Source organism: Lissotriton vulgaris, chromosome 1_1 (assembly GCF_964263255.1).
Source record: "Lissotriton vulgaris chromosome 1_1, aLisVul1.2, whole genome shotgun sequence".
Lineage (NCBI taxonomy): Eukaryota > Metazoa > Chordata > Amphibia > Caudata > Salamandridae > Lissotriton > Lissotriton vulgaris.
Genome location: NC_141685.1, coordinates 34,212,257 through 34,284,345, shown reverse-complemented (window position 1 = coordinate 34,284,345; position 72,089 = coordinate 34,212,257).

Here is a 72,089-nt window from a genome sequence, read left to right as displayed (position 1 = left end):
TCAGTAGGGTATACGCCTGATCCTCCTTTATGGAACACACTTCGTACCCCCACAACCCCACAGATTTCTATCCAAACACACAGGGAGCAAGGACTAAATTTAGAGGGCATAGAGAGCCCAACCCCCCAGGTAGTGGCAACAGAACCCAGCCGACATAAATTAAACTTGAAAATTACCTCTTGGAATATTGCAGGGCTGAGTAATAAAGCAAGGGCCCACCCGTTCCTATCATTCATGGCAAAACAGGATATAGTATGCTTACAGGAATGTTGGGATCAGGAGGAAACCCATATTGAGGGTTTTAGCACCCACTACATCCCGGCGATACAGGGTAACCGAGGCAGAGGGTCGGGGGGCCTATGCATCTTTACCTCCAATTTGAGTAATACAAAACTATCTACATATGTGCCGAGTGGATCCAATGTAGAGGTGACTAGATCCTTGCAAGGACTTATAGTCAAAGCAAAGGGGTGGTCCCTCTTCTTGGTGAATATATACATAAACGTGCCCAAAGTAGAGCCCAAAGCCTTAATAGCGGAGCTTAACGCAATGCTCTTGATGGGTGACCAGAACGCAGACTGCATCCTGGTAGTAGGAGATTATAATTGCCACCTGTGCCCCTATAGTGCCACAAAAAATTGCGGAATTTATAATTTAAGAGGGGACCCCACCACACATTTCGAACATTCCATTATCGGGAATATGCTCAACCAACTAATGCATGACTGGGACATGGGGTTCGCTAATGAACTTTGTGAGCCTTATGTAGCCTTCCAGACAACATTCTTTGGGCGGGGGTCAGGTACCACAATTGACTATATCCTAGTGACCAATAAGAACCAGGGTTGCCTGGGGGTTTTCAATACGGAAGATTTGGCACTAAGCGACCACTTCCCGATCAGCACCACAATTTCTATTGAGAAAGACGAGTGCCCCGAGCTAAGCATACCGAGTATCCTTCATGGTCACTCGGTGTCACTGGCAAGAAAGAACGGGTATGCTATAAAGTGGGGGAAAATCGATGCTACAACCTTTCTAAAAGACCTAGTGCAGAAAGAAATGAACCAATTCATGGTCTGCCTAGAATCTAATACCACCCCTCAGCAAATTATAGTGGCATATGGAAGCATAATCGCCACTATAAATGATAAACTAACAAAAAAATTAAAGAGAGGTATAGCAAAGAGAGAACATGGCTGGTTTAATCCCGCCTGCTCTAAAGCCCACAAAGACCTATTACAGGCTCTAAAGACACTTCCCAAGGATAATAGTGCGATTAAGCAAGCAAGACGTGTCTACAAGCAGACGCTTCGTGAACGACAGGATGAACTCAAAAATCAGGCCTGGGAAGCTTTAGTAAAGGCAAGCTCCACAAGGGATAATGTCTCTTTTTGGAAGGAAATCAACGCTCCTTTCTTTTCCTCGGACAACAAGGCAGATTCGATGGAGATAGCCATAATGGAAGACGCCTGGGTTGATTATTTTACCTCCTTATATAAAAAAGAGGCAATAAATATGACCCCAGAACATAATATCCATAATAGGAAGAAACCACAACCGGCGATCCAAGATAGCTTCCCTCTAAATATAGTTTTTACCCCTGCTGAGGTTGAATTAGCAATCTCACAGAGCGCAAATTTAAAAGCTCCCGGCCCAGATGGAGTCCCCATTGACTTATTTAAAGTCAATGTAGAACTGTGGGCTCCATTATTAGCAAATGTACTAAATGCGTATAGCACAATGGGATTTCCTGACTCAATGCACGAAGCCATAATCATTCCAATATTTAAAAAGGGGAACAGACAGGACCCAAAATGCTACCGCCCCATTTCCCTGCTGGATACACTAATGAAAGTGGCAGGCAGAATATTGCTAACTAAACTACAAACTTGGTCCAAAAACAAAGGGATTCTTTCCAAATTACAGTACGGCTTCAAAACTGGAGTTGGCACTGTAGAGCAGGGTTTAAATTTGAATTTAATAATAAACAAGTACATTAGTAAGAAGCAAGGGAATCTTTTCCTTACTTTCGTCGACTTATCCTCGGCTTTCGACTGCCTTGACCATGCGGTGCTGTGGAAAACTCTGGCAAAGCTGGGAATAGATAAAAATATTCTACATTTCATACAGGAACTATACAGAGATGCGGGTGCAGCGGTTAGATACGGCAAAAATGGTGAGCGAACAAAAAAATTCCCTATAGCGAAGGGTGTTCGTCAGGGCTGCATCCTTGCGCCATTCCTTTTTAATTTATACATCAACGAGATAGCAGACGTTTTAAATGATCTTAAAGTTGATTATCCTAAAATAAATGGTACCCCAGTATCTTTATTATTGTATGCTGACGACGCTGTGATTATGGCTCGTACACAGCTAGGTCTTCAGAAAGCCATAACAGGTTTCTCATCTTTTATGACCACGAGAGGCTTAAAAATAAATGAGGGAAAAACATTTACAATGTCATGCTCCTTGCGGAAAAACATACCAGACTGCAAAACCTTTGTAAACAGCAGTAAGATAGCGATGACCAAAACCTTTTCCTATTTAGGAATTACATTTAATAACAAGGGAACATGGTCACCAGCAATAACCTCTAGGAACTTAGCCTTTGCCCGTACAATAGGCGCTCTTAAACACTTTGCTAAGAGACTGGGTAGGAAACCTGTGAACATATTACTGAAGATATATGCTTCTAAATGCGTGTCTACCGCCGTATATGGGGCGGGCATATGGGGCATAGCAGATAGCACACAGATCCAAACAGTGGAAAATGCTTTCCTTAGATATCTACTCTCAGTTCCTCGCTCCACGTCTATTACTGTGTGCCACAACGAACTGGACAGAGTCCATATTATAGACCTGATAAAAATAGCACCAGTAATGCTGTGGTTCAAGATTTGGACATGTGAGGATACAGGGTTCAATAGGGAAGTAATTAATGACTGTCTAAACTACTCTGCGTCTACCAAACAACCATGGCTAGCTTATGTGAAAAAGTTTTTTCTTTCTATTGGTAAACCAGATCTTTATTCAAACCCCACAACATGCTTACAAATATCAAAAAAATCTTTAAAAATGGCGTGTTTAGATTTACTGGCGGAACGAAGATGGTACTTAGACGGGCACAAATCCTCCATAGTAGCTCATCGTAACATCTTACACGGTCCGGGTATCCATGCTTATTTAGCACCAATCTACTCGTGTTACCATAGAATGCTCCTGACCCGAATGAGGACGGAGTCGTTCTATAGGCTTGTATCCTTCCCCATTACAAACAATTGGTCTGTAATTATGGAAAATTGCCCGTGTGATGACTTATCCAGACAGTCAAATTTACATTGTATATTCTTTTGTAAATATTATGAGTGGGGGAGAAAAAGATACCTGTTACCACTGCTAAAGTCATGGGGTGTAAGAACCTGTAAAACTGCACTGTTTAGATTATATATGCTGCAAGATGAAGTTACCATAGTGACAGCGATAAAATTCCTGGCGTTTACCGTAAAATGCAGGGGGTCTATGGGAAATGTATAGGACTTCTTGGATAAACACAAAACTGAAAATTCGTATTATAATGTTCCTTATAAACACCGGATAATACGTATACAGCAGTAGACTGTATGAACTCCAAGAGTCTTGTAAATGAATTTTAGAATTTTTATATATGCATATTTAATGAATTTGTTCTATTTTATCCTGATGATATGTTTTATTGTAAGAAATTTTGTATATGAGAAAAGTAGTTTAGTCTGTTTTTTGTCTTGTATTTGTATGTCATGCTTTTATGGTTTTTTGTCAAAATACCGAATAAAGCTATCTTGAATTGAATTGACAAGTGGAGCATGTTGCCACTCATGCATGCACACACCATCCTTCCTACAGTCTTAAGAAGACAAGTGGAGCATGCTGCCACTCATGCATGCACACACCATCCTTCCTACAGTCTTAAGAAGACAAGTAGAGCATGCACACTAATGCATGCACACACCATGCTTCCTACAGTCTTAAGAAGGCAAGTGGAGCATGCTGCCACTCATGCATGCACACACCATCCTTCCTACAGTCTGAAGAAGACAAGTGAGGCATGCAGACACTCATGCATGCACACACCATCCTTCCTCCAGTCTTAAGAAGACAAGTGGTGCATGCTGCCACTCATGCATGCACACACCATCCTTCCTACAGTCTTAAGAAGACAAGTGGAGCATGCTGCCACTCATGCATACACACACCATCCTTCCTACAGTCTTAAGAAGACAAGTGGCGCATGCACACTCATGCATGTACACACCATCCTTCCTACAGTCTTAAGAAGACAAGTGGAGCATGCTGCCACTCATGCATGCACAGAGACTCCTGAATGGGCACAAACCATCCTTCCTACAGTCTTAAGAAGACATGTGGAGCATGCAGACACTCATGCATGCACACACCATCCTTCCTCCAGCCTGAAGAAGACAAGTGGAGCATGCTGCCACTCATGCATGAACACACCGTCCTTCCTACAGTCTTAAGAAGACAAGTGGAGCATGCTGCCACTCATGCATACACACACCATCCTTCCTACAGTCTGAAGAAGACAAGTGGAGCATGCTGCCACTCATGCATGCACACACCATCATTCCTACAGTCTTAAGAAGACAAGTGGAGCATGCATACACTCATGCATGCACACACCATCCTTGCTCCAGTCTGAAGAAGACAAGTGGAGCATGCAGCTACTCATGCATACACACACCATCCTTCCTACAGTCTTAAGAAGACAAGTGGAGCATGCACACTCATGCATGTACACACCATCCTTCCTACAGTCTTAAGAAGACAAGTGGAGCATGCACACTCATGCATGTACACACCATCCTTCCTACAGGCTTAAGAAGACAAGTGGAGCATACACACTCATGCATGCACAAACCCTCCTTCTTACAGTCTGAAGAAGACAAGTGGAGCATGCAGACACTCATGCATGCACACACCGTCCTTCCTACAGTCTTAAGAAGACAAGTGGAGCATGCTGCCACTCATGCATGCACACACCATCCTTCCTACAGTCTGAAGAAGACAAGTGGAGCATGCTGCCACTCATGCATGCACACACCATCCTTCCTCCAGTCTTAAGAAGACAAGTGGAGCATGCTGCAAATCATGCATGCACACACCATCCTTCCAACAGTCTTAAGAAGACAGGTGGAGCATGCAGACACTCATGCATGCACACACCCTCCTTCCTCCAGTCTTAAGAAGAGAAGTGGAGCATGCAGACACTCATGCATGCACACACCATCCTTCCTACAGTCTTAAGAAGACAAGTGGAGCATGCTGCCACTCATGCATGCACACACCATTCTTCCTCCAGCCTAAAGAAGACAAGTGGAGCATGCTGCCACTCATGCATGAACACACCGTCCTTCCTACAGTCTTAAGAAGACAAGTGGAGCATGCTGCCACTCATGCATGCACACACCATCCTTCCTACTGTCTGAAGAAGACAAGTGGAGCATGCAGACACTCATGCATGCACACACCATCCTTCCTCCAGTCTTAAGAAGCCAAGTGGAGCATGCTGCCACTCATGCATGCACACACCATCCTTCCTACAGTCTTAAGAAGACAAGTGGAGCATGCAGACACTCATGCATGCACACACCGTCCTTCCTACAGTCTTAAGAAGACAAGTGGAGCATGCTGCCACTCATGCATGCACACACCATCCTTCCTACAGTCTTAAGAAGATAAGTGGAGCATGCTGCCACTCATGCATGCACAAACCATCCTTCCTACAGTCTGGAGAAGACAAGTGGAGCATGCTGCCACTCATGCATGCACACACCACCCTTCCTACAGCCTTAGGAAGACAAGTGGAGCATGCAGACACTTATGCATGCACACACCATCCTTCCTACAGTCTTAAGAAGACAAGTGGAGCATGCTGCCATATGTGCATGCATCCACCATCCTTCCTACAGTCTTAAGAAGATAAGTGGAGCATGCTGCCACTCATGCATGCACAAACCATCCTTCCTACAGTCTGAAGAAGACAAGTGAAGCATGCTGCCACTCATGCATGCACACACCATCCTTCCTACAGGCTTAAGAAGACAAGTGGAGCATGCTGCCACTCATGCATGCACACACCATGCTTCCTACAGTCGGAAGAAGACAAGTGGAGCATGCTGCCACTCATGCATGCACACACCATCCTTCCTATAGTCTTAAGAAGACAAGTGGAGCATGCTGCCACTCATGCATGCACACACCATCCTTCCTACAGTCTTAAGAAGACAAGTAGAGCATGCACACTAATACATGCACACACCATGCTTCCTACAGTCTTAAGAAGACAAGTGGAGCATGCTGCGACTCATGCATGCACACACCATCCTTCCTACAGTCTGAAGAAGACAAGTGGAGCATGCAGACACTCATGCATGCACACACCATCCTTCCTCCAGTCTTAAGAAGACAAGTGGCGCATGCTTCCACTAATGCATGCACAGTTCCTACAGTCTTATGAAGACAAGTGGAGCATGCTGCCACTCATGCATACACACACCATCCTTCCTACAGTCTTAAGAAGACAAGTGGCGCATGCACACTCATGCATGCACACACCATCCTTCCTACAGTCTTAAGAAGACAAGTGGAGCATGCTGCCACTCATGCATGCACACACCATCCTTCCGACAGTCTTAAGAAGACAAGTGGAGCATGCAGACACTCATGCATGCACACACCATCCTTCCTACAGTCTTAAGAAGACAAGTGGAGCATGCTGCCACTCATGCATGCACACACCATCCTTCCTACAGTCTGAAGAAGACAAGTGGAGCATGCAGACACTCATGCATGCACACACCATCCTTCCTACAGTCTTAAGAAGACAAGTGGAGCATGCAGACACTCATGCATGCACACACCATCCTTCCTACAGTCTGAAGAAGACAAGTGGAGCATGCTGCCACTCATGCATGCACACACCATCCTTCCTACAGTCTTAAGAAGACAAGTGGAGCATGCTGCCACTCATGGATGCACACACCATGCTTCCTACAGTCTGAAGAAGACAAGTGGAGCATGCTGCCACTCATGCATGCACACACCATCCTTCCTACAGTCTTAAGAAAACAAGTGGAGCATGCTGCCACTCATGCATGCACACACCATCCTTCCTACAGTCTTAAGAATACAAGTGGAGCATGCAAACTCATGCATGCACACCCCATCCTTCCTACAGTCTTAAGAAGACAAGTGGAGCATGCTGCCACTCATGCATGCACAAACCATCCTTCCTACAGTCTGAAGAAGACAGGTGGAGCATGCAGACACTCATGCATGCACACACCATCCTTCCTCCAGTCTTAAGAAGAGACGTGAAGCATGCAGACACTCATGCATGCACACACCATCCTTCCTACAGTCATAGGAAGACAAGTGGAGCATGCTGTCACTCATGCATGCACACACCATCCTTCCTACAGTCTTAAGAAGAGAAGTGGAGCAAGCACACATGCATGCACACACCATCCTTCCTACAGTCTGAAGAAGACAAGTGGAGCATGCAGACACTCATGCATGCACACACCATCCATCCTACAGTCTGAAGAAGAGAAGTGGAGCATGCACACATGCATGCACACACCATCCTTCCTACAGTCTGAAGAAGACATGTGGAGCATGCAGACACTCATGCATGCACACACCATCCTTCCTACAGTCTTAAGAAGACAAGTGGAGCATGCTGCCACTCATGCATGCACACACCATCCTTCCTACAGTCTTAAGAAGACAAGTAGAGCATGCACATTAATGCATGCACACACCTTGCTTCCTACAGTCTTAAGAAGCCAAGTGGAGCATGCTGGAATCATGCATGCACACACCATCCTTCCTACAGTCTAAAGAAGAGAAGTGGAGCATGCTGCACTCTCATGCATGTACACACCATCCTTCCTACAGTCTTAAGAAGAGAGGTGGAGCATGCTGCACACTCATGCATGCACACACCATCCTTCCTACAATCTTAAAAAGACAAGTGGAGCATGCTGCCACTCATGCATGCACACACCATCCTGCCGACAGTCTTAAGAAGACAAGTGGAGCATGCAGACACTCATGCATGCACACACCATCCTTCCTACAGTCTGAAGAAGACAAGTGGAGCATGCTGCCACTCATGCATGCACACACCATCCTTCCTACAGTCTTAAGAAGACAAGTGGAGCATGCTGCCACTCATGCATACACACACCATCCTTCCTACAGTCTTAAGAAGACAAGTGGAGCATGCTGCCACTCATGCATGCACACACCACCCTTCCTACAGTCTTAAGAAGACAAGTGGCGCATGCACACTCATGCATGTACACACCATCCTTCCTACAGTCTTAAGAAGACAAGTGGAGCATGCTGCCACTCATGCATGCACACACCATCCTTCCTACAGTCTTAAGAAGACAAATGGAGCATGCAGACACTCAAGCATGCACACACCATCCTTCCTACAGTCTGAAGAAGACAAGTGGAGCATGCTGCCACTCATGCATGCACGCACCATCCTTCCTACAGCCTTAGGAAGACAAGTGGAGCATGCAGACACTCATGCATGCACATACCATCCTTCCTACAGTCTTAAGAAGACAAGTGGAGCATGCTGCCACTCATGCATGCACACACCATCCTTCCTACAGTCTTAAGAAGACAAGTGGAGCATGCTGCCACTCATGCATGCACAAACCATCCTTCCTACAGTCTGAAGAAGACAAGTGAAGCATGCTGCCACTCATGCATGCACACACCATCCTTCCTACAGTCTTAAGAAGACAAGTGGAGCATGCTGCCACTCATGCATGCACACACCATCCTTCCTACAGTCGGAAGAAGACAAGTGGAGCATGTTGCCACTCATGCATGCACACACCATCCTTCCTACAGTCTTAAGAAGACAAGTGGAGCATGCTGCCACTCATGCATGCACACACCATCCTTCCTACAGTCTTAAGAAGACAAGTAGAGCATGCACACTAATGCATGCACACACCATGCTTCCTACAGTCTTAAGAAGGCAAGTGGAGCATGCTGCCACTCATGCATGCACACACCATCCTTCCTACAGTCTGAAGAAGACAAGTGAGGCATGCAGACACTCATGCATGCACACACCATCCTTCCTCCAGTCTTAAGAAGACAAGTGGTGCATGCTGCCACTCATGCATGCACACACCATCCTTCCTACAGTCTTAAGAAGACAAGTGGAGCATGCTGCCACTCATGCATACACACACCATCCTTCCTACAGTCTTAAGAAGACAAGTGGCGCATGCACACTCATGCATGTACACACCATCCTTCCTACAGTCTTAAGAAGACAAGTGGAGCATGCTGCCACTCATGCATGCACAGAGACTCCTGAATGGGCACACACCATCCTTCCTACAGTCTTAAGAAGACAAGTGGAGCATGCAGACACTCATGCATGCACACACCATCCTTCCTCCAGCCTGAAGAAGACAAGTGGAGCATGCTGCCACTCATGCATGAACACACCGTCCTTCCTACAGTCTTAAGAAGACAAGTGGAGCATGCTGCCACTCATGCATACACACACCATCCTTCCTACAGTCTTAAGAAGACAAGTGGAGCATGCTGCCACTCATGCATGCACACACCATCCTTCCTACAGTCTTAAGAAGACAAGTGGAGCATGCAGACACTCATGCATGCACACACCATCCTTCCTCCAGTCTGAAGAAGACAAGTGGAGCATGCAGCTACTCATGCATACACACACCATCCTTCCTACAGTCTTAAGAAGACAAGTGGAGCATGCACACTCATGCATGTACACACCATCCTTCCTACAGTCTTAAGAAGAGAAGTGGAGCAAGCACACATGCATGCACACACCATCCTTCCTACAGTCTTAAGAAGAGAAGTGGAGCAAGCACACATGCATGCACACACCATCCTTCCTACAGTCTGAAGAAGACAAGTGGAGCATGCAGACACTCATGCATGCACACACCATCCATCCTACAGTCTGAAGAAGAGAAGTGGAGCATGCACACATGCATGCACACACCATCCTTCCTACAGTCTGAAGAAGACATGTGGAGCATGCAGACACTCATGCATGCACACACCATCCTTCCTACAGTCTTAAGAAGACAAGTGGAGCATGCTGCCACTCATGCATGCACACACCATCCTTCCTACAGTCTTAAGAAGACAAGTAGAGCATGCACATTAATGCATGCACACACCTTGCTTCCTACAGTCTTAAGAAGCCAAGTGGAGCATGCTGGAATCATGCATGCACACACCATCCTTCCTACAGTCTTAAGAAGAGAAGTGGAGCATGCTGCACTCTCATGCATGTACACACCATCCTTCCTACAGTCTTAAGAAGAGAGGTGGAGCATGCTGCACACTCATGCATGCAAACACCATCCTTCCTACAATCTTAAAAAGACAAGTGGAGCATGCTGCCACTCATGCATGCACACACCATCCTGCCGACAGTCTTAAGAAGACAAGTGGAGCATGCAGACACTCATGCTTCCACACACCATCCTTCCTCCAGCCTGAAGAAGAGAAGTGGAGCATGCTGCCACTCATGCATGCACACACCATCCTTCCTACAGTCTGAAGAAGAGAAGTGGAGCATGCAGACACTCATGCATGCACACACCATCCTTCCTACAGTCTGAAGAAGACAAGTGGAGCATGCAGACACTCATGCATGCACACACCATCCTTCCTACAGTCTGAAGAAGACAAGTGGAGCATGCTGCCACTCATGCATGCACACACCATCCTTCCTACAGTCTTAAGAAGACAAGTGGAGCATGCTGCCACTCATGCATACACACACCATCCTTCCTACAGTCTTAAGAAGACAAGTGGAGCATGCTGCCACTCATGCATGCACACACCACCCTTCCTACAGTCTTAAGAAGACAAGTGGCGCATGCACACTCATGCATGTACACACCATCCTTCCTACAGTCTTAAGAAGACAAGTGGAGCATGCTGCCACTCATGCATGCACACACCATCCTTCCTACAGTCTTAAGAAGACAAATGGAGCATGCAGACACTCAAGCATGCACACACCATCCTTCCTACAGTCTGAAGAAGACAAGTGGAGCATGCTGCCACTCATGCATGCACGCACCATCCTTCCTACAGCCTTAGGAAGACAAGTGGAGCATGCAGACACTCATGCATGCACATACCATCCTTCCTACAGTCTTAAGAAGACAAGTGGAGCATGCTGCCACTCATGCATGCACACACCATCCTTCCTACAGTCTTAAGAAGACAAGTGGAGCATGCTGCCACTCATGCATGCACAAACCATCCTTCCTACAGTCTGAAGAAGACAAGTGAAGCATGCTGCCACTCATGCATGCACACACTATCCTTCCTACAGTCTTAAGAAGACAAGTGGAGCATGCTGCCACTCATGCATGCACACACCATCCTTCCTACAGTCGGAAGAAGACAAGTGGAGCATGTTGCCACTCATGCATGCACACACCATCCTTCCTACAGTCTTAAGAAGACAAGTGGAGCATGCTGCCACTCATGCATGCACACACCATCCTTCCTACAGTCTTAAGAAGACAAGTAGAGCATGCACACTAATGCATGCACACACCATGCTTCCTAGAGTCTTAAGAAGGCAAGTGGAGCATGCTGCCACTCATGCATGCACACACCATCCTTCCTACAGTCTGAAGAAGACAAGTGAGGTATGCAGACACTCATGCATGCACACACCATCCTTCCTCCAGTCTTAAGAAGACAAGTGGTGCATGCTGCCACTCATGCATGCACACACCATCCTTCCTACAGTCTTAAGAAGACAAGTGGAGCATGCTGCCACTCATGCATACACACACCATCCTTCCTACAGTCTTAAGAAGACAAGTGGCGCATGCACACTCATGCATGTACACACCATCCTTCCTACAGTCTTAAGAAGACAAGTGGAGCATGCTGCCACTCATGCATGCACAGAGACTCCTGAATGGGCACACACCATCCTTCCTACAGTCTTAAGAAGACAAGTGGAGCATGCAGACACTCATGCATGCACACACCATCCTTCCTCCAGCCTGAAGAAGACAAGTGGAGCATGCTGCCACTCATGCATGAACACACCGTCCTTCCTACAGTCTTAAGAAGACAAGTGGAGCATGCTGCCACTCATGCATACACACACCATCCTTCCTACAGTCTGAAGAAGACAAGTGGAGCATGCTGCCACTCATGCATGCACACACCATCCTTCCTACAGTCTTAAGAAGACAAGTGGAGCATGCAGACACTCATGCATGCACACACCATCCTTCCTCCAGTCTGAAGAAGACAAGTGGAGCATGCAGCTACTCATGCATACACACACCATCCTTCCTACAGTCTTAAGAAGACAAGTGGAGCATGCACACTCATGCATGTACACACCATCCTTCCTACAGTCTTAAGAAGACAAGTGGAGCATGCACACTCATGCATGTACACACCATCCTTCCTACAGGCTTAAGAAGACAAGTGCAGCATACACACTCATGCATGCACAAACCCTCCTTCTTACAGTCTGAAGAAGACAAGTGGAGCATGCAGACACTCATGCATGCACACACCGTCCTTCCTACAGTCTTAAGAAGACAAGTGGAGCATGCTGCCACTCATGCATGCACACACCATCCTTCCTACAGTCTTAAGAAGACAAGTGGAGCATGCTGCCACTCATGCATGCACACACCATCCTTCCTACAGTCTTAAGAAGACAAGTGGAGCATGCTGCCACTCATGCATGCACAAACCATCCTTCCTACAGTCTGAAGAAGACAAGTGAAGCATGCTGCCACTCATGCATGCACACACCATCCTTCCTACAGTCTTAAGAAGACAAGTGGAGCATGCTGCCACTCATGCATGCACACACCATCCTTCCTACAGTCGGAAGAAGACAAGTGGAGCATGTTGCCACTCATGCATGCACACATCATCCTTCCTACAGTCTTAAGAAGACAAGTGGAGCATGCTGCCACTCATGCATGCACACACCATCCTTCCTACAGTCTTAAGAAGACAAGTAGAGCATGCACACTAATGCATGCACACACCATGCTTCCTACAGTCTTAAGAAGGCAAGTGGAGCATGCTGCCACTCATGCATACACACACCATCCTTCCTACAGTCTGAAGAAGACAAGTGAGGCATGCAGACACTCATGCATGCACACACCATCCTTCCTCCAGTCTTAAGAAGACAAGTGGTGCATGCTGCCACTCATGCATGCACACACCATCCTTCCTACAGTCTTAAGAAGACAAGTGGAGCATGCTGCCACTCATGCATACACACACCATCCTTCCTACAGTCTTAAGAAGACAAGTGGTGCATGCACACTCATGCTTGTACACACCATCCTTCCTACAGTCTTAAGAAGACAAGTGGAGCATGCTGCCACTCATGCATGCACAGAGACTCCTGAATGGGCACACACCATCCTTCCTACAGTCTTAAGAAGACAAGTGGAGCATGCAGACACTCATGCATGCACACACCATCCTTCCTCCAGCCTGAAGAAGACAAGTGGAGCATGCTGCCACTCATGCATGAACACACCGTCCTTCCTACAGTCTTAAGAAGACAAGTGGAGCATGCTGCCACTCATGCATACACACACCATCCTTCCTACAGTCTGAAGAAGACAAGTGGAGCATGCTGCCACTCATGCATGCACACACCATCCTTCCTACAGTCTTAAGAAGACAAGTGGAGCATGCAGACACTCATGCATGCACACACCATCCTTCCTCCAGTCTGAAGAAGACAAGTGGAGCATGCAGCTACTCATGCATACACACACCATCCTTCCTACAGTCTTAAGAAGACAAGTGGAGCATGCACACTCATGCATGTACACACCATCCTTCCTACAGTCTTAAGAAGACAAGTGGAGCATGCACACTCATGCATGTACACACCATCCTTCCTACAGGCTTAAGAAGACAAGTGCAGCATACACACTCATGCATGCACAAACCCTCCTTCTTACAGTCTGAAGAAGACAAGTGGAGCATGCAGACACTCATGCATGCACACACCGTCCTTCCTACAGTCTTAAGAAGACAAGTGGAGCATGCTGCCACTCATGCATGCATACACCGTCCTTCCTACAGTCTGAAGAAGACAAGTGGAGCATGCTGCCACTCATGCATGCACACACCATCCTTCCTCCAGTCTTAAGAAGACAAGTGGAGCATGCTGCAAATCATGCATGCACACACCATCCTTCCAACAGTCTTAAGAAGACAGGTGGAGCATGCAGACACTCATGCATGCACACACCCTCCTTCCTCCAGTCTTAAGAAGAGAAGTGGAGCATGCAGACACTCATGCATGCACACACCATCCTTCCTACAGTCTTAAGAAGACAAGTGGAGCATGCTGCCACTCATGCATGCACACACCATTCTTCCTCCAGCCTAAAGAAGACAAGTGGAGCATGCTGCCACTCATGCATGAACACACCGTCCTTCCTACAGTCTTAAGAAGACAAGTGGAGCATGCTGCCACTCATGCATGCACACACCATCCTTCCTAATGTCTGAAGAAGACAGGTGGAGCATGCAGACACTCATGCATGCACACACCATCCTTCCTCCAGTCTTAAGAAGCCAAGTGGAGCATGCTGCCACTCATGCATGCACACACCATCCTTCCTACAGTCTTAAGAAGACAAGTGGAGCATGCAGACACTCATGCATGCACACACCGTCCTTCCTACAGTCTTAAGAAGACAAGTGGAGCATGCTGCCACTCATGCATGCGCACACCATCCTTCCTACAGTCTTAAGAAGATAAGTGGAGCATGCTGCCACTCATGCATGCACAAACCATCCTTCCTACAGTCTGGAGAAGACAAGTGGAGCATGCTGCCACTCATGCATGCACACACCACCCTTCCTACAGCCTTAGGAAGACAAGTGGAGCATGCAGACACTTATGCATGCACACACCATCCTTCCTACAGTCTTAAGAAGACAAGTGGAGCATGCTGCCACTCATGCATGCACACACCATCCTTCCTACAGTCTTAAGAAGATAAGTGGAGCATGCTGCCACTCCTGCATGCACAAACCATCCTTCCAACAGTCTGAAGAAGACAAGTGAAGCATGCTGCCACTCATGCATGCACACACCATCCTTCCTACAGGCTTAAGAAGACAAGTGGAGCATGCTGCCACTCATGCATGCACACACCATGCTTCCTACAGTCGGAAGAAGACAAGTGGAGCATGCTGCCACTCATGCATGCACACACCATCCTTCCTACAGTCTTAAGAAGACAAGTGGAGCATGCTGCCACTCATGCATGCACACACCATCCTTCCTACAGTCTTAAGAAGACAAGTAGAGCATGCACACTAATACATGCACACACCATGCTTCCTACAGTCTTACGAAGACAAGTGGAGCATGCTGCGACTCATGCATGCACACACCATCCTTCCTACAGTCTGAAGAAGACAAGTGGAGCATGCAGACACTCATGCATGCACACACCATCCTTCCTCCAGTCTTAAGAAGACAAGTGGCGCATGCTTCCACTAATGCATGCACACACCATCCTTCCTACAGTCTTAAGAAGACAAGTGGAGCATGCTGCCACTCATGCATACACACACCATCCTTCCTACAGTCTTAAGAAGACAAGTGGCGCATGCACACTCATGCATGCACACACCATCCTTCCTACAGTCTTAAGAAGACAAGTGGAGCATGCTGCCACTCATGCATGCACACACCATCCTTCCGACAGTCTTAAGAAGACAAGTGGAGCATGCAGATACTCATGCATGCACACACCATCCTTCCTACAGTCTTAAGAAGACAAGTGGAGCATGCTGCCACTCATGCATGCACACACCATCCTTCCTACAGTCTGAAGAAGACAAGTGGAGCATGCAGACACTCATGCATGCACACACCATCCTTCCTACAGTCTTAAGAAGACAAGTGGAGCATGCAGACACTCATGCATGCACACACCATCCTTCCTACAGTCTGAAGAAGACAAGTGGAGCATGCTGCCACTCATGCATGCACACACCATCCTTCCTACAGTCTTAAGAAGACAAGTGGAGCATGCTGCCACTCATGGATGCACACACCATGCTTCCTACAGTCTGAAGAAGACAAGTGGAGCATGCTGCCACTCATGCATGCACACACCATCCTTCCTACAGTCTTAAGAAAACAAGTGGAGCATGCTGCCACTCATGCCTGCACACACCATCCTTCCTACAGTCTTAAGAATACAAGTGGAGCATGCAAACTCATGCATGCACACACCATCCATCCTACAGTCTGAAGAAGAGAAGTGGAGCATGCACACATGCACCATCCTTCCTACAGTCTGAAGAAGACATGTGGAGCATGCAGACACTCATGCATGCACACACCATCCTTCCTACAGTCTTAAGAAGACAAGTGGAGCATGCTGCCACTCATGCATGCACACACCATCCTTCCTACAGTCTTAAGAAGACAAGTAGAGCATGCACATTAATGCATGCACACACCTTGCTTCCTACAGTCTTAAGAAGCCAAGTGGAGCATGCTGGAATCATGCATGCACACACCATCCTTCCTACAGTCTTAAGAAGAGAAGTGGAGCATGCTGCACTCTCATGCATGTACACACCATCCTTCCTACAGTCTTAAGAAGAGAGGTGGAGCATGCTGCACACTCATGCATGCACACACCATCCTTCCTACAATCTTAAAAAGACAAGTGGAGCATGCTGCCACTCATGCATGCACACACCATCCTGCCGACAGTCTTAAGAAGACAAGTGGAGCATGCAGACACTCATGCTTCCACACACCATCCTTCCTCCAGCCTGAAGAAGAGAGGTGGAGCATGCTGCCACTCATGCATGCACACACCATCCTTCCTACAGTCTGAAGAAGAGAAGTGGAGCATGCAGACACTCATGCATGCACACACCATCCTTCCTACAGTCTGAAGAAGACAAGTGGAGCACGCAGACACTCATGCATGCACACACCATCCTTCCTCCAGTCTTAAGAAGAGAAGTGGAACATGCAGACACTCATGCTTGCATACACCATCCTTCCTCCAGTCTTAAGACAAGTGGAGCATGCAGACACTCATGCATGCACACACAATGCTTCCTACAGTCTGAAGAAGACAAGTGGAGCATGCAGACACTCATGCATGCACACACCACCCTTCCTACAGTCTGAAGAAGACAAGTGGAGCATGCAGCCACTCATGCATGCACACACCATCCTTCCTCCAGTCTTAAGAAGACAAGTGGAGCATGCTGCCACTCATGCATGCACACACCATCCTTCCTACAGTCTTAAGAAGACAAGTGGAGCATGCAGACACTCATGCATGCACACACCATTCTTCCTCCAGTCTTAAGAAGACACGTGGAGCATGCTAACACTCATGCATGCACACACCATCCTTCCTACAGTCTTAAGAAGACAGGTGGAGCATGCAGACACTCATGCTTGCACACACCATCCTTCCTACAGTCTTAAGAAGACAAGTGGAGCATGCAGACACTCATGCATGCACACACCATCCTTCCTACAGCCTTAAGAAGACAAGTGGAGCATGCAGATACTCATGCATGCACACGCCATCCTTCCTACAGTCTTACGAAGACAAGTGGAGCATGCTGACACTCGTGCATAAACACACCTTCCTTCCTACAGTCTTAAGAAGACAAGTGGAGCATGCAGACACTCATGCATGCACACACCATCCTTCCTCCAGTCTTAAGAAGACAAGTGGAGCATGTTGCCAGTCATGCATGCACACACCATCCTTCCTACAGTCTTAACAAGACAAGTGGAGCATGCTGCCACTCATTCATGCACAAACCATCCTCCCTACAGTCTGAAGAAGACAAGTGAAGCATGCTGCCACTCATGCATGCACACACCATCCTTCCTACAGTCTTAAGAAGACAAGTGGAGCATGCTGCCACTCATGCATGCACACACCATGCTTCCTACAGTCGAAAGAAGACAAGTGGAGCATGCTGTCACTCATGCATGCACACACCATCCTTCCTACAGTCTTAAGAAGACAAGTGGAGCATGCTGCCACTCATGCATGCACACACCATCCTTCCTACAGTCTTAAGAAGACAAGTAGAGCATGCACACTAATGCATGCACACACCATGCTTCCTACAGTCTTAAGAAGACAGGTGGAGCATGCTGCCACTCATGCATGCACACACCACCCTTCCTACAGCCTTAGGAAGACAAGTGGAGCATGCAGACACTCATGCATGCACACACCATCCTTCCTACAGTCTGAAGAAGACAAGTGGAGCATGCAGACACTCATGCATGCACACACCATCCATCCTCCAGTCTTAAGAAGACAGGTGGCGCATGCTGCCACTCATGCATGCACACACCATCCTTCCTACAGTCTTAAGAAGACAAGTGGAGCATGCTGCCACTCATGCATACACACACCATCCTTCCTACAGTCTTAAGAAGACAAGTGGTGCATGCACACTCATGCATGTACACACCATCCTTCCTACAGGCTTAAGAAGACAAGTGGAGCATGCTGCCACTCATGCATACACACACCACCCTTCCTACAGCCTTAGGAAGACAAGTGGAGCATGCAGACACTCATGCATGCACACACCATCCTTCCTACAGTCTTAAGAAGACAAGTGGAGCATGCTGCCACTCATGCATGCACACACCATCCTTCCTACAGTCTTAAGAAGACAAGTGGAGCATGCTGCCACTCATGCATGCACAAACCATCCTTCCTACAGTCTGAAGAAGACAAGTAAAGCATGCTGCCACTCATGCATGCACACACCATCCTTCCTACAGTCTTAAGAAGACAAGTGGAGCATGCTGCCACTCATGCATGCACACACCATGCTTCCTACAGTCGGAAGAAGACAAGTGGAGCATGCTGCCACGCATGCATGCACACACCATCCTTCCTACAGTCTTAAGAAGACAAGTGGAGCATGCTGCCACTCATGCATGCACACACCATCCTTCCTAAAGTCTTAAGAAGACAAGTAGAGCATGCACACTAATGCATGCGCACACCATGCTTCCTACAGTCTTAAGAAGACAAGTGGAGCATGCTGCCACTCATGCATGCACACACCATCCTTCCTACAGTCTGAAGAAGACAAGTGAGGCATGCAGACACTCATGCATGCACACACCATCCTTCCTCCAGTCTTAAGAAGACAAGTGGCGCATGCTGCCACTCATGCATGCACACACCATCCTTCCTACTGTCTTAAGAAGACAGGTGGAGCATGCTGCCACTCATGCATGCACAGAGACTCCTGAATGGGCACACACCATCCTTCCTACAGTCTTAAGAAGACAAGTGGAGCATGCTGCCACTCATGCATGCACACACCATCCTTCCTACAGTCTTAAGAAGACAAGTGGAGCATGCTGCCACTCATGCATACACACACCATCCTTCCTACAGTCTTAAGAAGACAAGTGGCGCATGCACACTCATGCATGTATACACCATCCTTCCTACAGTCTTAAGAAGACAAGTGGAGCATGCAGACACTCATGCATGCACACACCATCCTTCCTCCAGCCTGAAGAAGACAAGTGGAGCATGCTGCCACTCATGCATGAACACACTGTCCTTCCTACAGTCTTAAGAAGACAAGTGGAGCATGCTGCCACTCATGCATGCACACACCATCCTTCCTACAGTCTGAAGAAGACAAGTGGAGCATGCTGCCACTCATGCATGCACACACCATCCTTCCTACAGTCTTAAGAAGACAAGTGGAGCATGCAGACACTCATGCATGCACACACCATCCTTCCTCCAGTCTGAAGAAGACAAGTGGAGCATGCAGCCACTCATGCATACACACACCATCCTTCCTACAGTCTTAAGAAGACAAGTGGAGCATGCACACTCATGCATGTACACACCATCCTTCCTACAGGCTTAAGAAGACAAGTGGAGCATGCACACTCATGCATGCACAAACCATCCTTCTTACAGTCTGAAGAAGACAAGTGGAGCATGCAGACACTCATGCATGCACACACCATCCTTCCTACAGTCTGAAGAAGACAAGTGGAGCATGCTGCCACTCATGCATGCACACCCCATCCTCCCTACAGTCTAAAGAAGACAAGTGGAGCATGCTGCCACTCATGCATGCACACACCATCCTTCCTACAGTCTTAAGAAGACAAATGGAGCATGCAGACACTCATGCATGCACACACCATCCTTCCTCCAGTCTTAAGAAGACAAGTGGAGCATGCTGCCACTCATGCATGCACACACCATCCTTCCTACAGTCTGAAGAAGACAAGTGGAGCATGCAGACACTCATGCATGCACACACCATCCTTCCTCCAGTCTTAAGAAGCCAAGTGGAGCATGCTGCCACTCATGCATGCACACACCATCCTTCCTACAGTCTTAAGAAGACAAGTGGAGCATGCTGCCACTCATGCATGCACACACCATCCTTCCTACAGTCTTAAGAAGACAAGTGGAGCATGCTGCCACTCATGCATGCACACACCACCCTTCCTACAGCCTTAGGAAGACAAGTGGAGCATGCAGACACTCATGCATGCACACATCATCCTTCCTACAGTCTTAAGAAGACAAGTGGAGCATGCTGCCACTAATGCATGCACACACCATCCTTCCTACAGTCTTAAGAAGACAAGTGGAGCATGCTGCCACTCATGCATGCACAAACCATCCTTCCTACAGTCTGAAGAAGACAAGTGAAGCATGCTGCCACTAATGCATGCACACACCATGCTTCCTACAGTCTTAAGAAGACAAGTGGAGCATGCTGCCACTCATGCATGCACACACCATTCTTCCTACAGTCTGAAGAAGACAAGTGAGGCATGCAGACACTCATGCATGCACACACCATCCTTCCTCCAGTCTTAAGAAGAGAAGTGGCGCATGCTGCCACTCATGCATGCACACACCATCCTTCCTACAGTCTTAAGAAGACAAATGGAGCATGCGGACACTCATGCATGCACACACCATCCTTCCTACAGTCTTAAGAAGACAAGTGGAGCATGCTGCCACTCATGCATACACACACCATCCTTCCTACAGTCTTAAGAAGACAAGTGGCGCATGCACACTCATGCATGTACACACCAACCTTCCTACAGTCTTAAGAAGACAAGTGGAGCATGCTGCCACTCATGCATGCACAGAGACTCCTGAATGGGCACACACCATCCTTCCTACAGTCTTAAGAAGACAAGTGGAGCATGCAGACACTCATGCATGCACACACCATCCTTCCTCCAGCCTGAAGAAGACAAGTGGAGCATGCAGACACTCATGCATGCACACACCATCCTTCCTCCAGTCTTAAGAAGCCAAGTGAAGCATGCTGCCACTCATGCATGCACACACCATCCTTCCTACAGTCTTAAGAAGACAAGTGGAGCATGCTGCCACTCATGCATACACACACCATCCTTCCTACAGTCTTAAGAAGACAAGTGGAGCCTGCTGCCACTCATGCATGCACACACCATCCTTCCTCCAGTCTTAAGAAGACAAGTGGTGCATGCTGCCACTCATGCATGCACGCACCATCCTTCCTACAGCCTTAGGAAGACAAGTGGAGCATGCAGACACTCATGCATGCACATACCATCCTTCCTACAGTCTTAAGAAGACAAGTGGAGCATGCTGCCACTCATGCATGCACACACCATCCTTCCTACAGTCTTAAGAAGACAAGTGGAGCATGCTGCCACTCATGCATGCACAAACCATCCTTCCTACAGTCTGAAGAAGACAAGTGAAGCATGCTGCCACTCATGCATGCACACACCATCCTTCCTACAGTCTTAAGAAGACAAGTGGAGCATGCTGCCACTCATGCATGCACACACCATCCTTCCTACAGTCGGAAGAAGACAAGTGGAGCATGTTGCCACTCATGCATGCACACACCATCCTTCCTACAGTCTTAAGAAGACAAGTGGAGCATGCTGCCACTCATGCATGCACACACCATCCTTCCTACAGTCTTAAGAAGACAAGTAGAGCATGCACACTAATGCATGCACACACCATGCTTCCTACAGTCTTAAGAAGGCAAGTGGAGCATGCTGCCACTCATGCATGCACACACCATCCTTCCTACAGTCTGAAGAAGACAAGTGAGGCATGCAGACACTCATGCATGCACACACCATCCTTCCTCCAGTCTTAAGAAGACAAGTGGTGCATGCTGCCACTCATGCATGCACACACCATCCTTCCTACAGTCTTAAGAAGACAAGTGGAGCATGCTGCCACTCATGCATACACACACCATCCTTCCTACAGTCTTAAGAATACAAGTGGCGCATGCACACTCATGCATGTACACACCATCCTTCCTACAGTCTTAAGAAGACAAGTGGAGCATGCTGCCACTCATGCATGCACAGAGACTCCTGAATGGGCACACACCATCCTTCCTACAGTCTTAAGAAGACAAGTGGAGCATGCAGACACTCATGCATGCACACACCATCCTTCCTCCAGCCTGAAGAAGACAAGTGGAGCATGCTGCCACTCATGCATGAACACACCGTCCTTCCTACAGTCTTAAGAAGACAAGTGGAGCATGCTGCCACTCATGCATACACACACCATCCTTCCTACAGTCTGAAGAAGACAAGTGGAGCATGCTGCCACTCATGCATGCACACACCATCCTTCCTACAGTCTTAAGAAGAGACGTGAAGCATGCAGACACTCATGCATGCACACACCATCCTTCCTCCAGTCTGAAGAAGACAAGTGGAGCATGCAGCTACTCATGCATACACACACCATCCTTCCTACAGTCTTAAGAAGACAAGTGGAGCATGCACACTCATGCCTGTACACACCATCCTTCCTACAGTCTTAAGAAGAGAAGTGGAGCAAGCACACATGCATGCACACACCATCCTTCCTACAGTCTTAAGAAGAGAAGTGGAGCAAGCACACATGCATGCACACACCATCCTTCCTACAGTCTGAAGAAGACAAGTGGAGCATGCAGACACTCATGCATGCACACACCATCCATCCTACAGTCTGAAGAAGAGAAGTGGAGCATGCACACATGCATGCACACACCATCCTTCCTACAGTCTGAAGAAGACATGTGGAGCATGCAGACACTCATGCATGCACACACCATCCTTCCTACAGTCTTAAGAAGACAAGTGGAGCATGCAGCCACTCATGCATGCACACACCATCCTTCCTACAGTCTTAAGAAGACAAGTAGAGCATGCACATTAATGCATGCACACACCTTGCTTCCTACAGTCTTAAGAAGCCAAGTGGAGCATGCTGGAATCATGCATGCACACACCATCCTTCCTACAGTCTTAAGAAGAGAAGTGGAGCATGCTGCACTCTCATGCATGTACACACCATCCTTCCTACAGTCTTAAGACGAGAGGTGGAGCATGCTGCACACTCATGCATGCACACACCATCCTTCCTACAATCTTAAAAAGACAAGTGGAGCATGCTGCCACTCATGCATGCACACACCATCCTGCCGACAGTCTTAAGAAGACAAGTGGAGCATGCAGACACTCATGCTTCCACACACCATCCTTCCTCCAGCCTGAAGAAGAGAAGTGGAGCATGCTGCCACTCATGCATGCACACACCATCCTTCCTACAGTCTGAAGAAGAGAAGTGGAGCATGCAGACACTCATGCATGCACACACCATCCTTCCTACAGTCTGAAGAAGACAAGTGGAGCATGCAGACACTCATGCATGCACACACCATCCTTCCTACAGTCTGAAGAAGACAAGTGGAGCATGCTGCCACTCATGCATGCACACACCATCCTTCCTACAGTCTTAAGAAGACAAGTGGAGCATGCTGCCACTCATGCATACACACACCATCCTTCCTACAGTCTTAAGAAGACAAGTGGAGCATGCTGCCACTCATGCATGCACACACCACCCTTCCTACAGTCTTAAGAAGACAAGTGGCGCATGCACACTCATGCATGTACACAACATCCTTCCTACAGTCTTAAGAAGACAAGTGGAGCATGCTGCCACTCATGCATGCACACACCATCCTTCCTACAGTCTTAAGAAGACAAATGGAGCATGCAGACACTCAAGCATGCACACACCATCCTTCCTACAGTCTGAAGAAGACAAGTGGAGCATGCTGCCACTCATGCATGCACGCACCATCCTTCCTACAGCCTTAGGAAGACAAGTGGAGCATGCAGACACTCATGCATGCACATACCATCCTTCCTACAGTCTTAAGAAGACAAGTGGAGCATGCTGCCACTCATGCATGCACACACCATCCTTCCTACAGTCTTAAGAAGACAAGTGGAGCATGCTGCCACTCATGCATGCACAATCCATCCTTCCTACAGTCTGAAGAAGACAAGTGAAGCATGCTGCCACTCATGCATGCACACACCATCCTTCCTACAGTCTTAAGAAGACAAGTGGAGCATGCTGCCACTCATGCATGCACACACCATCCTTCCTACAGTCGGAAGAAGACAAGTGGATCATGTTGCCACTCATGCATGCACACACCATCCTTCCTACAGTCTTAAGAAGACAAGTGGAGCATGCTGCCACTCATGCATGCACACACCATCCTTCCTACAGTCTTAAGAAGACAAGTAGAGCATGCACACTAATGCATGCACACACCATGCTTCCTACAGTCTTAAGAAGGCAAGTGGAGCATGCTGCCACTCATGCATGCACACACCATCCTTCCTCCAGTCTTAAGAAGACAAGTGGTGCATGCTGCCACTCATGCATGCACACACCATCCTTCCTACAGTCTTAAGAAGACAAGTGGAGCATGCTGCCACTCATGCATACACACACCATCCTTCCTACAGTCTTAAGAAGACAAGTGGCGCATGCACACTCATGCATGTACACACCATCCTTCCTACAGTCTTAAGAAGACAAGTGGAGCATGCTGCCACTCATGCATGCACAGAGACTCCTGAATGGGCACACACCATCCTTCCTACAGTCTTAAGAAGACAAGTGGAGCATGCAGACACTCATGCATGCACACACCATCCTTCCTCCAGCCTGAAGAAGACAAGTGGAGCATGCTGCCACTCATGCATGAACACACCGTCCTTCCTACAGTCTTAAGAAGACAAGTGGAGCATGCTGCCACTCATGCATACACACACCATCCTTCCTACAGTCTGAAGAAGACAAGTGGAGCATGCTGCCACTCATGCATGCACACACCATCCTTCCTACAGTCTTAAGAAGACAAGTGGAGCATGCAGACACTCATGCATGCACACACCATCCTTCCTCCAGTCTGAAGAAGACAAGTGGAGCATGCAGCTACTCATGCATACACACACCATCCTTCCTACAGTCTTAAGAAAACAAGTGGAGCATGCTGCCACTCATGCCTGCACACACCATCCTTCCTACAGTCTTAAGAATACAAGTGGAGCATGCAAACTCATGCATGCACACCCCATCCTTCCTACAGTCTTAAGAAGACAAGTGGAGCATGCTGCCACTCATGCATGCACAAACCATCCTTCCTACAGTCTGAAGAAGACAGGTGGAGCATGCAGACACTCATGCATGCACACACCATCCTTCCTCCAGTCTTAAGAAGAGACGTGAAGCATGCAGACACTCATGCATGCACACACCATCCTTCCTACAGTCATAGGAAGACAAGTGGAGCATGCTGTCACTCATGCATGCACACACCATCCATCCTACAGTCTTAAGAAGAGAAGTGGAGCATGCACACATGCATGCACACACCATCCTTCCTACAGTCTGAAGAAGACAAGTGGAGCATGCAGACACTCATGCATGCACACACCATCCATCCTACAGTCTGAAGAAGAGAAGTGGAGCATGCTGCACTCTCATGCATGTACACACCATCCTTCCTACAGTCTTAAGAAGAGAGGTGGAGCATGCTGCACACTCATGCATGCACACACCATCCTTCCTACAATCTTAAAAAGACAAGTGGAGCATGCTGCCACTCATGCATGCACACACCATCCTGCCGACAGTCTTAAGAAGACAAGTGGAGCATGCAGACACTCATGCTTCCACACACCATCCTTCCTCCAGCCTGAAGAAGAGAGGTGGAGCATGCTGCCACTCATGCATGCACACACCATCCTTCCTACAGTCTGAAGAAGAGAAGTGGAGCATGCAGACACTCATGCATGCACACACCATCCTTCCTACAGTCTGAAGAAGACAAGTGGAGCACGCAGACACTCATGCATGCACACACCATCCTTCCTCCAGTCTTAAGAAGAGAAGTGGAACATGCAGACACTCATGCTTGCATACACCATCCTTCCTCCAGTCTTAAGACAAGTGGAGCATGCAGACACTCATGCATGCACACACAATGCTTCCTACAGTCTGAAGAAGACAAGTGGAGCATGCAGACACTCATGCATGCACACACCACCCTTCCTACAGTCTGAAGAAGACAAGTGGAGCATGCAGCCACTCATGCATGCACACACCATCCTTCCTCCAGTCTTAAGAAGACAAGTGGAGCATGCTGCCACTCATGCATGCACACACCATCCTTCCTACAGTCTTAAGAAGACAAGTGGAGCATGCAGACACTCATGCATGCACACACCATTCTTCCTCCAGTCTTAAGAAGACACGTGGAGCATGCTAACACTCATGCATGCACACACCATCCTTCCTACAGTCTTAAGAAGACAGGTGGAGCATGCAGACACTCATGCTTGCACACACCATCCTTCCTACAGTCTTAAGAAGACAAGTGGAGCATGCAGACACTCATGCATGCACACACCATCCTTCCTACAGCCTTAAGAAGACAAGTGGAGCATGCAGATACTCATGCATGCACACACCATCCTTCCTACAGTCTTACGAAGACAAGTGGAGCATGCTGACACTCGTGCATAAACACACCTTCCTTCCTACAGTCTTAAGAAGACAAGTGGAGCATGCAGACACTCATGCATGCACACACCATCCTTCCTCCAGTCTTAAGAAGACAAGTGGAGCATGTTGCCAGTCATGCATGCACACACCATCCTTCCTACAGTCTTAACAAGACAAGTGGAGCATGCTGCCACTCATTCATGCACAAACCATCCTCCCTACAGTCTGAAGAAGACAAGTGAAGCATGCTGCCACTCATGCATGCACACACCATCCTTCCTACAGTCTTAAGAAGACAAGTGGAGCATTCTGCCACTCATGCATGCACACACCATGCTTCCTACAGTCGAAAGAAGACAAGTGGAGCATGCTGTCACTCATGCATGCACACACCATCCTTCCTACAGTCTTAAGAAGACAAGTGGAGCATGCTGCCACTCATGCATGCACACACCATCCTTCCTACAGTCTTAAGAAGACAAGTAGAGCATGCACACTAATGCATGCACACACCATGCTTCCTACAGTCTTAAGAAGACAGGTGGAGCATGCTGCCACTCATGCATGCACACACCACCCTTCCTACAGCCTTAGGAAGACAAGTGGAGCATGCAGACACTCATGCATGCACACACCATCCTTCCTACAGTCTGAAGAAGACAAGTGGAGCATGCAGACACTCATGCATGCACACACCATCCATCCTCCAGTCTTAAGAAGACAGGTGGCGCATGCTGCCACTCATGCATGCACACACCATCCTTCCTACAGTCTTAAGAAGACAAGTGGAGCATGCTGCCACTCATGCATACACACACCATCCTTCCTACAGTCTTAAGAAGACAAGTGGTGCATGCACACTCATGCATGTACACACCATCCTTCCTACAGTCTTAAGAAGACAAGTGGAGCATGCTGCCACTCATGCATACACACACCACCCTTCCTACAGCCTTAGGAAGACAAGTGGAGCATGCAGACACTCATGCATGCACACACCATCCTTCCTACAGTCTTAAGAAGACAAGTGGAGCATGCTGCCACTCATGCATGCACACACCATCCTTCCTACAGTCTTAAGAAGACAAGTGGAGCATGCTGCCACTCATGCATGCACAAACCATCCTTCCTACAGTCTGAAGAAGACAAGTAAAGCATGCTGCCACTCATGCATGCACACACCATCCTTCCTACAGTCTTAAGAAGACAAGTGGAGCATGCTGCCACTCATGCATGCACACACCATGCTTCCTACAGTCGGAAGAAGACAAGTGGAGCATGCTGCCACGCATGCATGCACACACCATCCTTCCTACAGTCTTAAGAAGACAAGTGGAGCATGCTGCCACTCATGCATGCACACACCATCCTTCCTAAAGTCTTAAGAAGACAAGTAGAGCATGCACACTAATGCATGCGCACACCATGCTTCCTACAGTCTTAAGAAGACAAGTGGAGCATGCTGCCACTCATGCATGCACACACCATCCTTCCTACAGTCTGAAGAAGACAAGTGAGGCATGCAGACACTCATGCATGCACACACCATCCTTCCTCCAGTCTTAAGAAGACAAGTGGCGCATGCTGCCACTCATGCATGCACACACCATCCTTCCTACTGTCTTAAGAAGACAGGTGGAGCATGCTGCCACTCATGCATGCACAGAGACTCCTGAATGGGCACACACCATCCTTCCTACAGTCTTAAGAAGACAAGTGGAGCATGCTGCCACTCATGCAGGCACACACCATCCTTCCTACAGTCTTAAGAAGACAAGTGGAGCATGCTGCCACTCATGCATACACACACCATCCTTCCTACAGTCTTAAGAAGACAAGTGGCGCATGCACACTCATGCATGTATACACCATCCTTCCTACAGTCGTAAGAAGACAAGTGGAGCATGCAGACATTCATGCATGCACACACCATCCTTCCTCCAGCCTGAAGAAGACAAGTGGAGCATGCTGCCACTCATGCATGAACACACTGTCCTTCCTACAGTCTTAAGAAGACAAGTGGAGCATGCTGCCACTCATGCATGCACACACCATCCTTCCTACAGTCTGAAGAAGACAAGTGGAGCATGCTGCCACTCATGCATGCACACACCATCCTTCCTACAGTCTTAAGAAGACAAGTGGAGCATGCAGACACTCATGCATGCACACACCATCCTTCCTCCAGTCTGAAGAAGACAAGTGGAGCATGCAGCCACTCATGCATACACACACCATCCTTCCTACAGTCTTAAGAAGACAAGTGGAGCATGCACACTCATGCATGTACACACCATCCTTCCTACAGGCTTAAGAAGACAAGTGGAGCATGCACACTCATGCATGCACAAACCATCCTTCTTACAGTCTGAAGAAGACAAGTGGAGCATGCAGACACTCATGCATGCACACACCATCCTTCCTACAGTCTGAAGAAGACAAGTGGAGCATGCTGCCACTCATGCATGCACACGCCATCCTCCCTACAGTCTAAAGAAGACAAGTGGAGCATGCTGCCACTCATGCATGCACACACCATCCTTCCTACAGTCTTAAGAAGACAAATGGAGCATGCAGACACTCATGCATGCACACACCATCCTTCCTCCAGTCTTAAGAAGACAAGTGGAGCATGCTGCCACTCATGCATGCACACACCATCCTTCCTACAGTCTGAAGAAGACAAGTGGAGCATGCAGACACTCATGCATGCACACACCATCCTTCCTCCAGTCTTAAGAAGCCAAGTGGAGCATGCTGCCACTCATGCATGCACACACCATCCTTCCTACAGTCTTAAGAAGACAAGTGGAGCATGCTGCCACTCATGCATGCACACACCATCCTTCCTACAGTCTTAAGAAGACAAGTGGAGCATGCTGCCACTCATGCATGCACACACCACCCTTCCTACAGCCGTAGGAAGACAAGTGGAGCATGCAGACACTCATGCATGCACACATCATCCTTCCTACAGTCTTAAGAAGACAAGTGGAGCATGCTGCCACTAATGCATGCACACACCATCCTTCCTACAGTCTTAAGAAGACAAGTGGAGCATGCTGCCACTCATGCATGCACAAACCATCCTTCCTACAGTCTGAAGAAGACAAGTGAAGCATGCTGCCACTAATGCATGCACACACCATGCTTCCTACAGTCTTAAGAAGACAAGTGGAGCATGCTGCCACTCATGCATGCACACACCATTCTTCCTACAGTCTGAAGAAGACAAGTGAGGCATGCAGACACTCATGCATGCACACACCATCCTTCCTCCAGTCTTAAGAAGACAAGTGGCGCATGCTGCCACTCATGCATGCACACACCATCCTTCCTACAGTCTTAAGAAGACAAATGGAGCATGCGGACACTCATGCATGCACACACCATCCTTCCTACAGTCTTAAGAAGACAAGTGGAGCATGCTGCCACTCATGCATACACACACCATCCTTCCTACAGTCTTAAGAAGACAAGTGGCGCATGCACACTCATGCATGTACACACCAACCTTCCTACAGTCTTAAGAAGACAAGTGGAGCATGCTGCCACTCATGCATGCACAGAGACTCCTGAATGGGCACACACGATCCTTCCTACAGTCTTAAGAAGACAAGTGGAGCATGCAGACACTCATGCATGCACACACCATCCTTCCTCCAGCCTGAAGAAGACAAGTGGAGCATGCAGACACTCATGCATGCACACACCATCCTTCCTCCAGTCTTAAGAAGCCAAGTGAAGCATGCTGCCACTCATGCATGCACACACCATCCTTCCTACAGTCTTAAGAAGACAAGTGGAGCATGCTGCCACTCATGCATACACACACCATCCTTCCTACAGTCTTAAGAAGACAAGTGGAGCCTGCTGCCACTCATGCATGCACACACCATCCTTCCTCCAGTCTTAAGAAGACAAGTGGTGCATGCTGCCACTCATGCATGCACGCACCATCCTTCCTACAGCCTTAGGAAGACAAGTGGAGCATGCAGACACTCATGCATGCACAAACCATCCTTCTTACAGTCTGAAGAAGACAAGTGGAGCATGCAGACACTCATGCATGCACACACCATCCTTCCTACAGTCTGAAGAAGACAAGTGGAGCATGCTGCCACTCATGCATGCACACCCCATCCTCCCTACAGTCTAAAGAAGACAAGTGGAGCATGCTGCCACTCATGCATGCACACACCATCCTTCCTACAGTCTTAAGAAGACAAATGGAGCATGCAGACACTCATGCATGCACACACCATCCTTCCTCCAGTCTTAAGAAGACAAGTGGAGCATGCTGCCACTCATGCATGCACACACCATCCTTCCTACAGTCTGAAGAAGACAAGTGGAGCATGCAGACACTCATGCATGCACACACCATCCTTCCTCCAGTCTTAAGAAGCCAAGTGGAGCATGCTGCCACTCATGCATGCACACACCATCCTTCCTACAGTCTTAAGAAGACAAGTGGAGCATGCTGCCACTCATGCATGCACACACCATCCTTCCTACAGTCTTAAGAAGACAAGTGGAGCATGCTGCCACTCATGCATGCACACACCACCCTTCCTACAGCCTTAGGAAGACAAGTGGAGCATGCAGACACTCATGCATGCACACATCATCCTTCCTACAGTCTTAAGAAGACAAGTGGAGCATGCTGCCACTAATGCATGCACACACCATCCTTCCTACAGTCTTAAGAAGACAAGTGGAGCATGCTGCCACTCATGCATGCACAAACCATCCTTCCTACAGTCTGAAGAAGACAAGTGAAGCATGCTGCCACTAATGCATGCACACACCATGCTTCCTACAGTCTTAAGAAGACAAGTGGAGCATGCTGCCACTCATGCATGCACACACCATTCTTCCTACAGTCTGAAGAAGACAAGTGAGGCATGCAGACACTCATGCATGCACACACCATCCTTCCTCCAGTCTTAAGAAGAGAAGTGGCGCATGCTGCCACTCATGCATGCACACACCATCCTTCCTACAGTCTTAAGAAGACAAATGGAGCATGCGGACACTCATGCATGCACACACCATCCTTCCTACAGTCTTAAGAAGACAAGTGGAGCATGCTGCCACTCATGCATACACACACCATCCTTCCTACAGTCTTAAGAAGACAAGTGGCGCATGCACACTCATGCATGTACACACCAACCTTCCTACAGTCTTAAGAAGACAAGTGGAGCATGCTGCCACTCATGCATGCACAGAGACTCCTGAATGGGCACACACCATCCTTCCTACAGTCTTAAGAAGACAAGTGGAGCATGCAGACACTCATGCATGCACACACCATCCTTCCTCCAGCCTGAAGAAGACAAGTGGAGCATGCAGACACTCATGCATGCACACACCATCCTTCCTCCAGTCTTAAGAAGCCAAGTGAAGCATGCTGCCACTCATGCATGCACACACCATCCTTCCTACAGTCTTAAGAAGACAAGTGGAGCATGCTGCCACTCATGCATACACACACCATCCTTCCTACAGTCTTAAGAAGACAAGTGGAGCCTGCTGCCACTCATGCATGCACACACCATCCTTCCTCCAGTCTTAAGAAGACAAGTGGTGCATGCTGCCACTCATGCATGCACGCACCATCCTTCCTACAGCCTTAGGAAGACAAGTGGAGCATGCAGACACTCATGCATGCACATACCATCCTTCCTACAGTCTTAAGAAGACAAGTGGAGCATGCTGCCACTCATGCATGCACACACCATCCTTCCTACAGTCTTAAGAAGACAAGTGGAGCATGCTGCCACTCATGCATGCACAAACCATCCTTCCTACAGTCTGAAGAAGACAAGTGAAGCATGCTGCCACTCATGCATGCACACACCATCCTTCCTACAGTCTTAAGAAGACAAGTGGAGCATGCTGCCACTCATGCATGCACACACCATCCTTCCTACAGTCGGAAGAAGACAAGTGGAGCATGTTGCCACTCATGCATGCACACACCATCCTTCCTACAGTCTTAAGAAGACAAGTGGAGCATGCTGCCACTCATGCATGCACACACCATCCTTCCTACAGTCTTAAGAAGACAAGTAGAGCATGCACACTAATGCATGCACACACCATGCTTCCTACAGTCTTAAGAAGGCAAGTGGAGCATGCTGCCACTCATGCATGCACACACCATCCTTCCTACAGTCTGAAGAAGACAAGTGAGGCATGCAGACACTCATGCATGCACACACCATCCTTCCTCCAGTCTTAAGAAGACAAGTGGTGCATGCTGCCACTCATGCATGCACACACCATCCTTCCTACAGTCTTAAGAAGACAAGTGGAGCATGCTGCCACTCATGCATACACACACCATCCTTCCTACAGTCTTAAGAATACAAGTGGCGCATGCACACTCATGCATGTACACACCATCCTTCCTACAGTCTTAAGAAGACAAGTGGAGCATGCTGCCACTCATGCATGCACAGAGACTCCTGAATGGGCACACACCATCCTTCCTACAGTCTTAAGAAGACAAGTGGAGCATGCTGCCACTCATGCATGAACACACCGTCCTTCCTACAGTCTTAAGAAGACAAGTGGAGCATGCTGCCACTCATGCATACACACACCATCCTTCCTACAGTCTGAAGAAGACAAGTGGAGCATGCTGCCACTCATGCATGCACACACCATCCTTCCTACAGTCTTAAGAAGAGACGTGAAGCATGCAGACACTCATGCATGCACACACCATCCTTCCTCCAGCCTGAAGAAGACAAGTGGAGCATGCTGCCACTCATGCATGAACACACCGTCCTTCCTACAGTCTTAAGAAGACAAGTGGAGCATGCTGCCACTCATGCATACACACACCATCCTTCCTACAGTCTGAAGAAGACAAGTGGAGCATGCTGCCACTCATGCATGCACACACCATCCTTCCTACAGTCTTAAGAAGAGACGTGAAGCATGCAGACACTCATGCATGCACACACCATCCTTCCTCCAGTCTGAAGAAGACAAGTGGAGCATGCAGCTACTCATGCATACACACACCATCCTTCCTACAGTCTTAAGAAGACAAGTGGAGCATGCACACTCATGCCTGTACACACCATCCTTCCTACAGTCTTAAGAAGAGAAGTGGAGCAAGCACACATGCATGCACACACCATCCTTCCTACAGTCTTAAGAAGAGAAGTGGAGCAAGCACACATGCATGCACACACCATCCTTCCTACAGTCTGAAGAAGACAAGTGGAGCATGCAGACACTCATGCATGCACACACCATCCATCCTACAGTCTGAAGAAGAGAAGTGGAGCATGCACACATGCATGCACACACCATCCTTCCTACAGTCTGAAGAAGACATGTGGAGCATGCAGACACTCATGCATGCACACACCATCCTTCCTACAGTCTTAAGAAGACAAGTGGAGCATGCAGCCACTCATGCATGCACACACCATCCTTCCTACAGTCTTAAGAAGACAAGTAGAGCATGCACATTAATGCATGCACACACCTTGCTTCCTACAGTCTTAAGAAGCCAAGTGGAGCATGCTGGAATCATGCATGCACACACCATCCTTCCTACAGTCTTAAGAAGAGAAGTGGAGCATGCTGCACTCTCATGCATGTACACACCATCCTTCCTACAGTCTTAAGAAGAGAGGTGGAGCATGCTGCACACACATGCATGCACACACCATCCTTCCTACAATCTTAAAAAGACAAGTGGAGCATGCTGCCACTCATGCATGCACACACCATCCTGCCGACAGTCTTAAGAAGACAAGTGGAGCATGCAGACACTCATGCTTCCACACACCATCCTTCCTCCAGCCTGAAGAAGAGAAGTGGAGCATGCTGCCACTCATGCATGCACACACCATCCTTCCTACAGTCTGAAGAAGAGAAGTGGAGCATGCAGACACTCATGCATGCACACACCATCCTTCCTACAGTCTGAAGAAGACAAGTGGAGCATGCAGACACTCATGCATGCACACACCATCCTTCCTACAGTCTGAAGAAGACAAGTGGAGCATGCTGCCACTCATGCATGCACACACCATCCTTCCTACAGTCTTAAGAAGACAAGTGGAGCATGCTGCCACTCATGCATACACACACCATCCTTCCTACAGTCTTAAGAAGACAAGTGGAGCATGCTGCCACTCATGCATGCACACACCACCCTTCCTACAGTCTTAAGAAGACAAGTGGCGCATGCACACTCATGCATGTACACAACATCCTTCCTACAGTCTTAAGAAGACAAGTGGAGCATGCTGCCACTCATGCATGCACACACCATCCTTCCTACAGTCTTAAGAAGACAAATGGAGCATGCAGACACTCAAGCATGCACACACCATCCTTCCTACAGTCTGAAGAAGACAAGTGGAGCATGCTGCCACTCATGCATGCACGCACCATCCTTCCTACAGCCTTAGGAAGACAAGTGGAGCATGCAGACACTCATGCATGCACATACCATCCTTCCTACAGTCTTAAGAAGACAAGTGGAGCATGCTGCCACTCATGCATGCACACACCATCCTTCCTACAGTCTTAAGAAGACAAGTGGAGCATGCTGCCACTCATGCATGCACAATCCATCCTTCCTACAGTCTGAAGAAGACAAGTGAAGCATGCTGCCACTCATGCATGCACACACCATCCTTCCTACAGTCTTAAGAAGACAAGTGGAGCATGCTGCCACTCATGCATGCACACACCATCCTTCCTACAGTCGGAAGAAGACAAGTGGATCATGTTGCCACTCATGCATGCACACACCATCCTTCCTACAGTCTTAAGAAGACAAGTGGAGCATGCTGCCACTCATGCATGCACACACCATCCTTCCTACAGTCTTAAGAAGACAAGTAGAGCATGCACACTAATGCATGCACACACCATGCTTCCTACAGTCTTAAGAAGGCAAGTGGAGCATGCTGCCACTCATGCATGCACACACCATCCTTCCTACAGTCTGAAGAAGACAAGTGAGGCATGCAGACACTCATGCATGCACACACCATCCTTCCTCCAGTCTTAAGAAGACAAGTGGTGCATGCTGCCACTCATGCATGCACACACCATCCTTCCTACAGTCTTAAGAAGACAAGTGGAGCATGCTGCCACTCATGCATACACACACCATCCTTCCTACAGTCTTAAGAAGACAAGTGGCGCATGCACACTCATGCATGTACACACCATCCTTCCTACAGTCTTAAGAAGACAAGTGGAGCATGCTGCCACTCATGCATGCACAGAGACTCCTGAATGGGCACACACCATCCTTCCTACAGTCTTAAGAAGACAAGTGGAGCATGCAGACACTCATGCATGCACACACCATCCTTCCTCCAGCCTGAAGAAGACAAGTGGAGCATGCTGCCACTCATGCATGAACACACCGTCCTTCCTACAGTCTTAAGAAGACAAGTGGAGCATGCTGCCACTCATGCATACACACACCATCCTTCCTACAGTCTGAAGAAGACAAGTGGAGCATGCTGCCACTCATGCATGCACACACCATCCTTCCTACAGTCTTAAGAAGACAAGTGGAGCATGCAGACACTCATGCATGCACACACCATCCTTCCTCCAGTCTGAAGAAGACAAGTGGAGCATGCAGCTACTCATGCATACACACACCATCCTTCCTACAGTCTTAAGAAAACAAGTGGAGCATGCTGCCACTCATGCCTGCACACACCATCCTTCCTACAGTCTTAAGAATACAAGTGGAGCATGCAAACTCATGCATGCACACCCCATCCTTCCTACAGTCTTAAGAAGACAAGTGGAGCATGCTGCCACTCATGCATGCACAAACCATCCTTCCTACAGTCTGAAGAAGACAGGTGGAGCATGCAGACACTCATGCATGCACACACCATCCTTCCTCCAGTCTTAAGAAGAGACGTGAAGCATGCAGACACTCATGCATGCACACACCATCCTTCCTACAGTCATAGGAAGACAAGTGGAGCATGCTGTCACTCATGCATGCACACACCATCCATCCTACAGTCTTAAGAAGAGAAGTGGAGCATGCACACATGCATGCACACACCATCCTTCCTACAGTCTGAAGAAGACAAGTGGAGCATGCAGACACTCATGCATGCACACACCATCCATCCTACAGTCTGAAGAAGAGAAGTGGAGCATGCACACATGCATGCACACACCATCCTTCCTACAGTCTGAAAAAGACATGTGGAGCATGCAGACACTCATGCATGCACACCTTCCTACAGTCTTAAGAAGACAAGTGGAGCATGCTGCCACTCATGCATGCACACACCATCCTTCCTACAGTCTTAAGAAGACAAGTAGAGCATGCACATTAATGCATGCACACACCTTGCTTCCTACAGTCTTAAGAAGCCAAGTGGAGCATGCTGGAATCATGCATGCACACACCATCCTTCCTACAGTCTTAAGAAGAGAAGTGGAGCATGCTGCACTCTCATGCATGTACACACCATCCTTCCTACAGTCTTAAGAAGAGAGGTGGAGCATGCTGCACACTCATGCATGCACACACCATCCTTCCTACAATCTTAAAAAGACAAGTGGAGCATGCTGCCACTCATGCATGCACACACCATCCTGCCGACAGTCTTAAGAAGACAAGTGGAGCATGCAGACACTCATGCATGCACACACCATCCTTCCTACAGTCTGAAGAAGAGAAGTGGAGCATGCAGACACTCATGCATGCACACACCATCCTTCCTACAGTCTGAAGAAGAGAAGTGGAGCATGCAGACACTCATGCATGCACACACCATCCTTCCTACAGTCTGAAGAAGACAAGTGGAGCACGCAGACACTCATGCATGCACACACCATCCTTCCTCCAGTCTTAAGAAGACAAGTGGAGCATGCTGCCACTCATGCATACACAAACCATCCTCCCTACAGTCTGAAGAAGACAAGTGAAGCATGCTGCCACTCATGCATGCACACACCATCCTTCCTCCAGTCTTAAGAAGACACGTGGAGCATGCTAACACTCATGCATGCACACACCATCCTTCCTACAGTCTTAAGAAGACAGGTGGAGCATGCAGACACTCATGCTTGCACACACCATCCTTCCTACAGTCTTAAGAAGACAAGTGGAGCATGCAGACACTCATGCATGCACACACCATCCTTCCTACAGTCTTAACAAGACAAGTGGAGCATGCTGCCACTCATTCATGCACAAACCATCCTCCCTACAGTCTGAAGAAGACAAGTGAAGCATGCTGCCACTCATGCATGCACACACCATCCTTCCTACAGTCTTAAGAAGACAAGTGGAGCATTCTGCCACTCATGCATGCACACACCATGCTTCCTACAGTCGAAAGAAGACAAGTGGAGCATGCTGTCACTCATGCATGCACACACCATCCTTCCTACAGTCTTAAGAAGACAAGTGGAGCATGCTGCCACTCATGCATGCACACACCATCCTTCCTACAGTCTTAAGAAGACAAGTAGAGCATGCACACTAATGCATGCACACACCATGCTTCCTACAGTCTTAAGAAGACAGGTGGAGCATGCTGCCACTCATGCATGCACACACCACCCTTCCTACAGCCTTAGGAAGACAAGTGGAGCATGCAGACACTCATGCATGCACACACCATCCTTCCTACAGTCTGAAGAAGACAAGTGGAGCATGCAGACACTCATGCATGCACACACCATCCATCCTCCAGTCTTAAGAAGACAGGTGGCGCATGCTGCCACTCATGCATGCACACACCATCCTTCCTACAGTCTTAAGAAGACAAGTGGAGCATGCTGCCACTCATGCATACACACACCATCCTTCCTACAGTCTTAAGAAGACAAGTGGTGCATGCACACTCATGCATGTACACACCATCCTTCCTACAGTCTTAAGAAGACAAGTGGAGCATGCTGCCACTCATGCATACACACACCACCCTTCCTACAGCCTTAGGAAGACAAGTGGAGCATGCAGACACTCATGCATGCACACACCATCCTTCCTACAGTCTTAAGAAGACAAGTGGAGCATGCTGCCACTCATGCATGCACACACCATCCTTCCTACAGTCTTAAGAAGACAAGTGGAGCATGCTGCCACTCATGCATGCACAAACCATCCTTCCTACAGTCTGAAGAAGACAAGTAAAGCATGCTGCCACTCATGCATGCACACACCATCCTTCCTACAGTCTTAAGAAGACAAGTGGAGCATGCTGCCACTCATGCATGCACACACCATGCTTCCTACAGTCGGAAGAAGACAAGTGGAGCATGCTGCCACGCATGCATGCACACACCATCCTTCCTACAGTCTTAAGAAGACAAGTGGAGCATGCTGCCACTCATGCATGCACACACCATCCTTCCTAAAGTCTTAAGAAGACAAGTAGAGCATGCACACTAATGCATGCGCACACCATGCTTCCTACAGTCTTAAGAAGACAAGTGGAGCATGCTGCCACTCATGCATGCACACACCATCCTTCCTACAGTCTGAAGAAGACAAGTGAGGCATGCAGACACTCATGCATGCACACACCATCCTTCCTCCAGTCTTAAGAAGACAAGTGGCGCATGCTGCCACTCATGCATGCACACACCATCCTTCCTACTGTCTTAAGAAGACAGGTGGAGCATGCTGCCACTCATGCATGCACAGAGACTCCTGAATGGGCACACACCATCCTTCCTACAGTCTTAAGAAGACAAGTGGAGCATGCTGCCTGTTAGACCCGGGACCCTGGCCGGCCAAGACTCGCGTCGAGGTCAGTCAGGGATCGCCAGTTCTAAGTGTCAGGGCAAGGGAGTCACACACCAAGGCAACCCCCACTCGCCCTCTAGGTAACGTGGCGCGAGCAGTCAAGGCTAAACTTGGAGGCGTTATGAGTTAAGTATTTGCGCACGCACCCCAGCAACAACACCCAAGGCCCACCACAAAGGAAACTCCACACAAGGTTATATAAAAATAGCCTTTGTATTACACCAAAACACATTAGATAAAACACACACTTTACAATGTGCCAGAGGCACGGGCAGAATTTACAGGGGATATTTACAAGACAGGGCCACCTGGACCACTGTCAGGAATCAGAAGTAACCCTTTCAGAAATAGCACTTTTTAGATCATAGAATTATTACTGTAGCGCAAAAATAACATACAACCAGTCATTACTGGTACCAGGTGAGCACCCCCTATGCAACCCTCACTATCTTAGGAGATTACACTAGGGAACCTGGGCTCTGCTAGCACCACCTGTACTAGCAAGAAGGAAACAACCACCTACATATTACACTACCTGTAGGGGTGTAAGAACATAACACATGATGCAATGCATGACATTCAGAGGTGTAAGAGCAGCAACCACAATAGCGCAAAATCCACATTAGCCACCACCTGTGGCAGTCCCTGTGTCCCAATGTCAGGGCCTAAACGTGGCAGTTGCCCACAAAGTGCTGGGCAACTGGTGCAAGCAAGATGGGCCAATCGTGGGAGCCTCACAGGCTCTGCAGAAATAAACAACTGTCCCCTTGAGCCTCCTCTGGGCTCTAAAACCAAAAAGATGCAGCCTCACTGGGCTGTTGGGCTCCCTCCCGGGGGACCCGGGAACACTGGGGGTGCCTCGAGCCTCTCCCTAGGCTCCGAACACCAAATGGGGGCGGGGAGCCTCTCAGGGCTCGAATAAACAAATGGCACTTCGAGCCTCTCAGGGCTCTAAATACAAAAATGCCCTCAAGAGCCTCTCGTGGCTCGAGACCAGGTAATGCCCCTGAGCCTCGCAGGCTCTGAACACCGGAGGGGGGGGCGCGGGCACCGACAATGTGCCCCGACAAGGTAGAGCCTCACTGGCTCTAAACAAATGCCCCCTGAAGCGTTGGAGCGGCCCTCTGCCAACTGGGGCCGCTCGGCGTACAAATAGGAACTGCCCCCAGAGTCACGGAGCCCCCACCAGCCCTCCTTCACTTACCGGGCGGTTCGTGGAGGACTCCGGTCCTTTCTCCTGGGCGGCGGCAGTCGGAGGAGAGCTCCCGCTCCTCGGGGCTCTATGCACACTTCTCCCCTCTCTCCTGGGCTCTCCCTCGCTTTGGGAGCCCAGGGGGGGAAAGGACAGACGCCGGCTTCTTCTCCTGCAGGAGCGCGGGGTGGCCTCCCGTCAGCTTCCTGTTGTCCCGCCACAGCTTGCCTGACTTCCGGGTCGCGGCTGCAGGACCCAATCGCAGCGCGGCCCGGGGGATACGAGGCGGGCACTTCCGGGTCGCACTAGGCAGCGGCCCGGCAACGGTACAAACCCTCCTGGGCTGCGGCGGTGATTCTCCCAGGCACGACGTCGAGGTGGGCACTCGATCCTGGGCAAAAACAGCGGCAATGTCCCGGGCAGGGTGGGCACCTGCCAGGGGACAAATAAAATCGGCAATAAGCGGCAAATGAGCGGGGTGAGCTCCCGCGCCGCAAATGGGCAAAACAGGGGGATCCCCACGCCGGGGAATCCCTCGAGGCTGCAATAAACAGCCAAATGCCGGGTGGGCACCGGCAGAGAGATACAGCGCTCCCAAGCGCTGTCAGCCAAATAAAAGCGCTTCCAGGCGCTAGGGCAGGAAATGCAGCACTTCCAAGCGCTAGGAGGCAATCCCAGCGCTAGAGGACAGCACAAGTCCAGAGAAAGTACTTCAGCAAGGCAGGGGGGGCAAGGCTGGGCCCAGAGCCAGCTCACTGGGTCTCCAGGCAGGGAGACAGTCCAAGTGGCGGTCCTCTGGCCCAGCAAAAGCAGCAGCAGCCCCCCTCAGGATCCTGGAAGAGAGCATCTTCTAAGGGGACACAGCCCCTTCTTTATACTGTAAAATCCTTTGTTTCAAGGTGCAGGGTGGGGGGAAAACCAGTTTCAGCTGGCTTTGGAGCACTCTTGATGGCCCAACCACCCATTTCTTTCACTGGGGAGGCTAGGGTCGTTAGACACACCACAGGGGGGCGGAGCCAGCATTGTGTGGGGAAAACCCAGCCCATCCAGGACACAGGTACACTCCTCCCACACATCACTCATGCTAATCTCCCACCCACCACCGGGCAGACCCATCCAGACTTCCTGGAGCCTGGCATGCCAGCCAGCTCCAGCCAATCACGCTCCAGCACCCTCACTGCACACATATCTCAATGTCCAGAAGTAGCACTTCCCTTCTAGACACATACATGCCGCAGACACCATCTCGCAGCATTCACTCTCACGAGTTTACACATACTAAACTCGAGCCTGTACTCCCCACGCATCAGGAACTACCAGGGACACACACATTCCCCATGCATTCCTATGGGAGGGCAGGCCAGCCATACTTCACACATGCACTTTCACTCTGGGACTCAGGGGAAAGTGCGCAGAGACCCAAAAATCACTGACACAGGGTCACACATAAGGCAAAAAGTCTAGGGGTGAACCTGCCCTAAGGGCCAAGTCCAACACAACCCCCTTCCAGCCAAAACGCAGGGGAGAACAATCACCACCGTGATGGACTTCCCTGCTTGGGGCGATAGAACACGGACGCAGGCCCGCCACTGCCGGGACACCCTCCTGTTCTATGCCACGGTGAACCCCTAGGGTTCCTTCTCAAACCACTGTCTGGACCAACTGGGCTACCCCACTGGTACTCCCAAGCTGTCCGCGGCCAGGACCAGGCCCTGGGCCACCCAGGTGCCACCGGTCCTTGCCAATTCGCAGAGCGGGGGGTAGTAACCCCTGGCACATAGTATCCATTCTCCACTCTCCCTGTCTGCAAGACAGGACTAGACTGCCACTGGTTCACCAGCCTTTGGTCTACAACCTCAGGCGGACCAGGAGTCTCAGGGAAGGCTCTCCTCCCCCTACCTCTTCTTCTAGGGTTCCTCCTCCTCCTGCGAGGGGTACCCTTACAGCGCCACTCCAACCCAGGGTTTAACCCCTCAGGCTGCACCGGGGTCAGAGGTGGGCTCTCCCACCCTCTGCACCCCCTTCCAGAGGTCTGCCCTCTCCCAACTGGAGAAGTTCCTCTGGAAGAAGAACCGGTCAGGACACTAGTTACAGTCATCCTACCCTTCAGGTCAGGCTGATCCTGAACCTGGCCTTCCAACCTCTGGTCTAAAACCTTCGGTGGAACAATTGCCTGGCACTCCAGGACTTCTGGGGACTTACACTCCATCCCCCTGAGGCTAACAAATGAGACATATGTTGTGTGACTGTCTGTCTGGCGCAGATCTCCCGCCCTCTGTCCACCTGACAGTGCGTGACGATCCCCCAGACCAGAAGTGGCGCCACCCGGGTCCCCCCAAGGAGATCTAGCCCAACTGGCTAGTCCCTGGTCCACTGGTGCATCCACTGGGAAACTCATCCCCCAATCACTCCTCACGCTGGACTCCTGTACCCTCCCTACCGGAGCGGTACTGCCAGCCTCTAGAACCACAGGAGCTCTGGTTACAGACGCTCCAGGTCCTCTACTCACTAAGAGATCTTCCTCAAGTGGACTAACAGGACAGCCTAGGTCCCCAACCTGGTGTTCCCTACAGAAACCATCCAAGTCCTGAGGCAGGGCTTCGGGCGTCCGGGGAACCTCGGTCTCCCCCTCACTCCTGCTCCACTGAGCCAGGCAGTGAGCCCCTACACCCTCCTCGCTATCCTGGGACCTAGCTGGGCTACACTGAGCCTCTTCCACCACGCTGGGCTGGAAGATACCTGAACCACTACTTTTGGAGTCACTCCCTAATGACCCTAGAGAACCTCTAGCACTTTCCCAGCGCTCTGCTTCCTCAGCAAGCGCCCAAGGACTAAAGTGCTCAGACTTCAACAGGTGCTGGCGCAACTCTGGACAAACAACACTGAGCAACTGCTCTTTGAGGAACATATCCAGTACTCCGTCCCTCTCCTCATCCGAGCTAGCCGCCAGCCAATCCCACATTGCATCAGAACAGTCATCCACAAAAAACCCCCACTTCTGTTGAGGCGGTTTCCTACTGCCCCTGAACTTTAACCTTAACTCCTCCTCTTGGGAACAAGGGACCATACGTTGGGCACGGGGTAGGGGACTGTCTGCACTGAAGTCTAAATAGCTGCCACCACTGAACTCAGCCCTCCCTGGGGAATCCAGAAAATTAAAACTGCGCGCAGGGGATAGTCTACCCTCCAGAGCTACTTTGCCTCTGGTGGAGGCCCTCTCAGCCTCCTCCATCCTTTCCTGCGCTAAGACCCTCTCAGTCTCTAGCTGTTGCTTCTTAACCTCCAGCTGCGCCATAGCCTGGGCATGCTCTAACCTGAGCTTCTCTAAGGCCAGCTGGTGCTCCCTTTCTCTCCTCCTATCTTCCAGCTCCTCTGGGGACAGGGAAAGGGATGAGGCGCTGCCTCCTGCGCTGGACCCAGCAAGGGACTCCCTATCTATGGGGTCCTCACTATCTGCTGGCGTCCCTGTGCTATCATTTTCTTCCTCCTCTTCTGAATCTTCAGGGCTCCCCACAGACCCACCACCCTCCTGGTGTGAGGCCCGGGCCCTTTCCTCACTGCGCTCAAGATCCCTTTGTTCCTTACACCATCGGACCAGGTAGCTCCTAAGTTCGTACTTAGTATCTGACCCATCCACCCCTATGTCTCTCTCTCTACAGAACCCTTCCAACTCCTGCGTATTATACCAAACTAGATCACTGAGATCAAACACAAGCTCCATCTTGGCAGGACGTTCTAGAGACAAGATCACACAGGGAACCTAGGGGTCTGAGCTAACACAGGAGTACACAATTCACAAAGGTTCAGCAAGTTCCCTCTCCCAGAGAACTCACACTCACTTGCCTAGTGCCACACACCATTCATTCACACACAACCCCCCCCTCGGACTGGTAAGGCAGTTTCTACCACCCCTGATTCCTCAACCTGACCACATGTGACACAGGTACCAAACTCTGGGCGCGGGGCAGGGGAACAAATGTACTGGACACAATTGCACAATGATACCTTCAGGAGAAGAAAATAATGGAACTTCAAAAACAATAATCCCCTAAAATGTGGTCATCTAAAATGCAGAGTTTTGTAGTGTGGCCAGTTGTCACTGTGGTACAACGCAAGCACAAATTCTCATCCTCACCGCTTGCCGCCAATGTTAGACCCGGGACCCTGGCCGGCCAAGACTCGCGTCGAGGTCAGTCAGGGATCGCCAGTTCTAAGTGTCAGGGCAAGGGAGTCACACACCAAGGCAACCCCCACTCGCCCTCTAGGTAACGTGGCGCGAGCAGTCAAGGCTAAACTTGGAGGCGTTATGAGTTAAGTATTTGCGCACGCACCCCAGCAACAACACCCAAGGCCCACCACAAAGGAAACTCCACACAAGGTTATATAAAAATAGCCTTTGTATTACACCAAAACACATTAGATAAAACACACACTTTACAATGTGCCAGAGGCACGGGCAGAATTTACAGGGGATATTTACAAGACAGGGCCACCTGGACCACTGTCAGGAATCAGAAGTAACCCTTTCAGAAATAGCACTTTTTAGATCATAGAATTATTACTGTAGCGCAAAAATAACATACAACCAGTCATTACTGGTACCAGGTGAGCACCCCCTATGCAACCCTCACTATCTTAGGAGATTACACTAGGGAACCTGGGCTCTGCTAGCACCACCTGTACTAGCAAGAAGGAAACAACCACCTACATATTACACTACCTGTAGGGGTGTAAGAACATAACACATGATGCAATGCATGACATTCAGAGGTGTAAGAGCAGCAACCACAATAGCGCAAAATCCACATTAGCCACCACCTGTGGCAGTCCCTGTGTCCCAATGTCAGGGCCTAAACGTGGCAGTTGCCCACAAAGTGCTGGGCAACTGGTGCAAGCAAGATGGGCCAATCGTGGGAGCCTCACAGGCTCTGCAGAAATAAACAACTGTCCCCTTGAGCCTCCTCTGGGCTCTAAAACCAAAAAGATGCAGCCTCACTGGGCTGTTGGGCTCCCTCCCGGGGGACCCGGGAACACTGGGGGTGCCTCGAGCCTCTCCCTAGGCTCCGAACACCAAATGGGGGCGGGGAGCCTCTCAGGGCTCGAATAAACAAATGGCACTTCGAGCCTCTCAGGGCTCTAAATACAAAAATGCCCTCAAGAGCCTCTCGTGGCTCGAGACCAGGTAATGCCCCTGAGCCTCGCAGGCTCTGAACACCGGAGGGGGGGGCGCGGGCACCGACAATGTGCCCCGACAAGGTAGAGCCTCACTGGCTCTAAACAAATGCCCCCTGAAGCGTTGGAGCGGCCCTCTGCCAACTGGGGCCGCTCGGCGTACAAATAGGAACTGCCCCCAGAGTCACGGAGCCCCCACCAGCCCTCCTTCACTTACCGGGCGGTTCGTGGAGGACTCCGGTCCTTTCTCCTGGGCGGCGGCAGTCGGAGGAGAGCTCCCGCTCCTCGGGGCTCTATGCACACTTCTCCCCTCTCTCCTGGGCTCTCCCTCGCTTTGGGAGCCCAGGGGGGGAAAGGACAGACGCCGGCTTCTTCTCCTGCAGGAGCGCGGGGTGGCCTCCCGTCAGCTTCCTGTTGTCCCGCCACAGCTTGCCTGACTTCCGGGTCGCGGCTGCAGGACCCAATCGCAGCGCGGCCCGGGGGATACGAGGCGGGCACTTCCGGGTCGCACTAGGCAGCGGCCCGGCAACGGTACAAACCCTCCTGGGCTGCGGCGGTGATTCTCCCAGGCACGACGTCGAGGTGGGCACTCGATCCTGGGCAAAAACAGCGGCAATGTCCCGGGCAGGGTGGGCACCTGCCAGGGGACAAATAAAATCGGCAATAAGCGGCAAATGAGCGGGGTGAGCTCCCGCGCCGCAAATGGGCAAAACAGGGGGATCCCCACGCCGGGGAATCCCTCGAGGCTGCAATAAACAGCCAAATGCCGGGTGGGCACCGGCAGAGAGATACAGCGCTCCCAAGCGCTGTCAGCCAAATAAAAGCGCTTCCAGGCGCTAGGGCAGGAAATGCAGCACTTCCAAGCGCTAGGAGGCAATCCCAGCGCTAGAGGACAGCACAAGTCCAGAGAAAGTACTTCAGCAAGGCAGGGGGGGCAAGGCTGGGCCCAGAGCCAGCTCACTGGGTCTCCAGGCAGGGAGACAGTCCAAGTGGCGGTCCTCTGGCCCAGCAAAAGCAGCAGCAGCCCCCCTCAGGATCCTGGAAGAGAGCATCTTCTAAGGGGACACAGCCCCTTCTTTATACTGTAAAATCCTTTGTTTCAAGGTGCAGGGTGGGGGGAAAACCAGTTTCAGCTGGCTTTGGAGCACTCTTGATGGCCCAACCACCCATTTCTTTCACTGGGGAGGCTAGGGTCGTTAGACACACCACAGGGGGGCGGAGCCAGCATTGTGTGGGGAAAACCCAGCCCATCCAGGACACAGGTACACTCCTCCCACACATCACTCATGCTAATCTCCCACCCACCACCGGGCAGACCCATCCAGACTTCCTGGAGCCTGGCATGCCAGCCAGCTCCAGCCAATCACGCTCCAGCACCCTCACTGCACACATATCTCAATGTCCAGAAGTAGCACTTCCCTTCTAGACACATACATGCCGCAGACACCATCTCGCAGCATTCACTCTCACGAGTTTACACATACTAAACTCGAGCCTGTACTCCCCACGCATCAGGAACTACCAGGGACACACACATTCCCCATGCATTCCTATGGGAGGGCAGGCCAGCCATACTTCACACATGCACTTTCACTCTGGGACTCAGGGGAAAGTGCGCAGAGACCCAAAAATCACTGACACAGGGTCACACATAAGGCAAAAAGTCTAGGGGTGAACCTGCCCTAAGGGCCAAGTCCAACACAGCCACTCATGCATGCACACACCATCCTTCCTACAGTCTTAAGAAGACAAGTGGAGCATGCTGCCACTCATGCATACACACACCATCCTTCCTACAGTCTTAAGAAGACAAGTGGCGCATGCACACTCATGCATGTATACACCATCCTTCCTACAGTCGTAAGAAGACAAGTGGAGCATGCAGACATTCATGCATGCACACACCATCCTTCCTCCAGCCTGAAGAAGACAAGTGGAGCATGCTGCCACTCATGCATGAACACACTGTCCTTCCTACAGTCTTAAGAAGACAAGTGGAGCATGCTGCCACTCATGCATGCACACACCATCCTTCCTACAGTCTGAAGAAGACAAGTGGAGCATGCTGCCACTCATGCATGCACACACCATCCTTCCTACAGTCTTAAGAAGACAAGTGGAGCATGCAGACACTCATGCATGCACACACCATCCTTCCTCCAGTCTGAAGAAGACAAGTGGAGCATGCAGCCACTCATGCATACACACACCATCCTTCCTACAGTCTTAAGAAGACAAGTGGAGCATGCACACTCATGCATGTACACACCATCCTTCCTACAGGCTTAAGAAGACAAGTGGAGCATGCACACTCATGCATGCACAAACCATCCTTCTTACAGTCTGAAGAAGACAAGTGGAGCATGCAGACACTCATGCATGCACACACCATCCTTCCTACAGTCTGAAGAAGACAAGTGGAGCATGCTGCCACTCATGCATGCACACGCCATCCTCCCTACAGTCTAAAGAAGACAAGTGGAGCATGCTGCCACTCATGCATGCACACACCATCCTTCCTACAGTCTTAAGAAGACAAATGGAGCATGCAGACACTCATGCATGCACACACCATCCTTCCTCCAGTCTTAAGAAGACAAGTGGAGCATGCTGCCACTCATGCATGCACACACCATCCTTCCTACAGTCTGAAGAAGACAAGTGGAGCATGCAGACACTCATGCATGCACACACCATCCTTCCTCCAGTCTTAAGAAGCCAAGTGGAGCATGCTGCCACTCATGCATGCACACACCATCCTTCCTACAGTCTTAAGAAGACAAGTGGAGCATGCTGCCACTCATGCATGCACACACCATCCTTCCTACAGTCTTAAGAAGACAAGTGGAGCATGCTGCCACTCATGCATGCACACACCACCCTTCCTACAGCCGTAGGAAGACAAGTGGAGCATGCAGACACTCATGCATGCACACATCATCCTTCCTACAGTCTTAAGAAGACAAGTGGAGCATGCTGCCACTAATGCATGCACACACCATCCTTCCTACAGTCTTAAGAAGACAAGTGGAGCATGCTGCCACTCATGCATGCACAAACCATCCTTCCTACAGTCTGAAGAAGACAAGTGAAGCATGCTGCCACTAATGCATGCACACACCATGCTTCCTACAGTCTTAAGAAGACAAGTGGAGCATGCTGCCACTCATGCATGCACACACCATTCTTCCTACAGTCTGAAGAAGACAAGTGAGGCATGCAGACACTCATGCATGCACACACCATCCTTCCTCCAGTCTTAAGAAGACAAGTGGCGCATGCTGCCACTCATGCATGCACACACCATCCTTCCTACAGTCTTAAGAAGACAAATGGAGCATGCGGACACTCATGCATGCACACACCATCCTTCCTACAGTCTTAAGAAGACAAGTGGAGCATGCTGCCACTCATGCATACACACACCATCCTTCCTACAGTCTTAAGAAGACAAGTGGCGCATGCACACTCATGCATGTACACACCAACCTTCCTACAGTCTTAAGAAGACAAGTGGAGCATGCTGCCACTCATGCATGCACAGAGACTCCTGAATGGGCACACACGATCCTTCCTACAGTCTTAAGAAGACAAGTGGAGCATGCAGACACTCATGCATGCACACACCATCCTTCCTCCAGCCTGAAGAAGACAAGTGGAGCATGCAGACACTCATGCATGCACACACCATCCTTCCTCCAGTCTTAAGAAGCCAAGTGAAGCATGCTGCCACTCATGCATGCACACACCATCCTTCCTACAGTCTTAAGAAGACAAGTGGAGCATGCTGCCACTCATGCATACACACACCATCCTTCCTACAGTCTTAAGAAGACAAGTGGAGCCTGCTGCCACTCATGCATGCACACACCATCCTTCCTCCAGTCTTAAGAAGACAAGTGGTGCATGCTGCCACTCATGCATGCACGCACCATCCTTCCTACAGCCTTAGGAAGACAAGTGGAGCATGCAGACACTCATGCATGCACATACCATCCTTCCTACAGTCTTAAGAAGACAAGTGGAGCATGCTGCCACTCATGCATGCACACACCATCCTTCCTACAGTCTTAAGAAGACAAGTGGAGCATGCTGCCACTCATGCATGCACACACCATCCTTCCTAAAGTCTTAAGAAGACAAGTAGAGCATGCACACTAATGCATGCGCACACCATGCTTCCTACAGTCTTAAGAAGACAAGTGGAGCATGCTGCCACTCATGCATGCACACACCATCCTTCCTACAGTCTGAAGAAGACAAGTGAGGCATGCAGACACTCATGCATGCACACACCATCCTTCCTCCAGTCTTAAGAAGACAAGTGGCGCATGCTGCCACTCATGCATGCACACACCATCCTTCCTACTGTCTTAAGAAGACAGGTGGAGCATGCTGCCACTCATGCATGCACAGAGACTCCTGAATGGGCACACACCATCCTTCCTACAGTCTTAAGAAGACAAGTGGAGCATGCTGCCACTCATGCATGCACACACCATCCTTCCTACAGTCTTAAGAAGACAAGTGGAGCATGCTGCCACTCATGCATACACACACCATCCTTCCTACAGTCTTAAGAAGACAAGTGGCGCATGCACACTCATGCATGTATACACCATCCTTCCTACAGTCTTAAGAAGACAAGTGGAGCATGCAGACATTCATGCATGCACACACCATCCTTCCTCCAGCCTGAAGAAGACAAGTGGAGCATGCTGCCACTCATGCATGAACACACTGTCCTTCCTACAGTCTTAAGAAGACAAGTGGAGCATGCTGCCACTCATGCATGCACACACCATCCTTCCTACAGTCTGAAGAAGACAAGTGGAGCATGCTGCCACTCATGCATGCACACACCATCCTTCCTACAGTCTTAAGAAGACAAGTGGAGCATGCAGACACTCATGCATGCACACACCATCCTTCCTCCAGTCTGAAGAAGACAAGTGGAGCATGCAGCCACTCATGCATACACACACCATCCTTCCTACAGTCTTAAGAAGACAAGTGGAGCATGCACACTCATGCATGTACACACCATCCTTCCTACAGGCTTAAGAAGACAAGTGGAGCATGCACACTCATGCATGCACAAACCATCCTTCTTACAGTCTGAAGAAGACAAGTGGAGCATGCAGACACTCATGCATGCACACACCATCCTTCCTACAGTCTGAAGAAGACAAGTGGAGCATGCTGCCACTCATGCATGCACACGCCATCCTCCCTACAGTCTAAAGAAGACAAGTGGAGCATGCTGCCACTCATGCATGCACACACCATCCTTCCTACAGTCTTAAGAAGACAAATGGAGCATGCAGACACTCATGCATGCACACACCATCCTTCCTCCAGTCTTAAGAAGACAAGTGGAGCATGCTGCCACTCATGCATGCACACACCATCCTTCCTACAGTCTGAAGAAGACAAGTGGAGCATGCAGACACTCATGCATGCACACACCATCCTTCCTCCAGTCTTAAGAAGCCAAGTGGAGCATGCTGCCACTCCTGCATGCACACACCATCCTTCCTACAGTCTTAAGAAGACAAGTGGAGCATGCTGCCACTCATGCATGCACACACCATCCTTCCTACAGTCTTAAGAAGACAAGTGGAGCATGCTGCCACTCATGCATGCACACACCACCCTTCCTACAGCCTTAGGAAGACAAGTGGAGCATGCAGACACTCATGCATGCACACATCATCCTTCCTACAGTCTTAAGAAGACAAGTGGAGCATGCTGCCACTAATGCATGCACACACCATCCTTCCTACAGTCTTAAGAAGACAAGTGGAGCATGCTGCCACTCATGCATGCACAAACCATCCTTCCTACAGTCTGAAGAAGACAAGTGAAGCATGCTGCCACTAATGCATGCACACACCATGCTTCCTACAGTCTTAAGAAGACAAGTGGAGCATGCTGCCACTCATGCATGCACACACCATTCTTCCTACAGTCTGAAGAAGACAAGTGAGGCATGCAGACACTCATGCATGCACACACCATCCTTCCTCCAGTCTTAAGAAGACAAGTGGCGCATGCTGCCACTCATGCATGCACACACCATCCTTCCTACAGTCTTAAGAAGACAAATGGAGCATGCGGACACTCATGCATGCACACACCATCCTTCCTACAGTCTTAAGAAGGCAAGTGGAGCATGCTGCCACTCATGCATACACACACCATCCTTCCTACAGTCTTAAGAAGACAAGTGGCGCATGCACACTCATGCATGTACACACCAACCTTCCTACAGTCTTAAGAAGACAAGTGGAGCATGCTGCCACTCATGCATGCACAGAGACTCCTGAATGGGCACACACCATCCTTCCTACAGTCTTAAGAAGACAAGTGGAGCATGCAGACACTCATGCATGCACACACCATCCTTCCTCCAGCCTGAAGAAGACAAGTGGAGCATGCAGACACTCATGCATGCACACACCATCCTTCCTCCAGTCTTAAGAAGCCAAGTGAAGCATGCTGCCACTCATGCATGCACACACCATCCTTCCTACAGTCTTAAGAAGACAAGTGGAGCATGCTGCCACTCATGCATACACACACCATCCTTCCTACAGTCTTAAGAAGACAAGTGGAGCCTGCTGCCACTCATGCATGCACACACCATCCTTCCTCCAGTCTTAAGAAGACAAGTGGTGCATGCTGCCACTCATGCATGCACGCACCATCCTTCCTACAGCCTTAGGAAGACAAGTGGAGCATGCAGACACTCATGCATGCACATACCATCCTTCCTACAGTCTTAAGAAGACAAGTGGAGCATGCTGCCACTCATGCATGCACACACCATCCTTCCTACAGTCTTAAGAAGACAAGTGGAGCATGCTGCCACTCATGCATGCACAAACCATCCTTCCTACAGTCTGAAGAAGACAAGTGAAGCATGCTGCCACTCATGCATGCACACACCATCCTTCCTACAGTCTTAAGAAGACAAGTGGAGCATGCTGCCACTCATGCATGCACACACCATCCTTCCTACAGTCGGAAGAAGACAAGTGGAGCATGTTGCCACTCATGCATGCACACACCATCCTTCCTACAGTCTTAAGAAGACAAGTGGAGCATGCTGCCACTCATGCATGCACACACCATCCTTCCTACAGTCTTAAGAAGACAAGTAGAGCATGCACACTAATGCATGCACACACCATGCTTCCTACAGTCTTAAGAAGGCAAGTGGAGCATGCTGCCACTCATGCATGCACACACCATCCTTCCTACAGTCTGAAGAAGACAAGTGAGGCATGCAGACCCTCATGCATGCACACACCATCCTTCCTCCAGTCTTAAGAAGACAAGTGGTGCATGCTGCCACTCATGCATGCACACACCATCCTTCCTACAGTCTTAAGAAGACAAGTGGAGCATGCTGCCACTCATGCATACACACACCATCCTTCCTACAGTCTTAAGAAGACAAGTGGCGCATGCACACTCATGCATGTACACACCATCCTTCCTACAGTCTTAAGAAGACAAGTGGAGCATGCTGCCACTCATGCATGCACAGAGACTCCTGAATGGGCACACACCATCCTTCCTACAGTCTTAAGAAGACAAGTGGAGCATGCAGACACTCATGCATGCACACACCATCCTTCCTCCAGCCTGAAGAAGACAAGTGGAGCATGCTGCCACTCATGCATGAACACACCGTCCTTCCTACAGTCTTAAGAAGACAAGTGGAGCATGCTGCCACTCATGCATACACACACCATCCTTCCTACAGTCTGAAGAAGACAAGTGGAGCATGCTGCCACTCATGCATGCACACACCATCCTTCCTACAGTCTTAAGAAGACAAGTGGAGCATGCAGACACTCATGCATGCACACACCATCCTTCCTCCAGTCTGAAGAAGACAAGTGGAGCATGCAGCTACTCATGCATACACACACCATCCTTCCTACAGTCTTAAGAAGACAAGTGGAGCATGCACACTCATGCATGTACACACCATCCTTCCTACAGTCTTAAGAAGAGAAGTGGAGCAAGCACACATGCATGCACACACCATCCTTCCTACAGTCTTAAGAAGAGAAGTGGAGCAAGCACACATGCATGCACACACCATCCTTCCTACAGTCTGAAGAAGACAAGTGGAGCATGCAGACACTCATGCATGACCACACCATCCATCCTACAGTCTGAAGAAGAGAAGTGGAGCATGCACACATGCATGCACACACCATCCTTCCTACAGTCTGAAGAAGACAAGTGGAGCATGCAGACACTCATGCATGCACACACCATCCTTCCTACAGTCTTAAGAAGACAAGTGGAGCATGCTGCCACTCATGCATGCACACACCATCCTTCCTACAGTCTTAAGAAGACAAGTAGAGCATGCACATTAATGCATGCACACACCTTGCTTCCTACAGTCTTAAGAAGCCAAGTGGAGCATGCTGGAATCATGCATGCACACACCATCCTTCCTACAGTCTTAAGAAGAGAAGTGGAGCATGCTGCACTCTCATGCATGTACACACCATCCTTCCTACAGTCTTAAGAAGAGAGGTGGAGCATGCTGCACACTCATGCATGCACACACCATCCTTCCTACAATCTTAAAAAGACAAGTGGAGCATGCTGCCACTCATGCATGCACACACCATCCTGCCGACAGTCTTAAGAAGACAAGTGGAGCATGCAGACACTCATGCTTCCACACACCATCCTTCCTCCAGCCTGAAGAAGAGAAGTGGAGCATGCTGCCACTCATGCATGCACACACCATCCTTCCTACAGTCTGAAGAAGAGAAGTGGAGCATGCAGACACTCATGCATGCACACACCATCCTTCCTACAGTCTGAAGAAGACAAGTGGAGCATGCAGACACTCATGCATGCACACACCATCCTTCCTACAGTCTGAAGAAGACAAGTGGAGCATGCTGCCACTCATGCATGCACACACCATCCTTCCTACAGTCTTAAGAAGACAAGTGGAGCATGCTGCCACTCATGCATACACACACCATCCTTCCTACAGTCTTAAGAAGACAAGTGGAGCATGCTGCCACTCATGCATGCACACACCACCCTTCCTACAGTCTTAAGAAGACAAGTGGCGCATGCACACTCATGCATGTACACAACATCCTTCCTACAGTCTTAAGAAGACAAGTGGAGCATGCTGCCACTCATGCATGCAAACACCATCCTTCCTACAGTCTTAAGAAGACAAATGGAGCATGCAGACACTCAAGCATGCACACACCATCCTTCCTACAGTCTGAAGAAGACAAGTGGAGCATGCTGCCACTCATGCATGCACGCACCATCCTTCCTACAGCCTTAGGAAGACAAGTGGAGCATGCAGACACTCATGCATGCACATACCATCCTTCCTACAGTCTTAAGAAGACAAGTGGAGCATGCTGCCACTCATGCATGCACACACCATCCTTCCTACAGTCTTAAGAAGACAAGTGGAGCATGCTGCCACTCATGCATGCACAATCCATCCTTCCTACAGTCTGAAGAAGACAAGTGAAGCATGCTGCCACTCATGCATGCACACACCATCCTTCCTACAGTCTTAAGAAGACAAGTGGAGCATGCTGCCACTCATGCATGCACACACCATCCTTCCTACAGTCGGAAGAAGACAAGTGGAGCATGTTGCCACTCATGCATGCACACACCATCCTTCCTACAGTCTTAAGAAGACAAGTGGAGCATGCTGCCACTCATGCATGCACACACCATCCTTCCTACAGTCTTAAGAAGACAAGTAGAGCATGCACACTAATGCATGCACACACCATGCTTCCTACAGTCTTAAGAAGGCAAGTGGAGCATGCTGCCACTCATGCATGCACACACCATCCTTCCTACAGTCTGAAGAAGACAAGTGAGGCATGCAGACACTCATGCATGCACACACCATCCTTCCTCCAGTCTTAAGAAGACAAGTGGTGCATGCTGCCACTCATGCATGCACACACCATCCTTCCTACAGTCTTAAGAAGACAAGTGGAGCATGCTGCCACTCATGCATACACACACCATCCTTCCTACAGTCTTAAGAAGACAAGTGGCGCATGCACACTCATGCATGTACACACCATCCTTCCTACAGTCTTAAGAAGACAAGTGGAGCATGCTGCCACTCATGCATGCACAGAGACTCCTGAATGGGCACACACCATCCTTCCTACAGTCTTAAGAAGACAAGTGGAGCATGCAGACACTCATGCATGCACACACCATCCTTCCTCCAGCCTGAAGAAGACAAGTGGAGCATGCTGCCACTCATGCATGAACACACCGTCCTTCCTACAGTCTTAAGAAGACAAGTGGAGCATGCTGCCACTCATGCATACACACACCATCCTTTCTACAGTCTGAAGAAGACAAGTGGAGCATGCTGCCACTCATGCATGCACACACCATCCTTCCTACAGTCTTAAGAAGACAAGTGGAGCATGCAGACACTCATGCATGCACACACCATCCTTCCTCCAGTCTGAAGAAGACAAGTGGAGCATGCAGCTACTCATGCATACACACACCATCCTTCCTACAGTCTTAAGAAGACAAGTGGAGCATGCACACTCATGCATGTACACACCATCCTTCCTACAGTCTTAAGAAGACAAGTGGAGCATGCACACTCATGCATGTACACACCATCCTTCCTACAGGCTTAAGAAGACAAGTGCAGCATACACACTCATGCATGCACAAACCCTCCTTCTTACAGTCTGAAGAAGACAAGTGGAGCATGCAGACACTCATGCATGCACACACCGTCCTTCCTACAGTCTTAAGAAGACAAGTGGAGTATGCTGCCACTCATGCATGCACACACCATCCTTCCTACAGTCTGAAGAAGACAAGTGGAGCATGCTGCCACTCATGCATGCACACACCATCCTTCCTCCAGTCTTAAGAAGACAAGTGGAGCATGCTGCAAATCATGCATGCACACACCATCCTTCCAACAGTCTTAAGAAGACAGGTGGAGCATGCAGACACTCATGCATGCACACACCCTCCTTCCTCCAGTCTTAAGAAGAGAAGTGGAGCATGCAGACACTCATGCATGCACACACCATCCTTCCTACAGTCTTAAGAAGACAGGTGGAGCATGCAGACACTCATGCATGCACACACCATCCTTCCTCCAGTCTTAAGAAGAGACGTGAAGCATGCAGACACTCATGCATGCACACACCATCCTTCCTACAGTCATAGGAAGACAAGTGGAGCATGCTGTCACTCATGCATGCACACACCATCCTTCCTACAGTCTTAAGAAGAGAAGTGGAGCATGCACACATGCATGCACACACCATCCTTCCTACAGTCTGAAGAAGACAAGTGGAGCATGCAGACACTCATGCATGCACACACCATCCATCCTACAGTCTGAAGAAGAGAAGTGGAGCATGCACACATGCATGCACACACCATCCTTCCTACAGTCTGAAGAAGACATGTGGAGCATGCAGACACTCATGCATGCACACACCATCCTTCCTACAGTCTTAAGAAGACAAGTGGAGCATGCTGCCACTCATGCATGCACACACCATCCTTCCTACAGTCTTAAGAAGACAAGTAGAGCATGCACATTAATCCATGCACACACCTTGCTTCCTACAGTCTTAAGAAGCCAAGTGGAGCATGCTGGAATCATGCATGCACACACCATCCTTCCTACAGTCTTAAGAAGAGAAGTGGAGCATGCTGCACTCTCATGCATGTACACACCATCCTTCCTACAGTCTTAAGAAGAGAGGTGGAGCATGCTGCACACTCATGCATGCACACACCATCCTTCCTACAATCTTAAAAAGACAAGTGGAGCATGCTGCCACTCATGCATGCACACACCATCCTGCCGACAGTCTTAAGAAGACAAGTGGAGCATGCAGACACTCATGCTTCCACACACCATCCTTCCTCCAGCCTGAAGAAGAGAGGTGGAGCATGCTGCCACTCATGCATGCACACACCATCCTTCCTACAGTCTGAAGAAGAGAAGTGGAGCATGCTGCCACTCATGCATGCACACACCATCCTTCCTACAGTCTTAAGAAGACAAGTGGAGCATGCAGACACTCATGCATGCACACACCATTCTTCCTCCAGTCTTAAGAAGACACGTGGAGCATGCTAACACTCATGCATGCACACACCATCCTTCCTACAGTCTTAAGAAGACAGGTGGAGCATGCAGACACTCATGCTTGCACACACCATCCTTCCTACAGTCTTAAGAAGACAAGTGGAGCATGCAGACACTCATGCATGCACACACCATCCTTCCTACAGCCTTAAGAAGACAAGTGGAGCATGCAGATACTCATGCATGCACACGCCATCCTTCCTACAGTCTTACGAAGACAAGTGGAGCATGCTGACACTCGTGCATAAACACACCTTCCTTCCTACAGTCTTAAGAAGACAAGTGGAGCATGCAGACACTCATGCATGCACACACCATCCTTCCTCCAGTCTTAAGAAGACAAGTGGAGCATGTTGCCAGTCATGCATGCACACACCATCCTTCCTACAGTCTTAACAAGACAAGTGGAGCATGCTGCCACTCATTCATGCACAAACCATCCTCCCTACAGTCTGAAGAAGACAAGTGAAGCATGCTGCCACTCATGCATGCACACACCATCCTTCCTACAGTCTTAAGAAGACAAGTGGAGCATGCTGCCACTCATGCATGCACACACCATGCTTCCTACAGTCGAAAGAAGACAAGTGGAGCATGCTGTCACTCATGCATGCACACACCATCCTTCCTACAGTCTTAAGAAGACAAGTGGAGCATGCTGCCACTCATGCATGCACACACCATCCTTCCTACAGTCTTAAGAAGACAAGTAGAGCATGCACACTAATGCATGCACACACCATGCTTCCTACAGTCTTAAGAAGACAGGTGGAGCATGCTGCCACTCATGCATGCACACACCACCCTTCCTACAGCCTTAGGAAGACAAGTGGAGCATGCAGACACTCATGCATGCACACACCATCCTTCCTACAGTCTGAAGAAGACAAGTGGAGCATGCAGACACTCATGCATGCACACACCATCCATCCTCCAGTCTTAAGAAGACAGGTGGCGCATGCTGCCACTCATGCATGCACACACCATCCTTCCTACAGTCTTAAGAAGACAAGTGGAGCATGCTGCCACTCATGCATACACACACCATCCTTCTTACAGTCTTAAGAAGACAAGTGGTGCATGCACACTCATGCATGTACACACCATCCTTCCTACAGTCTTAAGAAGACAAGTGGAGCATGCTGCCACTCATGCATACACACACCACCCTTCCTACAGCCTTAGGAAGACAAGTGGAGCATGCAGACACTCATGCATGCACACACCATCCTTCCTACAGTCTTAAGAAGACAAGTGGAGCATGCTGCCACTCATGCATGCACACACCATCCTTCCTACAGTCTTAAGAAGACAAGTGGAGCATGCTGCCACTCATGCATGCACAAACCATCCTTCCTACAGTCTGAAGAAGACAAGTAAAGCATGCTGCCACTCATGCATGCACACACCATCCTTCCTACAGTCTTAAGAAGACAAGTGGAGCATGCTGCCACTCATGCATGCACACACCATGCTTCCTACAGTCGGAAGAAGACAAGTGGAGCATGCTGCCACGCATGCATGCACACACCATCCTTCCTACAGTCTTAAGAAGACAAGTGGAGCATGCTGCCACTCATGCATGCACACACCATCCTTCCTAAAGTCTTAAGAAGACAAGTAGAGCATGCACACTAATGCATGCGCACACCATGCTTCCTACAGTCTTAAGAAGACAAGTGGAGCATGCTGCCACTCATGCATGCACACACCATCCTTCCTACAGTCTGAAGAAGACAAGTGAGGCATGCAGACACTCATGCATGCACACACCATCCTTCCTCCAGTCTTAAGAAGACAAGTGGCGCATGCTGCCACTCATGCATGCACACACCATCCTTCCTACTGTCTTAAGAAGACAGGTGGAGCATGCTGCCACTCATGCATGCACAGAGACTCCTGAATGGGCACACACCATCCTTCCTACAGTCTTAAGAAGACAAGTGGAGCATGCTGCCACTCATGCATGCACACACCATCCTTCCTACAGTCTTAAGAAGACAAGTGGAGCATGCTGCCACTCATGCATACACACACCATCCTTCCTACAGTCTTAAGAAGACAAGTGGCGCATGCACACTCATGCATGTATACACCATCCTTCCTACAGTCTTAAGAAGACAAGTGGAGCATGCAGACACTCATGCATGCACACACCATCCTTCCTCCAGCCTGAAGAAGACAAGTGGAGCATGCTGCCACTCATGCATGAACACACTGTCCTTCCTACAGTCTTAAGAAGACAAGTGGAGCATGCTGCCACTCATGCATGCACACACCATCCTTCCTACAGTCTGAAGAAGACAAGTGGAGCATGCTGCCACTCATGCATGCACACACCATCCTTCCTACAGTCTTAAGAAGACAAGTGGAGCATGCAGACACTCATGCATGCACACACCATCCTTCCTCCAGTCTGAAGAAGACAAGTGGAGCATGCAGCCACTCATGCATACACACACCATCCTTCCTACAGTCTTAAGAAGACAAGTGGAGCATGCACACTCATGCATGTACACACCATCCTTCCTACAGGCTTAAGAAGACAAGTGGAGCATGCACACTCATGCATGCACAAACCATCCTTCTTACAGTCTGAAGAAGACAAGTGGAGCATGCAGACACTCATGCATGCACACACCATCCTTCCTACAGTCTGAAGAAGACAAGTGGAGCATGCTGCCACTCATGCATGCACACCCCATCCTCCCTACAGTCTAAAGAAGACAAGTGGAGCATGCTGCCACTCATGCATGCACACACCATCCTTCCTACAGTCTTAAGAAGACAAATGGAGCATGCAGACACTCATGCATGCACACACCATCCTTCCTCCAGTCTTAAGAAGACAAGTGGAGCATGCTGCCACTCATGCATGCACACACCATCCTTCCTACAGTCTGAAGAAGACAAGTGGAGCATGCAGACACTCATGCATGCACACACCATCCTTCCTCCAGTCTTAAGAAGCCAAGTGGAGCATGCTGCCACTCATGCATGCACACACCATCCTTCCTACAGTCTTAAGAAGACAAGTGGAGCATGCTGCCACTCATGCATGCACACACCATCCTTCCTACAGTCTTAAGAAGACAAGTGGAGCATGCTGCCACTCATGCATGCACACACCACCCTTCCTACAGCCTTAGGAAGACAAGTGGAGCATGCAGACACTCATGCATGCACACATCATCCTTCCTACAGTCTTAAGAAGACAAGTGGAGCATGCTGCCACTAATGCATGCACACACCATCCTTCCTACAGTCTTAAGAAGACAAGTGGAGCATGCTGCCACTCATGCATGCACAAACCATCCTTCCTACAGTCTGAAGAAGACAAGTGAAGCATGCTGCCACTAATGCATGCACACACCATGCTTCCTACAGTCTTAAGAAGACAAGTGGAGCATGCTGCCACTCATGCATGCACACACCATTCTTCCTACAGTCTGAAGAAGACAAGTGAGGCATGCAGACACTCATGCATGCACACACCATCCTTCCTCCAGTCTTAAGAAGAGAAGTGGCGCATGCTGCCACTCATGCATGCACACACCATCCTTCCTACAGTCTTAAGAAGACAAATGGAGCATGCGGACACTCATGCATGCACACACCATCCTTCCTACAGTCTTAAGAAGACAAGTGGAGCATGCTGCCACTCATGCATACACACACCATCCTTCCTACAGTCTTAAGAAGACAAGTGGCGCATGCACACTCATGCATGTACACACCAACCTTCCTACAGTCTTAAGAAGACAAGTGGAGCATGCTGCCACTCATGCATGCACAGAGACTCCTGAATGGGCACACACCATCCTTCCTACAGTCTTAAGAAGACAAGTGGAGCATGCAGACACTCATGCATGCACACACCATCCTTCCTCCAGCCTGAAGAAGACAAGTGGAGCATGCAGACACTCATGCATGCACACACCATCCTTCCTCCAGTCTTAAGAAGCCAAGTGAAGCATGCTGCCACTCATGCATGCACACACCATCCTTCCTACAGTCTTAAGAAGACAAGTGGAGCATGCTGCCACTCATGCATACACACACCATCCTTCCTACAGTCTTAAGAAGACAAGTGGAGCCTGCTGCCACTCATGCATGCACACACCATCCTTCCTCCAGTCTTAAGAAGACAAGTGGTGCATGCTGCCACTCATGCATGCACGCACCATCCTTCCTACAGCCTTAGGAAGACAAGTGGAGCATGCAGACACTCATGCATGCACATACCATCCTTCCTACAGTCTTAAGAAGACAAGTGGAGCATGCTGCCACTCATGCATGCACACACCATCCTTCCTACAGTCTTAAGAAGACAAGTGGAGCATGCTGCCACTCATGCATGCACAAACCATCCTTCCTACAGTCTGAAGAAGACAAGTGAAGCATGCTGCCACTCATGCATGCACACACCATCCTTCCTACAGTCTTAAGAAGACAAGTGGAGCATGCTGCCACTCATGCATGCACACACCATCCTTCCTACAGTCGGAAGAAGACAAGTGGAGCATGTTGCCACTCATGCATGCACACACCATCCTTCCTACAGTCTTAAGAAGACAAGTGGAGCATGCTGCCACTCATGCATGCACACACCATCCTTCCTACAGTCTTAAGAAGACAAGTAGAGCATGCACACTAATGCATGCACACACCATGCTTCCTTCAGTCTTAAGAAGGCAAGTGGAGCATGCTGCCACTCATGCATGCACACACCATCCTTCCTACAGTCTGAAGAAGACAAGTGAGGCATGCAGACACTCATGCATGCACACACCATCCTTCCTCCAGTCTTAAGAAGACAAGTGGTGCATGCTGCCACTCATGCATGCACACACCATCCTTCCTACAGTCTTAAGAAGACAAGTGGAGCATGCTGCCACTCATGCATACACACACCATCCTTCCTACAGTCTTAAGAATACAAGTGGCGCATGCACACTCATGCATGTACACACCATCCTTCCTACAGTCTTAAGAAGACAAGTGGAGCATGCTGCCACTCATGCATGCACAGAGACTCCTGAATGGGCACACACCATCCTTCCTACAGTCTTAAGAAGACAAGTGGAGCATGCAGACACTCATGCATGCACACACCATCCTTCCTCCAGCCTGAAGAAGACAAGTGGAGCATGCTGCCACTCATGCATGAACACACCGTCCTTCCTACAGTCTTAAGAAGACAAGTGGAGCATGCTGCCACTCATGCATACACACACCATCCTTCCTACAGTCTGAAGAAGACAAGTGGAGCATGCTGCCACTCATGCATGCACACACCATCCTTCCTACAGTCTTAAGAAGAGACGTGAAGCATGCAGACACTCATGCATGCACACACCATCCTTCCTCCAGTCTGAAGAAGACAAGTGGAGCATGCAGCTACTCATGCATACGCACACCATCCTTCCTACAGTCTTAAGAAGACAAGTGGAGCATGCACACTCATGCCTGTACACACCATCCTTCCTACAGTCTTAAGAAGAGAAGTGGAGCAAGCACACATGCATGCACACACCATCCTTCCTACAGTCTTAAGAAGAGAAGTGGAGCAAGCACACATGCATGCACACACCATCCTTCCTACAGTCTGAAGAAGACAAGTGGAGCATGCAGACACTCATGCATGCACACACCATCCATCCTACAGTCTGAAGAAGAGAAGTGGAGCATGCACACATGCATGCACACACCATCCTTCCTACAGTCTGAAGAAGACATGTGGAGCATGCAGACACTCATGCATGCACACACCATCCTTCCTACAGTCTTAAGAAGACAAGTGGAGCATGCAGCCACTCATGCATGCACACACCATCCTTCCTACAGTCTTAAGAAGACAAGTAGAGCATGCACATTAATGCATGCACACACCTTGCTTCCTACAGTCTTAAGAAGCCAAGTGGAGCATGCTGGAATCATGCATGCACACACCATCCTTCCTACAGTCTTAAGAAGAGAAGTGGAGCATGCTGCACTCTCATGCATGTACACACCATCCTTCCTACAGTCTTAAGAAGAGAGGTGGAGCATGCTGCACACTCATGCATGCACACACCATCCTTCCTACAATCTTAAAAAGACAAGTGGAGCATGCTGCCACTCATGCATGCACACACCATCCTGCCGACAGTCTTAAGAAGACAAGTGGAGCATGCAGACACTCATGCTTCCACACACCATCCTTCCTCCAGCCTGAAGAAGAGAAGTGGAGCATGCTGCCACTCATGCATGCACACACCATCCTTCCTACAGTCTGAAGAAGAGAAGTGGAGCATGCAGACACTCATGCATGCACACACCATCCTTCCTACAGTCTGAAGAAGACAAGTGGAGCATGCAGACACTCATGCATGCACACACCATCCTTCCTACAGTCTGAAGAAGACAAGTGGAGCATGCTGCCACTCATGCATGCACACACCATCCTTCCTACAGTCTTAAGAAGACAAGTGGAGCATGCTGCCACTCATGCATACACACACCATCCTTCCTACAGTCTTAAGAAGACAAGTGGAGCATGCTGCCACTCATGCATGCACACACCACCCTTCCTACAGTCTTAAGAAGACAAGTGGCGCATGCACACTCATGCATGTACACAACATCCTTCCTACAGTCTTAAGAAGACAAGTGGAGCATGCTGCCACTCATGCATGCACACACCATCCTTCCTACAGTCTTAAGAAGACAAATGGAGCATGCAGACACTCAAGCATGCACACACCATCCTTCCTACAGTCTGAAGAAGACAAGTGGAGCATGCTGCCACTCATGCATGCACGCACCATCCTTCCTACAGCCTTAGGAAGACAAGTGGAGCATGCAGACACTCATGCATGCACATACCATCCTTCCTACAGTCTTAAGAAGACAAGTGGAGCATGCTGCCACTCATGCATGCACACACCATCCTTCCTACAGTCTTAAGAAGACAAGTGGAGCATGCTGCCACTCATGCATGCACAATCCATCCTTCCTACAGTCTGAAGAAGACAAGTGAAGCATGCTGCCACTCATGCATGCACACACCATCCTTCCTACAGTCTTAAGAAGACAAGTGGAGCATGCTGCCACTCATGCATGCACACACCATCCTTCCTACAGTCGGAAGAAGACAAGTGGAGCATGTTGCCACTCATGCATGCACACACCATCCTTCCTACAGTCTTAAGAAGACAAGTGGAGCATGCTGCCACTCATGCATGCACACACCATCCTTCCTACAGTCTTAAGAAGACAAGTAGAGCATGCACACTAATGCATGCACACACCATGCTTCCTACAGTCTTAAGAAGGCAAGTGGAGCATGCTGCCACTCATGCATGCACACACCATCCTTCCTACAGTCTGAAGAAGACAAGTGAGGCATGCAGACACTCATGCATGCACACACCATCCTTCCTCCAGTCTTAAGAAGACAAGTGGTGCATGCTGCCACTCATGCATGCACACACCATCCTTCCTACAGTCTTAAGAAGACAAGTGGAGCATGCTGCCACTCATGCATACACACACCATCCTTCCTACAGTCTTAAGAAGACAAGTGGCGCATGCACACTCATGCATGTACACACCATCCTTCCTACAGTCTTAAGAAGACAAGTGGAGCATGCTGCCACTCATGCATGCACAGAGACTCCTGAATGGGCACACACCATCCTTCCTACAGTCTTAAGAAGACAAGTGGAGCATGCAGACACTCATGCATGCACACACCATCCTTCCTCCAGCCTGAAGAAGACAAGTGGAGCATGCTGCCACTCATGCATGAACACACCGTCCTTCCTACAGTCTTAAGAAGACAAGTGGAGCATGCTGCCACTCATGCATACACACACCATCCTTCCTACAGTCTGAAGAAGACAAGTGGAGCATGCTGCCACTCATGCATGCACACACCATCCTTCCTACAGTCTTAAGAAGACAAGTGGAGCATGCAGACACTCATGCATGCACACACCATCCTTCCTCCAGTCTGAAGAAGACAAGTGGAGCATGCAGCTACTCATGCATACACACACCATCCTTCCTACAGTCTTAAGAAGACAAGTGGAGCATGCTGCCACTCATGCATGCACAAACCATCCTTCCTACAGTCTGAAGAAGACAGGTGGAGCATGCAGACACTCATGCATGCACACACCATCCTTCCTCCAGTCTTAAGAAGAGACGTGAAGCATGCAGACACTCATGCATGCACACACCATCCTTCCTACAGTCATAGGAAGACAAGTGGAGCATGCTGTCACTCATGCATGCACACACCATCCATCCTACAGTCTTAAGAAGAGAAGTGGAGCATGCACACATGCATGCACACACCATCCTTCCTACAGTCTGAAGAAGACAAGTGGAGCATGCAGACACTCATGCATGCACACACCATCCATCCTACAGTCTGAAGAAGAGAAGTGGAGCATGCACACATGCATGCACACACCATCCTTCCTACAGTCTGAAGAAGACATGTGGAGCATGCAGACACTCATGCATGCACACCTTCCTACAGTCTTAAGAAGACAAGTGGAGCATGCTGCCACTCATGCATGCACACACCATCCTTCCTACAGTCTTAAGAAGACAAGTAGAGCATGCACATTAATGCATGCACACACCTTGCTTCCTACAGTCTTAAGAAGCCAAGTGGAGCATGCTGGAATCATGCATGCACACACCATCCTTCCTACAGTCTTAAGAAGAGAAGTGGAGCATGCTGCACTCTCATGCATGTACACACCATCCTTCCTACAGTCTTAAGAAGAGAGGTGGAGCATGCTGCACACTCATGCATGCACACACCATCCTTCCTACAATCTTAAAAAGACAAGTGGAGCATGCTGCCACTCATGCATGCACACACCATCCTGCCGACAGTCTTAAGAAGACAAGTGGAGCATGCAGACACTCATGCTTCCACACACCATCCTTCCTCCAGCCTGAAGAAGAGAGGTGGAGCATGCTGCCACTCATGCATGCACACACCATCCTTCCTACAGTCTGAAGAAGAGAAGTGGAGCATTCAGACACTCATGCATGCACACACCATCCTTCCTACAGTCTGAAGAAGACAAGTGGAGCACGCAGACACTCATGCATGCACACACCATCCTTCCTCCAGTCTTAAGAAGAGAAGTGGAACATGCAGACACTCATGCTTGCATACACCATCCTTCCTCCAGTCTTAAGACAAGTGGAGCATGCAGACACTCATGCATGCACACACAATGCTTCCTACAGTCTGAAGAAGACAAGTGGAGCATGCAGACACTCATGCATGCACACACCACCCTTCCTACAGTCTGAAGAAGACAAGTGGAGCATGCAGCCACTCATGCATGCACACACCATCCTTCCTCCAGTCTTAAGAAGACAAGTGGAGCATGCTGCCACTCATGCATGCACACACCATCCTTCCTACAGTCTTAAGAAGACAAGTGGAGCATGCAGACACTCATGCATGCACACACCATTCTTCCTCCAGTCTTAAGAAGACACGTGGAGCATGCTAACACTCATGCATGCACACACCATCCTTCCTACAGTCTTAAGAAGACAGGTGGAGCATGCAGACACTCATGCTTGCACACACCATCCTTCCTACAGTCTTAAGAAGACAAGTGGAGCATGCAGACACTCATGCATGCACACACCATCCTTCCTACAGCCTTAAGAAGACAAGTGGAGCATGCAGATACTCATGCATGCACACACCATCCTTCCTACAGTCTTACGAAGACAAGTGGAGCATGCTGACACTCGTGCATAAACACACCTTCCTTCCTACAGTCTTAAGAAGACAAGTGGAGCATGCAGACACTCATGCATGCACACACCATCCTTCCTCCAGTCTTAAGAAGACAAGTGGAGCATGTTGCCAGTCATGCATGCACACACCATCCTTCCTACAGTCTTAAGAAGACAAGTGGAGCATGCTGCCACTCATGCATGCACACACCATGCTTCCTACAGTCGAAAGAAGACAAGTGGAGCATGCTGTCACTCATGCATGCACACACCATCCTTCCTACAGTCTTAAGAAGACAAGTGGAGCATGCTGCCACTCATTCATGCACAAACCATCCTCCCTACAGTCTGAAGAAGACAAGTGAAGCATGCTGCCACTCATGCATGCACACACCATCCTTCCTACAGTCTTAAGAAGACAAGTGGAGCATGCTGCCACTCATGCATGCACACACCATGCTTCCTACAGTCGAAAGAAGACAAGTGGAGCATGCTGTCACTCATGCATGCACACACCATCCTTCCTACAGTCTTAAGAAGACAAGTGGAGCATGCTGCCACTCATGCATGCACACACCATCCTTCCTACAGTCTTAAGAAGACAAGTAGAGCATGCACACTAATGCATGCACATACCATGCTTCCTACAGTCTTAAGAAGACAGGTGGAGCATGCTGCCACTCATGCATGCACACACCACCCTTCCTACAGCCTTAGGAAGACAAGTGGAGCATGCAGACACTCATGCATGCACACACCATCCTTCCTACAGTCTGAAGAAGACAAGTGGAGCATGCAGACACTCATGCATGCACACACCATCCATCCTCCAGTCTTAAGAAGACAGGTGGCGCATGCTGCCACTCATGCATGCACACACCATCCTTCCTACAGTCTTAAGAAGACAAGTGGAGCATGCTGCCACTCATGCATACACACACCATCCTTCCTACAGTCTTAAGAAGACAAGTGGTGCATGCACACTCATGCATGTACACACCATCCTTCCTACAGTCTTAAGAAGACAAGTGGAGCATGCTGCCACTCATGCATACACACACCACCCTTCCTACAGCCTTAGGAAGACAAGTGGAGCATGCAGACACTCATGCATGCACACACCATCCTTCCTACAGTCTTAAGAAGACAAGTGGAGCATGCTGCCACTCATGCATGCACACACCATCCTTCCTACAGTCTTAAGAAGACAAGTGGAGCATGCTGCCACTCATGCATGCACAAACCATCCTTCCTACAGTCTGAAGAAGACAAGTAAAGCATGCTGCCACTCATGCATGCACACACCATCCTTCCTACAGTCTTAAGAAGACAAGTGGAGCATGCTGCCACTCATGCATGCACACACCATGCTTCCTACAGTCGGAAGAAGACAAGTGGAGCATGCTGCCACGCATGCATGCACACACCATCCTTCCTACAGTCTTAAGAAGACAAGTGGAGCATGCTGCCACTCATGCATGCACACACCATCCTTCCTAAAGTCTTAAGAAGACAAGTAGAGCATGCACACTAATGCATGCGCACACCATGCTTCCTACAGTCTTAAGAAGACAAGTGGAGCATGCTGCCACTCATGCATGCACACACCATCCTTCCTACAGTCTGAAGAAGACAAGTGAGGCATGCAGACACTCATGCATGCACACACCATCCTTCCTCCAGTCTTAAGAAGACAAGTGGCGCATGCTGCCACTCATGCATGCACACACCATCCTTCCTACTGTCTTAAGAAGACAGGTGGAGCATGCTGCCACTCATGCATGCACAGAGACTCCTGAATGGGCACACACCATCCTTCCTACAGTCTTAAGAAGACAAGTGGAGCATGCTGCCACTCATGCATGCACACACCATCCTTCCTACAGTCTTAAGAAGACAAGTGGAGCATGCTGCCACTCATGCATACACACACCATCCTTCCTACAGTCTTAAGAAGACAAGTGGCGCATGCACACTCATGCATGTATACACCATCCTTCCTACAGTCGTAAGAAGACAAGTGGAGCATGCAGACATTCATGCATGCACACACCATCCTTCCTCCAGCCTGAAGAAGACAAGTGGAGCATGCTGCCACTCATGCATGAACACACTGTCCTTCCTACAGTCTTAAGAAGACAAGTGGAGCATGCTGCCACTCATGCATGCACACACCATCCTTCCTACAGTCTGAAGAAGACAAGTGGAGCATGCTGCCACTCATGCATGCACACACCATCCTTCCTACAGTCTTAAGAAGACAAGTGGAGCATGCAGACACTCATGCATGCACACACCATCCTTCCTCCAGTCTGAAGAAGACAAGTGGAGCATGCAGCCACTCATGCATACACACACCATCCTTCCTACAGTCTTAAGAAGACAAGTGGAGCATGCACACTCATGCATGTACACACCATCCTTCCTACAGGCTTAAGAAGACAAGTGGAGCATGCACACTCATGCATGCACAAACCATCCTTCTTACAGTCTGAAGAAGACAAGTGGAGCATGCAGACACTCATGCATGCACACACCATCCTTCCTACAGTCTGAAGAAGACAAGTGGAGCATGCTGCCACTCATGCATGCACACGCCATCCTCCCTACAGTCTAAAGAAGACAAGTGGAGCATGCTGCCACTCATGCATGCACACACCATCCTTCCTACAGTCTTAAGAAGACAAATGGAGCATGCAGACACTCATGCATGCACACACCATCCTTCCTCCAGTCTTAAGAAGACAAGTGGAGCATGCTGCCACTCATGCATGCACACACCATCCTTCCTACAGTCTGAAGAAGACAAGTGGAGCATGCAGACACTCATGCATGCACACACCATCCTTCCTCCAGTCTTAAGAAGCCAAGTGGAGCATGCTGCCACTCATGCATGCACACACCATCCTTCCTACAGTCTTAAGAAGACAAGTGGAGCATGCTGCCACTCATGCATGCACACACCATCCTTCCTACAGTCTTAAGAAGACAAGTGGAGCATGCTGCCACTCATGCATGCACACACCACCCTTCCTACAGCCGTAGGAAGACAAGTGGAGCATGCAGACACTCATGCATGCACACATCATCCTTCCTACAGTCTTAAGAAGACAAGTGGAGCATGCTGCCACTAATGCATGCACACACCATCCTTCCTACAGTCTTAAGAAGACAAGTGGAGCATGCTGCCACTCATGCATGCACAAACCATCCTTCCTACAGTCTGAAGAAGACAAGTGAAGCATGCTGCCACTAATGCATGCACACACCATGCTTCCTACAGTCTTAAGAAGACAAGTGGAGCATGCTGCCACTCATGCATGCACACACCATTCTTCCTACAGTCTGAAGAAGACAAGTGAGGCATGCAGACACTCATGCATGCACACACCATCCTTCCTCCAGTCTTAAGAAGACAAGTGGCGCATGCTGCCACTCATGCATGCACACACCATCCTTCCTACAGTCTTAAGAAGACAAATGGAGCATGCGGACACTCATGCATGCACACACCATCCTTCCTACAGTCTTAAGAAGACAAGTGGAGCATGCTGCCACTCATGCATACACACACCATCCTTCCTACAGTCTTAAGAAGACAAGTGGCGCATGCACACTCATGCATGTACACACCAACCTTCCTACAGTCTTAAGAAGACAAGTGGAGCATGCTGCCACTCATGCATGCACAGAGACTCCTGAATGGGCACACACGATCCTTCCTACAGTCTTAAGAAGACAAGTGGAGCATGCAGACACTCATGCATGCACACACCATCCTTCCTCCAGCCTGAAGAAGACAAGTGGAGCATGCAGACACTCATGCATGCACACACCATCCTTCCTCCAGTCTTAAGAAGCCAAGTGAAGCATGCTGCCACTCATGCATGCACACACCATCCTTCCTACAGTCTTAAGAAGACAAGTGGAGCATGCTGCCACTCA